Source organism: Numenius arquata, chromosome 1, assembly GCF_964106895.1.
Source record: "Numenius arquata chromosome 1, bNumArq3.hap1.1, whole genome shotgun sequence".
NCBI classification, from domain to species: domain Eukaryota; kingdom Metazoa; phylum Chordata; class Aves; order Charadriiformes; family Scolopacidae; genus Numenius; species Numenius arquata.
The window spans coordinates 40,213,488-40,284,931 of NC_133576.1; the positions used below are offsets into that span (position 1 = coordinate 40,213,488).

Genomic DNA, 71,444 nt, shown 5'->3' on the forward strand with positions numbered 1-71,444 from the left:
AGCAGTCACAGCCGCCGCGGCGGCGGGAAGGAGGAAGGCGGGCGCAGGCCCCGAGCCGCCGCTGGGGGCGGGGGGGGGAGAAAGCAGGGGGAGAGGCGGCGCCCGCGGCTCGGCCCGCCCGGCCCGGGTCGGGCCCGGCCCGCTCCCCGGCGGCGGGTGTCTCCCTACCGCTCCCCCCCGCTTTCCCTATCGGACCGGGGCGGCGGGGCAGCCCCCGGGCGGGCGGCGGAGGCCCCCCCGGCGGGCAGGCGTGTGCACGGCGGAGGCGGTGCTTGTCGCGGGTAGGGGGCGGCGCGGCCGAGCCTGCGCAGCTGCCGGCGCCCTTTAAGCCGCGCCGCCCGACCGCCCGCCCGGGTGTCTGTGCAGCCCGGGAGCAGCGCGGGCAGAAGCCGCGGCCAGCACCGCCGGGGACGCGTTCTTCCTCCTTCGGTCGTCCCCTCCTCTCTTCGGCATCGCCGCCCCCTCCTCCCCACCCTCTGCCCCGCCGCATCCCCGCTCCTCCCGCCACAGCCAGCTCTAAGATGCCCCGCTATGAACTGGCTTTGATCCTGAAAGCCATGCAGAGGGTGAGTGAGGGAGGGGAGACGGGAGGGAGGGAGCGAGCGAGCCAGGTGGGACCTGACAGACCCCCATCTCTAGTCCCCGGTGCCCTTTCCTCGCCGTGTGCCGGCCTCCCCGCGGCCGCCGCACGCCCCGGCCGGCCCCTTCCCGCGGGGCGAGCCCTGCCCTCCCAGCCGCGCGGGGAAGCGGAGTTGCGCAGCGTGCTTAAGGCTCCCCTGTGTCTTCTCTGCCCTCTCGCCCCTTCTCACTCCCCTCCCTTCCTTCTCCCTTTGCTCCTTTGGAGAGTTTCCTCAGTTGCTCCCCTGGAACCGCAGTCCTCTCCTCTATCTCCCCTCTCCCCTACGGTCCACAGGTAAGCAAATCCCACACGTAGCGAAATAGATGTATTTTTCCCCTCTCTTATTCTTTTCCTCCCCGCCCCTTGCCTGGTGCAAGTGAACCGAGCCCTTTCCTTACCCCTATACATTGGTGCCAGCACGTCCCCCTCTTCCTCTGCAGCACCAGCGCTTTCTATCGCCACGTGCTCCACACACACCCCTCTCCCAGCACCTGCCATGGCTTGGCTGGGTACCCTGGTAGGTCGCAGCGACCCCAGGCTAGGTCCCCTTGCCTCCGGGAGGCCTTGCGGTGAGCCTTGGCGAGGGATAGCAAGGTCTGGCTCTGGCAAGCCTCCCCTCCCTCCTGGGGTGCCAGCTCCCTGCCTTGCCAGTTCCTCTCTGTACCAGGGAAGTCTAAAGAATATACATTTTTAATTCCCGCCCCCCGGCCGTTGCTAACACCAGTTGAGCTCTGCTGATACGGCTCACTGTATCGCACCCGGGAAGGGTTGCTAGCCGTTGCCGCTGTTTTTGGTGGCGTGATGATAAGCCGTGGTGTGAGCAAGTGAGGTTATATGATGCTCTTTTTATTTTACAAGAGCTGAATCAGTGTAGGGGGTGTGTGTGTACTTGTGTGCAAAAATAATAATAAAATAGAAACGCCTTTGTGTAGGTGGGATCCTTTATTTGGAAAAATAATAGCTGATACTGGCCCTTCTCTAGTACCTTCTATAGCCTTTGTTTATCTGCTACTTTCCAGCTTAATAGCAGTGCTGGTCTTGAAATGTAGCAGCACTTCTGCTAGGCTGTAAACCTTATGATCTGACCCAGTGTGGGCATGCTTGCTCTTGCATTTAACCTTCATTTAAATGAACATGTATATTTGTCATAGAATAGCAGAAAGCTAAATAGCATTGCAGTGTTTCTTTTGTAGTTACAAGAGCATGTCTTCATGTATTACATGTGCCGCATATACTGGTACATTTCCATTCATTTTACATGTAGCATCCACATGTCAGGGTTGGTTTTTTGGTTTTTTTTTTTAACTTGGCTTAACTGCAGAAGCTGTAGTAGACTTCTCAGGTGAGTCCTCTAGTGGACAAATACAGCAACAGGGAAAAAATCTGGTGACATTGCCGCACCACCTCCTGGAACAGCAGTCCCTCTGACAAAACACAGCGCTTTTGGACTTGGGTTGTCAACATGTGACTTTTTAAAATTTATTTGTTTTTTCCACCCCCCACCAGTGTATAAGCCATAGGTAAGGTGATGAGATGCTTTTTCTATGCATGCTGTTAATGTGGGAGATGCATTATTCTGTACAGGCGCTATGAATGCAGAGCAGGACAGAAAGCATAGAAAATCTGACATAATACTGAGACATGAATAAATTGACGACTATGAAAGGATGCCATGGAGTGCTGTCTAGTGGAAAGGATCTTTGGTTCCTAGAATGTGAGCATGCAGATGCAGGGATAAGCTTTTAGCTATAAGATGCCTGTAATGAGCATTGATGCACTTGGAATTTAACATCTGCAACCTTTTCCTCTTTGAAGTTTGACTGTAGTATATTCTTTTCCTGATAGATGTATCTTAAGGTTTTTATTAGCTCTGTGATTACATTAAAACATTTAAGTTTTGGTTCAGGTGTACTGCTGTTTATAACCTACCCTTGTTGTAACTGTAAAATTTAGAGTCTGTCTCTAGATGCTGGGTTTTTGTTGGTGTTGATGGTACACCAGACCTAGGTGCTTTCTTGTGTTCCAGTATCTTGTTTCTGTTGCCTTTCTTCTGTAATGAGAACACTTGAAAAAAATTTCTGTAGTGGTTATATGCTATGTAGTGCTGCTGAATCCTGGCAAAGGGGTTGCTCTTATGACCCCCATAGTGGTGCATAATCTCAACTGTAATGCTGACTTAAATTAATCAAAACATGGATACCTGAGTATGGGGCTAATAAAGCAGTCTGAAATTACAGACTGACTACATAACTCCTTGCTGTAGAAGTTGGAGAGATTATATAAATTACTTTGCTTCTTAACACTAACCCTGGGCAGGTGTTCACTGTCCTGCAGTGTCAGTCTGTCTGTGCAGTGGCTGTGTGCTCCAGTGTCTACTTTAGTCTGAGACCTGAGCAAGCGCTGACTCTTCTCTTGGTGTCTGTGGCATCCTTCCTCATCTCTGACAGCTCCCGTGCCTTGCAAAAAAAAAAAAAAAAGTAAGACCCTGCTGCCTGGCTTTCTTGTGCTTTAAGGCTGTCATTAACTTTTGTGAGCTCCCTGGCAGCTTGAGCACAAACCTTTTCAAAGCTACAGTCTGGTAGACTTTCATGGCTCTCTTCAGAGGCAAAGTTTGTGATTCTGTGGGTTTCCCCGGTCCACAATTACTTTTTAATAGTTACCTTGGCATTTTCATAGATCTAAGCAGAATAAATCCCTCAAATGAATTTTTATTGCTTTAAACTCTGTTACTCCCTAGCACTGCTTGTTTTCAAGTCGGGGATCCCTCCTTACTCGTTTCTTGCATGTGGCTTCTGTTGAGAACCATGTGCAGCTGGTCTCCTCCCTGTGCGGCTAGCCTGAACATGAATACAGGGTGAGCATGACCCCTGAGTCCTGCTTGATGCTCCCATGTCCCCTTGCTTCTTGGCAGACTTCCTCAGAGCCTCTTCAGCTTTCCCTTTGTGTCTTAAAAATGCAGCACCCAAGATCTTGGGGGGGAGGAGGGATGGGAAAGGGGGAACACTTTTACTTTCAATCTTTGTCACCAGTTGTCCACATGCACTTTTCACAAAAGTTCATGACTTTATTCTGAAGGGAAAGCCGTTCTCTGTCCTGTTTTGTAGACAGGGTGTGATCAGATAATTGACTTGCACTAGAAGTACTGTATTTGTAAATTGCCTGTGGACAGTCCTTGATCAGCAGTCACCCCAGTCAGTTTCTCTTAGGAAAACAATAATAATAAAAAAACTCCTAAAAAAACCCCCTCCAAATAAATAAATAAAAAACAACTACTCTGTGGCATCACTGTGTTTGAACAGTAGCTGCAGTGAGGGACTTGGATTGGGTTACTCTTGTCCATGAGTATATGGAGGAGATGCTTTCGGAAAAGACAGTTGTGAGGCCAGTGAAGTGACTAGAACTTAGGGTGGAAATAATGAATTTTGCCCATGTATTTGGCTTTCTACACTCCAACAGGCAAATAACAAATAGTACGGTGAGGTTGGGGAGTTTGATGGCAGACTTATTATCAGTAGCTTACAGATGTAGGCAAACACCACGTTGCCTACCCTCAAGAGCCCAAGTCAAAGACTGCAGTTGTGGTGGAGGTAGAGGTGCAAAATGAAGACACAGCTGCTCATGCTCTAAACTTTGCTATTCATAGCAAAAGATGGATTTCTAATTATTTCTAACTTTCTCCCAGGAGAGTCATCTTTGGCTTTCAGCTGGAGGGGATTATGGCAGACCAGAACCTTCAGCAGGAAAAGGTAGTGACCTGCTAGTGAGTTAGCAGGAGTTGTCGCTTGCTGGAGAAAGGAGAGCTCTTCAAGGAGGCTTCCTCTTCCTACCCTTCTTGTCCTGCTGAAACTCTCTTGAGAGCCCAGGGAAGGAAGTTGGGGGGGAAAGGGAAGGAAGAGCTGGAAATGGCTTCCTGTTGCTCTGATGCTGTTTTGCAGACTGACCACAGGGCGGCAATGCGAGACACCCTCCAATGAAAATTGGCAGCCTGGGCAACCCAGGACAGAGAGAGGAGGTGCCGGTATTCCCATGCTCTTCTTGCTGCTGCTCAACTCTTGCGAGCAGGGTCACCTGTCTTCAACAAAAGAGCTTTGTAACTGGAACTGAAGCGAATGGACAGTTTGAAAGTACTTTATATTAGAGCATTTAATGCAAAATGAAGAAGCATATCAATATTTTATTAGCAGCATACTCTTCTCCCCCACTTCACCTGTAGCAAAGGATGAATACACACTGTATCATAGTCTGAAACCTAGTTACCTTGTTTCAGCAAATACCTGGACTAGGGGACCCATCCACCCACCTCTGTAATACTATGGTGAATCTGGGCTCTCTGTTTGACTGGCACATTCACACAACATAACTTGTCTTCAGCGTGTTTTTGTTGCCTTTGGAGTGGGTTGCCACGTTTGAAAAATTCCCTACCTGTTGTGGAGATTTCTAGCTATTTTAGGAAAGCCAAAGTAATGGACAGTAGTGTTGCTTGACATCTTGACTATTGCACTTAATTGCTGTGTAGGCAGCTGCAGCAATTGGGCTTTGATATCTTAGTTGCTACAAAGAAGGAGGGGAGAATGAAGGGGGCAGTAAGCAGGCAGATGCTGGTTTTATTTTCTCTCCTTTCTGGTGAACCTGCCTGTTCTCACAGTTGAGTTGTCTTCCCTGCCCCTCTCCCCTACTTAGCAGGTTAAGATTGCACAAAATTTTTCCTCTATTTCCTTTGACTTTTTAGTAGGCTGAAACAGGCTCTTCACAGCTCTATGCCTAGCAGGGAGGGACCTTTGTGTTGGGGGTGGTGCTGGAAAGAAGACCAAAGAGTTGGAACTAAAAGACAAGATTGGAACACAAGATCTAGTGTTGATTTTCCTGTAGGAGTCAACTTCTTGTTTCTGCCTTAAGCATTTACTTAAGAATAACTGGATTTTGAAGTGTGTGGTACAGACAGCATTTGTGAATGGTACACTCTTGGCTGATATTTGCCACTTTTCGATCTTAAGACTTAAGAGTGATCTTCTTCCAAGTTTCTGCCAAGTGTGGGATATGTGCCTGGCTTAGGTATGGGGGCAGGTAGAGGTTTATGTTCTACAGAAGAGTTAAAGTCTTTTTATAGCTGATAGTTATTAGCTAGGTGAATTTGGCAAAGTTGTCCAAAGTGAGGACGAAGTTGATGGCAAGGATAAGAGACTCAAAAGCCTCTTGGTTTGTACAGGCTTCTGCAGTGTATTGAATGATGTGCTCGAGTTAGTCTATGTAATGGGATGCCCTAGTTAACTTTGCCGCTCTTGTTCCCTAAGCTGTGGAGCTGCAAGCCTGAGTGCAGAGGCAGGCCTGTGTGACTGGCAGACTTAGGTGGGATTTGGCCAGCACCTCTTCAGTGGGCAGGAATGGTGGCTTAACCTTTAAGATATAACATCCCATCTTTACCCCTGTTACTTACTTAGTAATGTGCTCTTGTCTCTTGGCTGTGTATCTCTCCTCATTTGTTCACTGTGTGCATGTATACATGTGGCTGCATCATGTGTATGAACAGGCAGATGCTTGTAAACTTCAGCATGAGAGCAGATTGTCTATCCTTTAACTGCTAAAAAAGAAGAAAGGAGGGAGAACCTGTTGTGATAAAATAGCATGATTGCTCTTTATTGTTGTAAAACCCCTCAAAAGTGACTGACTCTTTAAAAGATGTCTATTATATCACTTAGAATAAGGTGTTGAATTAATTCAAGTGTGAATATGTGTATGTGTTTGCTTTCTTCTAATACATCATACATACCATATTTTGTAATGATGAAAGTTCTTGCTTTCTTTGCATATTCTTTCAGGAGCAGATTTCTGATTCCCTTGTTCCAGACCTGTAATGCTGGCAACTTCCACTCAAAAATTACATTGGTGGTTGTTGATTATTGATCAAGTAACGTCTTTTTGTCAGACTCCAACCAGAGCAGGTTGCTAATTCTTTGAGCTCCTGCTGCCCAGACCTCCCCTGCTACATGTCTGTGGCAGTGTAAAGGTTGCTTATGTGGAAGCAGTTGCTTGATAGAGCTGCATATACCAGCCTCTGTGCTGCTTATCCAAGGGCAGCAGAAACCACTGGGCACCAGATTGTTCCCTTCAAAACCGCCTGCCCAGTGGACCGGCAGGAATATCTCTGGTGTGCATTCTGTAGAAGAGCTGATAAGAAGGTGAAAGGAGTGGAAAATAAAAGGGAGGACAGATGGGCAAAATACAACTAGTTATGTAGAAGTGGGACAAGAAAGATGGAAAGTAAAAATACGGAAAATAAGGCAAGATCTGTGTAAGTGAAGGACCTGTACTGTGGGAGCGCTAATGCAAATACTGGTGCTGGAAATGAGATACTGCAGAAATGCATCACTCCTGGTAGGATGAGGGGAGGGAAACAAGCAGATGGTGCAAAGGAAGGGTCATGAACCTAGAAATACGAATGTGAGGAACTACATATGAACTAATTTTCTGCTGTTTCTCACATCTTTTTGAATTCTGGTTTGTCCACTTGCAAGCCAGTCTTTGTGCTTCAGTTACGCAAACACCTAAGGAATAATAATTAAAACCAAAGGTACATACAGAGCATGGATACAGGAGGGGAATGGGTTCAGTGGAGTTGATGTGTTTGTGTTTCAGGCTATAAAAAAAAAAAATCAATGTTTGGTAGCTGTTAATGTAGATAATTGCAAAGTTTGATGCAGAATAGCACTAGTTGTTTTTTAACCAAGATAACTTTATTTAAGCTTTGTTTTGGTGTCTTAAAATCCCCAAGAAGGATCAGAAATCTCACAAGAGCACCCAGCAGACTAGGAAGCTTGGAGAGCCTCAAACTTAAATTCTAGGATTATGTATGACTTGGAAACTTCTGTCTCTTTTTCAATAAAATTTATGATGCTTTGTGTTCTTGGAAAGATTGTGGACAACCATAAATGTGATGGGAACTCGGGGAAGTCCTAAGTAAGCTTAATGAGTCTGGTTTTATTGCTTTTGTTACCCCTAGAAATTCTAGGAAAAATTTCTCCCTAGTATTTTGCCCAGTTGCATGGTCACTGATACTTACACTACTCCTTTCTCATTCCCCAAGTAACTTTTGAAGTGTGTAGTGTCCTAGCCAAGATACTCTTCAAATGGGGCGAACCAGCACATTTTTCTAGTATAGGACTATGCTGGTTACATCAGTTACCAGTGAATGGTAATGACCATCAACCAGATATCTTTGTACCTTGCAGCTAAAGAAAAGGGTGGTTTTCAGTAGTGGTGGGGATTTTACGATGCTTTCTGATGGCATGCTTCTAATAGAGTGATAATGTTTGTCCTCTACATCCGGAAAACTTGATTATGTAGCCACAGATCATCTATAGAAGTGCTTTTTTTTTTTTTTTTTTTTTTTTACCCATTCTCTTGTTGTTGCTCTCAGCAACTAAGCACTTCATCAGACTAATTCAGTTAAATAGTACTTGCCAGTGCTGGTGAAAATGTTTGTGGTTCTGAACTTTACGTTGCCACAAAAGGAATTTGAGTCTTCAGGCTGTGTCCCTCTGCAGCTTCCAACTTATGTCAGCTGACATCTTGACACACTTACCTGGCAGGGAAAATTCTGCCTGATGCTGCATGATGCCAGAATCTTCTAATTTTTGCCATCTCCTGGAGGAGACACCCTGTCCCACCTCCATTAAAATGACTTGCTTTCCCTCTTTGCCCCGTTGTGCTCTTTACTTGGTTACTGTTGACCACGTGCCTTCTCAGAACCCTCCTTCCTCTTCTGCTTCTAGTTCCTGTGTAGAAGGAAGAATGTCATCTGTCTGCAGTTAAAAGCGTGGTTTCCTTGCTGAGGGATGGAGCTGCCTATTGTGACAACCTGTCTTTGGGCATTTGAGCCTCTGCTAGTCGTCTGCTTGAGTTATGGCAGAGGCATGAATGGTTCACTTAATCTGCCAGGGAAGAGTGGCCCAGTTCCTCGGTGGTGCTGAGCAGCAGCTGTACTTTCTGCTCTCTTCAGAGAACCCAGATAACATCTGTTGCCTGTGTAAACATCAGCCAATTCTTCAAGCTGAGGAGGGAAAAAGGAAGTACTTACCTACATATTTTCTCTAAACTAGCAGTCAGCTTAACTTAAACTGATGAGCTGTTCTTAAGAACTGAGCACAATAACTACAGTATGCCTAGGTAGGCACAGAGTAGGTGGCCCTTCTTTCTGGTGTCTGCTTTAACAAATAAAAAGGAGCTTTCTACCTCTTCCCTTCTCTTGTCCACTTTCCTTCCCCCTCCAAAGTTGTTAGCAGTTTTCAGAAGAATAAATAATCCACTATTCCTGACAGAGTGCTGGGGACTGACTCACGGGGAAAGAAACTATCTAAATGTGAATGGCCCAGGCAGTGGCTTGCTGAGGCACTGGTGGTGGTTATTTCAGAATCAGAAAAATCAGAATTTCAGAAAATAAGCCACCTTCCTCTCGCTTTGCAGTTCAGCGGCACTGTAGCTTCTGTTGTGTTTACAGAGTGCTGAATGAGCACTGCAATAAAGCTGCATCCTCTTTCTTCTGCGCTCACTGCTTATTCCCCTCCCCTCCCCCTTCCAATCTGTGACTTGATAGGTCATATAGGGCTTGGGATGGGGGGGAAGAATGGTTAAAAACAAACCCAGCAACTAAATTGGTCTACTACTCTAACACTGCCACTCACAGCGCCCTTCAGCTTCAGTTGGCCTTCAGTACTCCAGTTACTGGTTCTGTAATAGCCCACAGTAGCATTACATTTCTGACTGGCCAACGCAGTGTAGTTCTGTTTCTTCTGCTGAACTGCATGCTGTGAGGTTACTTATTTCTCTCGTGTCTCCTTCAGCAGTCCTATAGAAAAGAATCGAGAAGAATGTATTGCGGAACAAGCTGCTTTTTCTGATGCTGCAGTAAAATGAAGACCAGAACTGAAGCAATTCCTGAAATCCCAGATAAAAAAGTGCATTATGTGTTCATGACAACTCCTTTGAGTGACTGACTTGAACCTTGCACCTCAAATTGGACTTTTACAGTAGTGATGATTATAGAGTTGCCTCTGTGGCACCTGTGTTCTCCAAGGCCGGCAGAAGTGTTGATGCAGTACTACTTTGGGGCAGCAGAGCACGTGTGGCAAACAGGTTAGTCAGGTCGCTGCTGGTTCAGGTAACTTGTGAACGTGGTACTCTTTTACTCCAGCCTGTTTAGCTGCTGGGAATGCCAACCCAGACCTTAACTGAAGTTATTTATTAGATGCTACAGGTCAACTTCTGCCTCCGAGCTTTCCTGCTTCCTACGGTGTACCCTGTTTGTCTCAGGTGGGATTCCTGCCCGGCTCCTCTGCCCCATCTCCTGGTTTATGAGGGAAAGTCGTGAAACTCCGGTCCTGGATGCTTAGGGCTCTGTTGATCAGCTGGCAAGGATAGCCCCTGCTTTCTCAAGGGCATGTAATACGTAAAGATAAGTTGCTATGTATCAGTTATACCATGAAGAACATTTGTGCTCCTTTTTTGTGTTCTGGAGTGCTGCAATAAATGGAATGAAACCTTTTTGTCCTTTTTCTTTTTTTTTTTTTTTTTTTCCTTCTTTTTCTGAGAGAGAGGCTACCTCAGCCAACCTTGTGTTTTCTGTGGAGCAGTGGACAGGTCGGAACTCACTTGTGTGTTGGTAGCAGGTAGCCTGCAGTGTGAGCAGGCCAGACAACACACTCAAGGGGTTGAATGTTGTACAGGCCAGCTCAAGGCATGAGACTTCTATTTTTTTTTTTTTTTTTTTTTATTTTTTCTGGGAGAGAGATTGTTAATGTTTTCCGTGTAGGTGTTAAGCCTACCAATTGGGTACATTTCTTTCATGCGAGCTATTCAGTAGGTAAAAGGCTACTGGTATGAATTAACGTAGCCCTGCTTGAAGATGTGAGTGGGGAAGAAAATTGCTGTTTCTAAAAAAGAACCTCAAAACTAATTTTAAGTCTTTGAACAAAGTAAAGTATGTACTTAATTTGGTAACAAATGATAGCAGTATAGGCTCCTGTGTGACATGGGCATCTGCGTCCTCAAATTAACCCTTAAAGTTTTGGTCATTGGGACTGACTCCTTAACTGCAAGAGAAAAGGGAAGTCAACTGGGAAACTTCTCATCTGCTGAGAAGATAAGTAGACTGAGCAGAAAACAAATAGTTGCTTTAGGGCTGGAGCACTTTGATTCTGGCATATTTAGAGACCCATTTTATTAGAAAAGCACTGTGGAGAAAGTTTTCCTTTAAAACAATCATACAAATTTCTCCTAAAAATCCCACCCTAAATCTGCTTCACATTATCTAATATCTCTTCAGGGAATTGCTTGAGACTTTTTTTTTTCTGAAAGGACAGGCTGCCTGTTGGAGAGACATATGCATTGTTTCACCAAAGCTGTAGCCCTCTATCTTCAGACAAGAGGGAAGCACATTGTTTTGTGTCTTTGATATGATCCAGCCAGAAAACAGCCTTAGGGGAAAAAAAATTCACAGTCCTTGGCAGCAGCGCTGTCTTTCTGTCTTTTTTTTTTTTTGTGGTTTTTTTTTTTGTCAGTGCCACAATGTATGCTGTTCTAATAATTTGAGATTAAACTCGCATGGGGCATCTTAAAAGTCCTTCTTAAGACTTGAGGTCATAACTCGCTGAAAGTTCAGAGGGACGAGTCTCAGTTTTGTAATGAAAAAAGTTCCAGGGTTATTTTAGAATTAGGTCTAATAAGAAACTGGTACAAGAAGCTACTTTAGTACAGTAATTTAGTGACAGTGCAGCAAATCTGTAGCGGCTACTGAAAACTTTCCACCTTCCTGCTCAAGTAAGCTGAGCCCTGCAAAATTCAAATCTTGATTACAAAGGCCATGGTTTAGGTCTCTGTAGACTGATTATTTCAAAGGCATGGTCTGTCTGTACCTTCCAGTGGAAAATGCTCAAGATACTTCACGTATTGTTTATTTTGGTTAGAATGAGCCCATAGTAGTTTGGCAAATATCCTAATTGAGAAATGTCATAATTTATTCAAGGGCAGCTGCATCTTCTACTTACACACTTTTCAGAGGGATTGAAAGTGCTTGTAATAGTCATACTTTGAGCTGGGTACCTCTTGTGTCAAATAGACCTAGTTTTAACAGGTATTTTTGTGATTTATGCATTATTACTGTACGGTGTAGTTTTGCAAGGTCATTGATTAACCTACAGGGAAGATGTTGGGAAGTGAACTAAAGTTCAAGTCTATAATTTTTCAGTAACAAGCAGGACAATAGAAGAGGGAAAATATCACTTATTACTGTTTCTTTAGCTTGCCCATTATTCTGATTTTCTGCATAGCAGTTGTTCTTTTCACTGTTTCAGTAAAATCTCTTCTTCCCCTTTCCTTAAAATATTTATAGTTTCTGTATAAACATTATAATGTAGTTGCATTTGAAAATTTAGCCGATTGTTGCAAAAGACGCAGCACTATTAAAGTTACTGAAAAGTGCTTAAAACTAAGAATAGTACATTATACTTGTATTTGATGGCATCGTATCACGGAATCATGGATGATCTGAAGTGTTTATGATTTTGTGTTGGATTAAACTAATAGACTATTTAACTTCTGCATTTGCGAGTGGGGATAAATGTGAATTCTTCTGTGGAAGAATTTCAAGTACATCTGTGGTTTGAGGCTTATGAGCATGATAAATTTAGCGCGCTACTGTAATCAGTCCATTTTGTGCCATGTCTCCATAGTCTCTCATCATTGGCTATAACTCCAGCAGAATAAGTATCTGTGTTCTTATGTGGGTTTGTGGTGGTGGTGGGGAACCCTTATTATCTTTTTTGATTCTGAACTGCTCTTGAAAACCAGCCAGCTTGTACGAATAACATGATTGTGAATTTCTCCTTAAGGCTGAAGTTGTGGTTTGCTGTAAGCTTTTTTTAAAAATACATCTGCCTTAACGAAAAGTGCCCATTCTTACATGAGCACTGTTGCTGCCTTCAGTAATGCACAAAGTAAGGCAGAGGGGGGAGCATGTGCATTTTCAATCTTAACAAAATTTTTTGTTATCTGAGAATTTTTAATGTTTTTATTTAATTTTTTTTTTTAAACAAAATGAAGATGCTACAGTGATGCTAAACAAGAATCCACCCAAATACTAGAATATGTTACCTGGGTGTTTGTATTAATCATAGATGAACTAATAGGGAAATGCGAGCTTCAGCACAGTGCCGAAACGCTTCTGCAGATGAAGTGGAATGGGGAATGCCTGAAGCTGATGCTTGTAAGACTTCTAAGGCTGGTAAACGTTATGGTCAGAACAAAGATCCAGTGATTTTTGTGCCTGTTAACCTTTACTAGTGGGTGGGAAAGGGGAGTGGAGCCAGACCCTGTTCCTTACTTTTCTGTAATAATCTTGAATACTAAAGATTTGTGTTCTGATCTTTAGACTAAACTGGTTCTTTGCTTTGATCTTTTTTTCTCTTGCTGTGCCCATTGAGTGTAGGAAGTAGAAGAATCTTATGTCCAACGCTCTCTAAACCCATTAAATGATTTTGGGTGGGTATAGGTAAGTGATGCTTCCCAAGGCATAAATAGGAGATAGAAGCATCCTACCTCCATGGCAGAGGTAGGAGCCATTGTGCAACTCTCCAGTGCCCCTTTTTTTCCTACCTGTCTGGTTATCTTCTGGCAAGTCTTTTTATTATCCCCTTCCCTCCACTTTGAGTGCTTCAGTCCTGCTTGCCTAAATGAGTGCCTGTTCCTGACATACTTTGGTAGAATTGAGTGTGATTGGGGGTTCAGGAATAGAGCGTCAGGGTATGCTTTGCCTCAAAACCTTCTGCCTCTGATGTTAACGTGATCCCTTCCATGCTTGGATGCAAATGGATGGTGCAGGGAACAGTGCTTCCTGGCATCCTAGTAACTGACTGCTACCAAAATCCATCTGGTTCTCCCTCCTGTGCCTAGAGCGCTCCCAAAAAAATCCTGAAACCATGCGAGTGAGGGTATCAAAAGGCACATGGCAGACAGAAATACCCTAGAGCTGGATGTTAGGTGTAGTTTTGCTTTTGTCACTTGGTTGAATGGGAATTTTTCTTCACTTGCATTATGTAGGATATGTATGAAGAGCTTTCAGAGTAAAATGTAACCCTGTGATCATCTGTAACCCAGACAGGTGCAAGCTTGTGTAAAACCTGCGGATTAACATGATTCTCCAGCTGATCTTAAATTCATGGTCTTTCTCAACAGCGCTGTGACTTCACTTTGATTATAGCTCTAGCAGCCAACCAGTGTGTGCATGGGACTTCAGGATCTATCAAGATTTGTGGGGTGCAGTGCTAGAGCCATACAGGAAATAACTAGCCAGGTTAACGCTCATTTGCAGTTGTGTTGTTTTGTTTTGTTTTTTTTTTTCCCCTAAGATAACTTGAAGAAGGAATGCCTGTTTGGTGGCTTGAGAAGTAGACTTGTGAGACTCTAAAGAAAAACAAAATGTTATTTCTGTTCCTTGCCTTGTTCTAGGGAATTTGGGTCCTTTAATACGCTAGAATTGCTGCGTCCCTTAAGGTACTTGTAAACATTAAAGTTGACTTATAATAGGCATTACTACTTAGTTGTACAAATATTTAATTATATGTATTGTGGATTGCATAAATACAGCAGGAAATATAAGGGGGAAAAAAAAATCTGTGGTGTTCAGTCATTGTTTTACTAGACTTCAAATTTTTTCTCATTACTTCATGAAATTCTTCTCTAATTCAATCTTTGTCTTTTGTCTTTGCTGCCTTGCAGGGTTGGTACAGTAGGCCTCACTAAACTTAGCTGCAACTAAGAATTTCTCCTACATCAACTGAGTTAAGGCTGATGCTCTTGTGGAATGTGGATTAAAAGTGCGTGCTAAGTTCCAAATTTCCATTTGAGAAGCGGAGAAAGTAAATGTACCACAACCACCAGCATCAGGACAGCAAACCAAGGGACAAAGAATTTGATCCACAGTGTTGATATATGTTAACTGGTTCACGTGTTGCTTAAAAGACGTTTGCTGGGGGGCGAGAAGTGGACGTCAGCTGTGCGAAGTCATTTTGTTTACAAAAATGAGGGCTTCTTTGGAAACAGCAGACATTGCCATTGTGGCACTGTACTTCGTGCTTGTAATGTGCATAGGTTTTTTTGCCATGTGGAAATACAATCGGAGCACCGTAAGTGGCTACTTTTTGGCAGGGCGTTCTATGACCTGGGTAGCTATTGGTGCATCTTTATTTGTGAGCAATATTGGAAGTGAACATTTCATTGGGCTCGCAGGATCTGGAGCGGCGAGTGGATTTGCAGTAGGTGCATGGGAATTCAACGCCTTAATGCTTTTGCAGCTTTTAGGATGGGTCTTCGTCCCAGTCTACATCCGGTCGGGAGTATACACCATGCCTGAATATTTGTCCAAGCGTTTTGGAGGGCATAGAATTCAAATATATTTTGCAGCATTGTCTCTAATTCTTTATATCTTCACCAAACTCTCAGTTGACTTGTATTCAGGGGCACTTTTTATTCAAGAATCGCTAGGCTGGAACCTCTATTTGTCAGTTATCCTCCTTATTGGAATGACTGCACTGTTGACTGTGACTGGAGGTCTTGTGGCTGTCATCTACACAGACACTCTTCAAGCTCTGCTTATGATTATTGGTGCCCTCACACTTATGATCATAAGTATTATGGAGGTTGGTGGGTTTGAAGAAGTTAAAAGAAGGTACATGTTAGCGTCACCAAATATTACGTCTATCTTGTTAACCTACAACATTTCCAATACCAATTCCTGCAATGTCGACCCAAAGCCTGATGCTCTTAAAATGTTGCGCGAGCCAACAGATGAAGACATTCCCTGGCCTGGATTTCTGTTGGGACAGACCCCAGCTTCTGTCTGGTACTGGTGTGCCGATCAAGTCATAGTTCAGAGAGTTTTAGCTGCAAAAAACATTGCTCATGCCAAAGGATCCACTCTGATGGCAGGCTTTTTAAAGTTGCTGCCGATGTTTATTATAGTTGTCCCAGGGATGATTTCACGAATACTGTTTGCAGATGATATCGCCTGCATTAATCCAGAACACTGTTTTCAAGTCTGCGGGAGCAGAGCTGGATGCTCTAACATCGCCTACCCACGTCTGGTGATGAAACTTGTGCCGGTTGGTCTGCGGGGACTGATGATGGCCGTGATGATTGCTGCACTGATGAGTGACTTGGACTCGATATTCAACAGTGCCAGCACCATATTCACACTTGATGTCTACAAACTCATTCGGAAGAGTGCGACGTCTAGAGAACTGATGATTGTAGGAAGAGTCTTTGTTGCGTTCATGGTAGTTATAAGCATTGCCTGGGTCCCGATAATTGTAGAAATGCAAGGTGGTCAGATGTACCTTTATATTCAAGAGGTAGCAGACTATTTGACCCCACCGGTGGCTGCTCTGTTTCTTATGGGGATCTTTTGGAAGCGTTGTAATGAGCAGGGGGCTTTCTATGGTGGAATGGCCGGGTTTGTTCTTGGAGCGATACGGTTGATACTGGCGTTTATCTATCGTGCTCCGGAGTGTAACCAGCCGGATACTAGGCCAAGCTTTATCAAAAACATCCATTACATGTATGTTGCAACAGCTCTGTTCTGGATCACTGGGATTGTGACCTTTGTAGTAAGCCTCCTCACACCTCCGCCTACAAAGGAGCAGGTTCGGACGACTACTTTCTGGGCCGTGAAAAACAGGAACATAAAAGAGAACACTGCAAAGGGGGAGCTGTACAAAGTGCAAGAAAAGAGCATCCTCAAGTGCAATGAAAATGCTAACCATATCATTCCAAATGGGAAATCTGAAGAAAATATTAAAAATATTAAGCCGGAGGATATCAATCTTCTGGTTACTTGCAGAGATGACAGCAACCCAGTGATTTCTGTGAGTCACTCTGAAGTCGAGACGCCAGTTGATTGTTATTCGAACGGACAAGCGGCTTTGATGGGGGAGAAAAAGCACGAGGAAGAGACTGATGATAGAGAGAGACACTTGAAATTCATAGATTGGTTCTGTGGCTTTAAAAGTAAAAACATGAACAAGAGAGCTGTTCGGGAGATTGAGGAAGAGACTGTTTGTTTACAAATGCTGGAAGAGACTCCAAAAGTTAAACTATTACTAAATACTGGACTGGTCTGTGTCTGTTCACTTGGAATATTCATGTTTGTCTATTTCTCTTTGTGAGTGAATAGTGAACTTTTAAGGGTATGGCTAAACATACAGAAGTTGATACAGGTCTCTGGAGATTTTGTTTGTTTAGTGATTTTTATTTTTTTTTTTGGTTTCTTTGCAAATAACATAACCGCAACCCAGGCATTGTTTACGCTATAATTGTAAGATCAACTCAACTTTAGCCTACTTAGAGACCATTTGAGACATGTTGTCCTATCTGCTGAAGGCAGAAGTGTCATGTGGTGTCTTTTTCTTTTTGTCTTTTTTTTTTTTTTCCATTTGCAGTACTAACCTTTTATTTTTCCATGTATACACGTATAAATATACCAAAGGCAGGCAGGTGGCTGTGTTTGAAGTCAGGTGGTAACAGAGCTCAGCCAGCATTAAGCTGAAGATAACCAAGTAATCATTTATCAATGTGTAAAATCTAAATGATTAAAGCTGTGTTGAAAGATTTTTATTTTTTTTTAATGTAGGGCTGCAATGCACATCGCTGTGTAGTCATTCTTTGTCACATAGCTGTATTACCTTGGCCAAATTAGCACTTTTTAATTTTGCTCACTTCTTCTAGGGGTTTTTTTTTTCATTTTCTCATTTCTTAACGACAGGAATATATTTTGTCTCATCATTTTGTCTCATCTTGTAGTGCTTAAAACATAATAGCTGTTAGTAGCTTTCTGTCTTTTTTTTTTTTCTAAGAAAATTTTTGTCTTTTGATTTTATCCGTTGTAAATTCCATTGCTGAAAAGTTGCTGTATTTAAAAAAAGAAAAAAACCCCCAAACAACCAAACCCTGGTGATGACAAACTGGCAATGGAGGAGGAGGGGAAAAAGGAAAAAAAAAAATACTCCTTATTCGGGTTTTGTAGTATATTGAGATAAAAAAGTATATATTCAGCCTCCAAACCTTGAGGGCCTAATTAGTATTGGCCTCTTAGAAAATCTGTACATAGGTTCTACCACATGAGAAAAAGAGATGTGTGAGACTTTGCATGTCTTCAGTTTGGTAAGCACACTGAAAAGTAACTCTTTTCCTCTGCTGTGTACGTCTAGAAGGAAATACTCTGCAGCCCTACCATTGCTGAATACTGAGTCTGTAAGGGGAGGAAAGCAAGTATGAAGACAAGAGGAAGGGGAAGTGGGGGAAAGAGGTGGAAGTGGACCTTATTTTTTCAGAGTCTTTCTGCCTCATGTGTTCTCCTATTTCCCCTTTCACCCTGTCAAACCTTTTTTTTTTTTTTTTTTTTTTTTTTTTAAGGAATGACTCCTGAGGGATTCTGTGTCAGGAGATAAGGAGTGTGTGCAGTTGTAATCTGTGTCGGCAATTGAGGTCTGCCCTTAAGATTCTTCAAAAAAAGTAAAACTTTTTCCAGTTGATCACAGACAATCAGTAGGTCTTGAGATGCTGAGGTTCTTTTCTCCCAAAGGATGGATGCCTGAGGCAGGGATGAACAGTTTCCAGGCGTGGAGGGCATGTGTGTGCAGCAGGTTGGTGGGAGCTCAGCAGACCAAAAGGCTGCAGAGCTCAGCCCACTTCCCCCTTGGTGAAGCAGAAGAATGCGTTGCCACCCTGGGTGCTCTAGCCCTTAGGCTTAAACCAAGTCAGAGCCTGTTTTTGGGCACAGAGACCAGCTGACAGTGTGTGGCTGTACTAGTAGTATTAGATTTCTTTTACCCTCCAGGACAGAGTGGTCATATCCAGGCTTCCCATGAAAATAATTCCTCCACTTGTCTTTGATCTCAAGCTCATCTCAGGACCTGTTTGGGAGAGCACAAACTGGCTAGGCCGAAAATGGTCTGAGGGACCATGCTGACAGTCCAATGGCATTGATTCAAGGGTCCAGCAATGTTTCCTTGGCACATAAACGGGAACCAATCCCTACAGGTGAAACAGTTCTGTAGAGATGAAATTTGGGTTAATCCTGCCTTTGACTGCTGGAGAAAGTTTGCTTTCCAGTCCAGTGGTGCTGTAAGCTGCAGGCCATCCAAATAGCTTTTAGTAGTATGATATGATAGATATTTCCATATAAAATGATCAACTTCCATTTTTGTGTTTTTTTTTTTGTTTTGTTTTGTTTTGTCTTGTTATTGTCTTTAAATCAATTGAATCTATTCATTCCGAGTTTTTAAGCAGAGGCCAAGATGCCCCACCTTTCTCCACATTGTTTAGTTGTTGCTGCTGGAAAGTGGATTATTCTTAACTGGAAATACAGTAAAAAGTGTAGGAGTGGTGTTGTGATACAGGTAGAAGAGGAAGGTTACTATACTTTAATCTTGATGTTAATACCAGTGTGACAAGACATATCTTACGGTTTGTGTGGCTGGCTTTGTTGAGAAGAATATTTTAAATTCTTTTTAATGGTAAAACTGTAGTGTGTGAAATATGTTAATGGCATCTCAAGTTAAATCATTAGTGGGCTGAGCTGGGAAAGATGGTACTGTAACAAAGATGTAAAACAGTTAATTGTTTCTATACAGAATAAAGTAATCTAGAGCAAAATTTGATCTTAGTGGGATGAAAAATAAAAACTTGTGGAGGGTAAAGATAAGTCTCAGTCCAACAACATCTTCTTGAAAGTGCTGGGATCTGGCTAATATGCCGAATTTGGCACAGGGAAAGAGAGACTCGTGTACCAGGCAGTGTCCCTTAGTAACTTGGCATGTCTTTCTATCAGTGACTGGTACTTGAATTTTTCAGACCAGTCCTCTTTGCTCTCAATACTAACAAACGCATTGCCACCTAACCTGTGAAGCCAGGTTAGCTCAGGGACCCTTTTGCTTGGCTGCCATTGCTTCATCTGTGCTTGCTTTTTTTCCCAGGGTGCCTTATGTGGTTATGAAGCTGAAGGCATGGCTTTTATTGCCACCTGAAGAGTGGTTTACTTATAATGGCTTTTTCCCTCCTCCCTTTCCCATCCCAAGTCACCTGCTATTTAAAGATGTGATACTGCCTGTATCCTGTGCAGTATAGCTACAGTCAGATCCATGGTGTGGCTGGGAGTCATAATCCTTCACAAACGTACAGTGCAGCCTTTGACTGTTGAATCTGAGATACTCCCATCTCCCAGTTAATGTATTCTCACTTTTGCAAAACTAACAAGTTGCTGCATTAATCAGAGTAGTAATTGGCAGTCAGTCAGGATCTTAATAAAGTAATACTTTGCATCCCCCCCATCTTTAGACTTGTTATTGTGAAGAAGCTTTTAAGCAAATTATTTCTTCAGTGCTTTTTTTCTCTTAAGTCATTTAAAAATGTGTTTCTGTGCTACTCTCTGCCTAATGCCAGCCTCTTCAGTCGTGTTCTGTTTTCATGTCTTAGACATCATAGAACTTGCTAATGTCCTTTGCTGCATATAACCACTTAATAAAAGGCCTTTAATAAAGAAAAAAAAATAATTTGGAAGGCTTCAAGCAAATGGTCTTGGTGAGCAAGTACTTTGCCCTGTGTTATGGACCTTAACATAAGAAGTTGCTTGCGGGTTTTTTATAGCGTAAACATGCCTTTGCTAATCTGACCATGGTCTGTGTGCAAGGGGTATTAACCCAGGTTAACACATTTTTGGTTTAAACACCAACTTTTCGGTCCAACCAGTTCCATAAATTTTAATGCCTGGCCTCCTCCTAGGTAGGACTGGCTAGTCATGCAGGTGTAGATCCAGGAGGACATGTGTTTCTGTCTTGCAGCGATTGGTTTATTTATTGCCTTGAGCTTAGAATGACAGTCTTGAAAAACTTATTTTGGAATGACACCTTTTTTTGTTGTTGTTTCCATTAACTTATTTTTCTGTTAAGATATTTGAATTTTCTCCCAGAAGTTTGTTAAGAAGCCTTTTATTTAAAAAAAAAAAAAAAAAAAAAAAGTGGCTTCTTGAGAGCTTAATAGTACGTTCTGGGAGACTGTTCTTATTTAATTTTTTTTTAAATGAATGATTTGATGCTATTTTCTGCCAAAGTCTGGGGGTTTTTTGTTGGTTCTGTTATTTTTCCTGTTAGCTTTTACTCATACCTGAAAGGAAACGGTGAGAGATTGTAAGAAATTAAAATGGCCTTCAATACCGCTTGTGTATTTTCTACTTCTCCACTTCTGTGTTCCCCTTTCCAACCTAATCCCAGAAGGGCCAGCATGAGACTTCTGATGCAAGTCATGAGCGTACTGTAACTGAGTGGTGAAAAGGATTTCCTACAAGGTTACAGTGAAGCGGGCAGAGCCATCAAAGGATCTCTGCGTGAACACTTAAAGCAGAAAATGCTTACAACTTTAAAACGTACAGCTTTATTTTTTTTATATATATATTTTTTTAAATCCTAAGATAAAGGAGGTGTTGGGAGATGCTCCCTTTTCAGAGAACAGAATACTTGGAAGAAGCTAGAGTTGCTAAGCTCTAGCTTTCTTGAGGAAATCTTTGGATTTAGCATGTATAGCGAAGCAAAAATACTCATCTGTTAATTTGGTATTCTGTATGTTCTGTGCCCTTAAATGTAATTGTTTTGAAAATAAAACTAACCTTGTTATGTGATGTTAAAAAGCAGACTTGTGTGCAATGTTTTAAATTTTTTTTAAGAAAATGTTTGTATATAATTAAGTGGTTTAATGTGCTTTAATTGGCCTAAGGTAAAGAGTAGTCCTAGAATGTAAACATATATAATTAGGATTTCTGATTTCACTGTGAGATCTCTGAACTCTTGTTTTGCAAAGTGGTTTGTTTTGTTTACAAAACACTTTCTATTATTTCTTTTATGGTGTTGGTTTAAAGGCATTTACTTCACTTCTGTTCTAATATTGAATTCATAGTATAGTGACATCTGGTGACACTTAGCATTATCAGTTTCACTGTGTAAAGTCAGACACTTTGAGCAAAAATGGTAATGATATGACAATTCTCTGTGTCTATGAATACACGTTTTTAAATGAGGTGGTTATAAAAATAGTTGCTGTGCAAAATGTTAGTAGTCTTCTTCAAGAAGAAAGCAAATTTTCTAATATCACTAGAGCAGTCTCTTCATTCATCTTCTTATTTTTAAAGCACAGTGTCAAAGTGATGCTGCTTTATACCTTGTATCTCTGATATAATGTTTTTTTCAGATATCTGTGAAGTATTTTTGTTTTTTGTTGCTGTTGTATTTTTCTGCGGATTTTATATAAAATACCAGTTAATGAACTGCCTTTTTGTTTTTTAACTATTCAACTAAAATACATTTCAGACCAAAACCAAATGATATCATATAGCATTTGAAACCTGCCTTTTTCCTTGTCCTTTGTTTTTTTTGAAATAAGCCAAATGGGCATGTAGATAAGATCACTATAATGGATCCAGGTCTCTTTTGGTAAAGTGTTATTTAAAGGTCTGTTAAGATCTTATAAGACAATATACTGAAAAAAAATTATTGTAGTAGGAATATAGATTTAGAAGTGTTAATGAGATTAATACAGCTTAATTATATTGTAAGTTGCTACTGTCCATAATGACAAGCTTTTTGTCATAGAAACGATGTATGATAAATTAATTTTGGTCTAGTGTATAGAATTATCATATTGCTATAAATCTTTGAAGTAAATCTGATGCAAAATTTTCATAGTTAGCATTGCTGGCCCTGTGTATACTGTTCTTTGTATACTGTATGCATATTATTTTGCCTACTGCATTAGTCTTCAAACTAAAACTCTTATTAGAGAGTATTTGGATACTTCAGACTGTGTTTCTTGCAGTTTACATTCCTTTACCATGGCATTTTGTCCTGTCTAAAAGTATTGTATGGAAATGTTTAAAACTTCTGTACAAAGTTTCAATAAAAATAGAGAAAAAAACAAACCAGAATAGATATTTGTGAAGCTATTTTGGAGAACTTGTCCATAATTACATCACACGTATTCAAGATACTTTTTGATTTGCCCCCATTATTAAAAGGCAGACCTCTTGAAGCAGGGCATGGGCACTTAGAGAAGTTTAAAAAAACCAAACTAGATTCTTTAGAACTGCAAGAGGAATTTAAGGATCCAAACCTTGGTTGTGGAGTTTGGCTGCAAAACTTAATGCCGATTCATGTTGTGGGGAGGTGGGACTGGGGGCGGACTGGACTGATCTTTCCATGACCTGCAGCTCGGGATGCTGGCAAGGCAAGGCTGGCTGACTGAAGCATCCTGCTGTGCAGCAGCTTGCCTGCAAAACAAAATATGGGTGAACCCTCATTTAGTAGAGCAAACGTGTTGGATATTGTGCAAAATTTTGGTTTTTATTTTTTCCTCTTGTTTTTCCTTCTTTTTTTTTTTTTTTCTTTAAATGCCCTGTTCAGTTGCTGTTTAACCAATTCTTGAGTGGGACAGGCACCTTCTTACTTGATTCTGGAGTGTCCTTAAATACCTCCAGTTGTGCTTTGGTATCTCTCTGAGAGTCTCCCAGTCTGGATGCCTGTCTTGTGTTTATTTCTGACTGCAATCTAGAAAGTGGTCCTGGTGCCCATGTCCTCCAAGGAGACCATGTGATGCTGTCTTCTCCCTTGTACGAAGCAGTTGCAGCTTGTGGTGGTCAGTGCTTAGATAGTTGCCTTTGGGGATGGAAGGATAGTTTCTCATGATTTTTGTTTGGAAAAGATTAAACCACCAACACAGTTCTGGAAGAAGAGACCAAACATGAGTCTTCTGCTTCCTTCTTCCCCTTGTCCCTGCCCCCATAAGGACATATTTGAACTAATAGCCACAGAAAGTGTGGTGTGAATCATGACTGCTTTGCTGTCCAGTGGTGACAGTTCAGCAAGGAAGGGGGCAGGACTGGTGGCTAATGGACTAGGAATGAAGATGCCTTTTTAGAGATGGGTATGTTGGCAAAAATTGTGGGAAGGACACTAAAGCCAGGCTCAGCTGCAGAGGAAATGCTGCATTCATCAAAATGATTCTTGGTCGTCTCTTCTTTTGCTGCTGCATTTTAAAAGTGGAAGCTGCACGTTGGTTGAAGGAATGGGTATAAAACATACTTGGGGAAGAAGCTTTGGATTTGGGCTGAAAAATAAGCAGAGCTTCCAGCCTGGAGACTGGGTTTGGTTTTGTGATTTCCAGGAGGGAGTGGGACTCCTGTGTTTTTATTAGTTAGCTGTTAATTGGTTATCTAATTAATAGGTGATTCAGTGAGCAGCTTTCCATTTAATTGATTTTTAAAAGAGATTCAAGAAGGCTCATTGTCACCAGCTGGTTCCATTTGTATTAGTTTGCAAAGACTCTTGTCATTCCCCGATTTACTGATGTTTGAGATTTTAATGTTTCTTTGGGTGTGGAGTCCTGGCTCAGGCAAGTTGTGGGCAGGTTCAATAAATGCTGCAGCAGCATTTATTTTGAGGGTTCACTGGAAAAACCCAAGGAGATGGTGGTAATGAGTACTCGTTGCCTGTTGGCTCTGAAGTGATCTGTCCCAGTTTGCCCTGTGCATATTCTCTTGCTAGGGAAGTGAACAAGCCAGGAGGTTTCAGCTCTGCTTTCTTCCTGCCTGTTTTAACAAGCATGTTTAGTCAGGTTATACTTGGTAATTTGCTTTTTTGATGGGTTCGTAGACTGCTGGGAATAAGGTGACAATTTGACTTCATGGTCATGGTGCTTATAACCTTTCCATTTGTCAGCAACTATTTTTAAAACTTGTGTGAGCCATGAAACTAGTTTTCTAAGTTAGCTTTGAGTATCCCAGTATATATGCTGTAGTATACAGGACAATCTGAGCAAGAAATTACCAAGGTTCTCTGTCACTTGTGAACACCAGTTGGTCAAAACAGTGTGATTTCCACCTTAAATGCTCTTCTGGTTCAGAGCCAAAGATAGTTACTGTTCTACAAAAGCATGAGGACTTCAAAATTATGGCTGTGGTCCTCACACGCTCTTCGGAAAGTTTTTTTTTACTAACCCCGTTCAGCTTTTTCTTAGTCCTGACTTTTCTTTGTTCATCTCAGGCAGTAAGGATGTGTGTGATGGGTATAACAGCCACACATTAGGAACAAGATCTCTAGTCTTTGAGAGATTTCTCTCATCAAAGGGAGCTCTTCAGTGGCTTAGACTAGGCTGGATGGTGCTAGTGGTACACTCTTAAGTCTAGATGTTGGGGACTTGGTTGGAATATATCCTGATGCGTAACTGCGACAATGGATGCTTTGGGCAGTTGCAGGTATTTCTCTCAAGGCTGGACTATTGCTGGCACTCCACGGCTGGGAGACCCCAACCCAGAGAATGTAAAAATTAACTGTGTTTGGTCTTTGCAATTGTGACTCAACTAAACTAGTGTTTGTCTTCTGGAAGCCATGCAGTGCCCATTGCCTTTGCTGCCGTGCAGATTTCCCCCAATTACAGAGGTGTGAAAGCTGATTTGAAAAATGCTGAATGTGCCCAGGGCAACGATGCTGGAAGAACCTCTGCAGGTTCAGAGGTGCTTGCGTGTGTGCCCTGAGTGAGCTCTTCCCTGCGGGGAAAAGTACCAGGCTCAGGATCACACGGCAGGGAAGTGGCTTGGGTTGTGAACTCCAGTCACATTGTGTACCACTTCCAACACACTTCTTCTTGGTAATACCACTGACTTTGTCCCTGAAGCATCCAGGGAAGCAAACGGTAACAGCAGCAGCTTGACGGTGCTTTGATTTGTGTCCCTTCCCCAGCTTGCACACAAGCTGGTGAATGGAGGTGCCAGGCAGTTGAAGAAGCAATTACCTCTAAGCAATTCTCCAGAATTAAAATTCTTACTTAAAATTAGTCTTGTCTTGAGAAATTTGATAGTATAGGTGACATTCTTGAGAAGTAAGCTTCTGAACTTAAATTCCGACTAAATTCTGGTGCTGGGTTGTATGTGTTATTTTTCATCCATAGCCTGTTGTCATAGGAATTATGTCATACTAAACATCTTCCTAGGTAAAACTGCACCACAAGACCTCTTATCCAGGGGAGGCATAACCAGCTTTCTCCAGAAAGCAGTAAACTGTAACAGCTGTAATCTTGGAAGATGGTGAGGAAGAAAGAGCAAAACTTCTGGTATCTGTGGTGGTTAAAATCCTGAAGTCATCTAAAAATACTGTCGTGCACAGGATTTTTTTTTTTTTAAACCTGTCTAAGGGTGACGATGCAAGTCTTGATTAGACTGGGCTGTGCAGTAAACTCTGGTTTTACATTTTGCTTATGTCAGGGTCTTTTGAAGGTGGATCTGTGAGGCTGGGCAATTGCAGTCCAAACGCTTGAGGAAACAAAGGGAAAGTTTGAGAAGTCAGAAAAAGTTCCAGGGTTATCTTAAAACTGGCACATCGTTGATTTGGGGAGAGGAATGGATGAATTGGCATATTGGCAAACTGCAACCACGTATCCTCTCACAATGTGCTCAGGAAGAGGTTTGTGGTGAGAAGTATGGACATGGTGAAAGAAACTTGGGCTTCTTGACTGTGGTTCCAACTTCCGTATCACAAGATTAGAGAAGGCTTCTTTTCCTCCCATGTTCCCCTTTTTCTGCTCCTACTGTTTCTCTTTTTGTTCTGGAGAAAGAGTTCTGTTTTTCATCTTAAACACAACAAATGTGGAAATAACAGGAATTGTATGTGAGCGTGTGCACGTGGGTGTGCGTGCATGTGTTTCAAAGGCCAGGGAGAAAAGGTGTTTGAAAATAACCCTCTCTTTTTTTTTTTTTTTCTCCTTTTTTCCCTTTCCACTCTTGATTATGTAAGCTTAATGAATATTGAAAGTAAACTTGATGAAATGTATTCGCATCAAAAAGTCATGAGAAGAACAAAACTTACTCGCTAAGACCAAGCTTACCAGAAACTACAAGTATCTGATAAGTAGACTTTAGCTGAGCAGGAGTGTTACATTGAAGGCGATACTATAATTTATGGTGGTTGAGAACAAGAGGGTAAGTTTGTAAATGGAGTTTTAAGGAAGGTGTTTAATTGATTGTGAAGTTGTAGCCAATTCTTACATTAACTGTTTCTTGTTATAAACCCTTGAAATAGTCCTGAATCATGGAGGATTTGGTTGCTGTTTACTTCAGACTTACAAGATACCTTCTAGAGTTCTTTTTAGAAATTATCAAGAGTATCAGCTCTCTAAAATTAATTAAATTCCGTTAAGTTCAGTGTTCAGATTGATGAGTTAATTTAGCTGTGACTTGGTATTTATAGGGTACTTGTATCGCTTGGTTTTTAGTTCAGTTTCTTTAATAATTTCCTTTGATCTTAAATATTGAGTTTTAAAAGAAGGTGTTTTATGGAATTTAGATTCTTTGAGGAAGAAAGGTGGATTTTGGAACAGAAGAGATACTAGCATCACTTTGACTTTAAAAATTTCTGCTTCCTCTGCAACCAAGTCCCCGGGCTTCATATTTCCAATAGGTGGAGTTGTTAGTTCCTTGGCTTATACCCTGTTAAAATGCTAATTAAAGATCTGTTTTGAGGATAAGGTATTATTTTTAATTCAGACTGAGTCAATTTTGTTCACTCCTCCAAACCTATTTTTGGTGACCTGCTTGCGATAACTTTCTTGCTATTTGCCATAATCCCTTTCTAGAATAGTATCACACCTTTTTGTTGAGTCAGTGTTTGATGGAAATATGAAATGGGTATCATGTTCAGGAGCACCTGGGTTTCTCCCATTTGTTCCTTATTGTATATCAGGGAAAACTGTACTGTCGTAGTTACCGAAACCTCTGTCCCTCCCTAGTGCTGCCTTATGTCCAACTTTCCCTAGACTGATCCTTGCCTGGATCTAAACTTCTGGGCACGTATCCAGGGTCCTCACACTTTTCTTGCTCAGTTTCAGGGCATCCTGATTGTGTTCATCAGTCACATGCTGGCCACTTTTAGCAGGGTTGTAGCACGGCTCCCACATCTTCTGTTTGCTTGATCTACTGCATTTATCTTTATTTTGATCTTTCCTGAATAGTACGTATCCTTCAGCAGTTGTACCCTGCTTAGGACGGCTGTTTTGTGTTGTTTATGCTTTTACAGTAATTGCAGCTTTGCATCTTGCACCGGGAGTTCAAGTTTGTTCTCTAGGCAGATAAAGGACAGCCCTGCTGCTAGCTGTGTTGTATGCCTGGCTATGGTTTCTATTAATATGAGCACTAATTTTTTTCTTTGCTGTCCATTATTAATCTGCTGATAATTTTTTCATCTGTTTGCTGTGTCATCTTGTATACTAATACAGGGTGTGACAATTAAATGACTCCTTCCAGCTTTCCCTTGTTTCTCATTGCAAAGCTCTTCTTTCTTATGCCAGTGTTGATCTTGGCTAGTTCACAAATATATGTGTGGGTTTTTTATCGTTTTCACTAATAAGTTTCTAGTGTTTTATTATGTAGTAAATGACAGTAAGGAGTCATTTTTTCCCCTAGTTTTGCTGCTTTGGAATTGCAACTTTCTTCTAAAAGATTTTGCATTCTTTGATTTCCACCTCAGTAAATAATCTCAGAACAACCTTTTGTAGCTGTTTAACAACCAAAAAAAGACATAATTTTATTCTACTATTACTATATTGAAGGGGTAATCAAGCTAATTATGAAGGATTTCTTTTTGTTTATAATTTAAGGAGATGTGCCCACTGACTTTAAATGCTTCCTGTTGAACTGAATGAGTGGCCAGAAGAACTTGAGTACAGTGCTAGCCCTAAAACTAAGTATTTCGTGTCTGCTTCCTTTTCTCTCTCTAAAGACTCTTTTTGGAGGAGTTTTGGTGGCTTGAGAAGGCTTCATTTTAGCCAGTTCTGTTTTTTCTATCCCTTTGAATTTCTGTCCTCTGTTAAGCTCCCTCTGGCCAGCTAACGAGATGGAAAATCGAGCAGTGGTGCAGAGTCTTTTCACGTGGCTCTAGTTCCAGCCACAGCGTTGTCCTTCCCTTTAGCATTGGGCGGGTGGCTCCTTGTTTTTTAGGAGACATCACCATTACAAAAGGTTTATTTCAAGCTCAAGCTCTTGCCATGTTTTTGGTCTGTTTCCAAGCTGCGCTTTGCAGCTTCGTGGCTGACGAGTTCATGTCCATTTGGGCTCTGGTAGAACAGATGATGCTTTGCTGTCAGAGTATTCCCCATTTTTTTTCTGTTCACCTATTTTTAATACACTTGCTGGTTGCCATGCAAGTTCTGTATGACTGATTAAAAAACATGATATTACTCATGCTGGTGGCATATAATAAATTCCCCTCAAAAAGAGGTGGTGTTCCTGCGTTGTAGTACTTGCTGGTCATTACCGTACATTTGTGGCTTTGATCCTGGTTGGTAATGGACTGTGCACCCCTGTCCGTTTCCACTTGCGCAGTCTGGTGAGATGCTGAAGAAGTCTCAGCATTAAACAGCTTTCTGCTCACTTGGGTTACGATTACGATAAACTGAAAGACTGGTGAGAAGAAAAGGAGCAGCCAGAGGTACGGAGGAAGTGCTTAGGGCATGGTATTCAGCTGTGGTTTGTGTGACACCTTGGGCTATGAATAACTTCTGGGCACATGGGAATATGGAGTTTTAAATAAACTGAACTGGACTCTTTGTGGAAAGGTGCCCAGTGATCTTGATGTGTGTCGTCCCTGTGGCATCGGCAGCAGCTGTGCAAGGTCTCCTTGGTGGTGCAGCTGCCAGGTAAACGTGGACGCAGCAATCCTCATCCATGGAGAAAGCCAGCGATGCACAGAAAGTATGTTTTGTAGTATTCCTACGTTGTGATTGTTTTGCCTGGCAGGTACAGGGTTGACGTGCTAGTTTAACAGGTTTCTTCTGGGCAGCCGCAAGTTTAAAAAGTGTGGGTGTAGAGGAGTGGGGAATTTTGATCTGTAGACAACAGTCCTTCAGTTACTTCTTCCAGGGGCAGTTTTCCAAGGAAAAGCCCTTGGACAGTCTGCAGTGACCTCCCTCCTCTTCCTTCCATACCTTGGTCACATCTGAAGAGATGTAGTTTCTGAGAATAAGGTAGCTACCCGTGGCTGAATGACAGTGAACCAGTTTCACCAACAAAGTTCACTGGGTTCTCTTAAGGGTGAAGCCAGTTGAAAGGCCTCTGGGTTGACTATGCACATAGGAGGGGGGCACAAGAGCTAGAATTACATACCAGGGCTTACATGCTCTTTCTAGTGCTTCTTGCTCCCCAGCATGGATATCCTGGCACCAGCTTCCATTTTCTCCTTTTCTCCCCGCACATCTTTGCTTCCCCACATCTGTGGTACTGGAATTACTGCTGGCTGTTCAGGAAAAAATGTTGTGGCTCCTGGGTTGGGAGCCAGGCAATACCATTTCCTATGTCCTCAACTGGTCTGGCTCTGAGGCAAACCAAGGAACCTGTGTCTGTGGATATTATGGTTAGCAAAGGCTAGCCTATATATAGTTTGGTTGATGGCTTTAGGCAAGCTATGATAAACCATGATCTTTTTTGGAGAGGAGGAATGAGAGGGATTACAGTGACAAGCTTTCAAAACCAACAATTAGTTTATGTTTTCAAAGTACGTCCACAAGCGGGGAGGTTGCAAAAACACGTAATATTTTACAATCCTTAATGTAGAAATCTGTGGCTTTCTTTTCTTGTTCTTTTTGTTTTGTTTTCTTTTTAAATATATGGGACTCAGTCTTAGGCTTCATTGTGTTTAGAAACTGCACATCATGTTGGACATGCAGCCACTCAGGGAATGTGCTGATCTGTTGGCATGCATAAAAGAGACAAAAAGCTTATGTGTCATTTGAGGGTATGAGGGGATGTAGAAGAGTAAGCTTACCCAATAACATTTAACTTACCCTTCTTAACAACCATGCAGATTGTATGTCAGACAGCTCCACCGCTGGACATACAGCTGCTCGTCTAAAGATCTCAATCAATTAAGATCTCTTTTGAGCAAAGCTCTGTTTATGGATCAGCATTTTTCATGCAAGTGGGAGACAAGTAGCAACAGTAAACTTAACAGTATTTTTATTTATTGACCTGACAGATCTATCCTGTGATAATTGTCTGAGCACCGTAGAGGCTTCTGCAACCTAACCACACACAGCAGGCTCAGTGGGAGAAGATTAGAATGGCAGATCCTATTGCTTTCCAAGAGTGTATTTTCAAGCCTAGGGTTGGAGGCACTACAGGTGCGCTGCAGCGCACAACATATTAAAGCTGTTCGGTTAGCTGCCCTTTCTCTTCTAAAGCTGCTTATTTCCCTTACCAGTGTGGGTAAGTGAAATACTAATTGTCGGTGTCAGATTCTTGTTTAAAAGGCAGTGGCTTCTAGATAGCAATGTGTATCTTGGTGCCTGCTTCACAGACTCAGTTGTTCTTGTATTTCCTCTTCTTTCTTGAAGCCAGATTTCGGGTATGGTTCTTACAGCATTAAACTATGGATGTCACTAGCAGCTCTGTTACTCTAGTTTTGGGCTTGTCTGTGTGAAGCTCCTGCTTCACAGCAAATGAAGGCGTCTCACCAGTAGCTCCTGATTTAGATGGATTTGAGTGCTGAGATCCTGCACTGAGGGAAGCAGCATAAAATCGGTCTAGAGTTTGGGCCAGCTTTTCTCGCCTTTGTGCCATTAAGTCAAGCTACAACTGCCATAAGGAGCTTGAGTAGAAATTCTTCATTATTAAGAAAAGGGCCTCTGCCCCCTCTCTCCCTTTGTGTTTTGGCATTTGTGGAGTGTGGATGACAGGGTCAAGTAAAGCAGAGCTGCTACCTTTCTATGGCTGTTGCTGATGTTTCTCCAATAGCAGAATTTTGAAAGAGCACTTTTCACTGTGGCAAAACAACATATGAGTGGGATGCAGAATAAGAGATTTTGTTCTATGCTCTCTCCTAGTTGCTGGCATTATTGTGAAGACACTGCTTGATGGACTTACTTGGCTTTTCTTGGTTCTATTGCTCACCTTCAGTTCTGTCAGGTCAGCCAACAGATTTAACCCACTCCTTCAGTACTGCTCAAAGTACTGAGGGAGTAACATGCCATAGCTGCTGCTTCCCAGTTCTTCTCTGACAGTATTTGCTTGTCCTTCTCCTTGGGTTTGTGGAGAGAGAGAGGACTGGATGTGACTGCTTGGTGGTAGCTATCCAGACATATTAGAGGATGAAAAGTGACATAAAATACGAGCATATAGAGAAGACTAAGAATCCAGTCTTTGAAGAAAGTCCTTGTGTTGATGGGACACTCTTTAGTATTTGAGTCTAGTATGCAGAAGTATTTGAGGGAAAAGAGATAGACTCAAAGGGGGGAATGAAAGTATTAACATGGTCAGCATCATCAGCTGTAGCATTGACATGCGAGTACCTACATGATTTTACAGAATTGATTTTACACTTTTTCTAGCAAAGGGCTGTATAGTTGAGGTCTTCCTTTCCATCTGTCAATTTCTACTTCATGAGTTTTGAAAACACTGGTTTTGTTCCAGTGAAGCTCAAACAAGTTTTGGAAATCTCAGAAATTCAGACTCCTGTAACATTTATGGGAATGGCTTGCTTTGTGGCAGGAGGCCAAAAAGAGTTGTAAGGAGATCCAGTTAGTTCTGCAAATATTTTGGGGAAGGAGGTCCTAAGCATGAGAGGTGTTTACTTGAAAATCTAATGAGTGATAATGGAGGCAGCCATTCTAAGTCAACTGAAAAATAGTGTTATTCCTGATTTTGAGCTAAAATATGGTTTAAATTAATATAGTATAATCCATAAGCTGTCTTAACTCCTTCATCCTAAGATTTTACACTGTGAGAAGAGATACCTTTAGTATTTGTCTGTTGTGAGAAACAATAGTTCTAATGCATTGAAGAATTTTGGCAAGGTAGCAACAATTCTTCATGTGTGAACATACTTAGCTGGTCCCTGAAATTGTTTAAGAACACAATCTAAACATGTGTTGAAAAAACCAAAAAGGCATTTTTCCTGACCTTATAACTTTTTAGGCTCTTTGTGTTGAAAATAAATTTCCCAAACAGTTTATGCAGGTGGAGAGATGGGGATGAAATTTCTGATTGATAGTGAGGAGCTGTAGGTGTGATGCAGTGATTGACTTTTGACTGCCACAGGTTAGTTAGCCCATGGAAGCAAGAAAGTGTTTCAGGCAGTCTGTACTTAGGTCTTTCAAAGAGCAGTCAACGTTGTGAAACGTCCTATGTTGAACATCTCTGTTCAACAGAGCATTTGGAGGCTCTTTTGTATCACCTTGTATCCTTAGGAACACAGAGGAGAAATTTCACGTGCTGGAGTATGGGCTGCAGTGCATATTGTGAGATTCTGGTACCACGTTTTCCCACCAATTTCCATTAAGGGATCTGGACATTAAACAACCCTTTTTCTTAGTCAAGGTGTACATCTCTACCTTAGACTTAGGAAACTAACTTTCAGTTATCTTACACATAAGGTGATTGAAGGCTTACACAAGTTTTCTTGTGGCTGAGAAGGGACAGTGAAATTATTATGGTGGTCTGATTTAACAAAATCTGAATAAAGCTGAAAATCGGCTCTTCTGTTACTTTTCCATTTACAGCTGTTGCCATCTCACTGGACAAGTAGACTTGGGAATCTATCTTGATGTGAAATGTTGCAAGGAGCGCAGAAGAAAGCTATACATCTTGGTTTGTCTTCAGTTTGATATCCATTTAGTTTCTTTTCTCTATAGGACATCTGTTTCTTAAAATACTTCTTGTTGCTGAGAGTAAGTTTGCAGTTGTTTTTAAAATATTCTGATTTTTACTTTATTAACATTTTCATAGATATTGTTGAGAAATGATTCAGCATTCTAAAAGAGCCGTGATACGCAGTGAGCAAGAAAACGTTGCATCTGTTTTACCTACTGTTTTTTGGCTGCCTGTCCTTCAAACTTGTTTTTCTAAGGAGTGAAATCTCTGCATGTTAGACTAATTACTGCACGTCAGTTCCTTAACTCTTAAAAAGGCTTGGATGTCGGCTATGCGAAAGTGATGAGATGTGCAGTGATTTAGCCAAGGCTCCAAATATCTATTACGCACGTGCAGTTGAAATGACAATATAAAATGAATGTGGTGCTAATTGTTGTCTCTGTAGCAAGCCATGGATTAATGTTCCTCCCACACTGTTCACTTTAAAAGTTGTCATGAACAATATTAATGAGTATCGATGGTTCAGGGACCTTAAAACTGTTGCCGATTCATAATTGCTCTGTCGCATATATTTACTTGCACCTGTGCAAGGGTCAGCCAAAGTGGTACCAGGTGAGTTGGATCCATCAACTGTTTCCTTTTTCCTGTTGTTGTTTGGGCCTGACTTTGAAATCAGTGGAAACTTTGCTGTTGCCATAATTCACGGAGAAATTGGCTGCTTGTTCTTAAAAATTTTCTTCCTTAGGAGGAGGTCTGCTTCTGCTTCCACTTTGTCCTCCTGGGTTATGGAACGATCTCTTCCAGTGCTGAGCTGTGGCGAGTACAGTTGTCCCTTCTAATCACATAATAAAAATAACCAGATTTGTGTACATTTCCCGCTTTCTCTTTTTTTTTTTTCTTTTAAAGCCTGAGACTGCAGCCGTGCTGAAACGCACTGTTGAGGCTCTTATGGAGAGAGGAGCCGTTGTGAGGAACCTAGAAAACCTGGGAGAAAGGTCTCTGCCTTACAAAATCTCCAAGCACAAGGAGCGCCACAGAAGAGGAGGGTATGCATGAGGAGTTTCTCCTTAAAAACCTTTAAGTGCTCCTTTATAAATGTAAATGTACATGCGTAACTCTCACTGTTTGGTCTTCCTTGTGCTTTTTTGGGAGTACACCTGTAATGTCTGTGATCTCAGTGAGGTGGTGCGTGGCTGTTTGTGCGTGCATGTGTTCTGCTTCAAGTGCTTTGTGTCTTTTAAAAATTCGGTGTGGTGTCGGCTTTTTGTTAGCGTTCAGTCATCCTGTTACAAGTCGCCTGAGTCCAGGCCTGCAGAACCACTCTCCCCAACATACACACACAATGTTACTTTGCTATGTCATTTTTACGTAACTGTTTTCCAAGCCAGTCGGGCTGTTTACTGATAAAAGTTGCGTGCTTAAGCTGCTGGTTGCTAATTGGCAGGATTGATTCCTTTTCTCTAATGCATCTGAACTAAATGTTAATTACTGTGTGTATCCTGCAAGACTTGCTTGTATTTCTGATGTAAGGAGGTTAAAGACGACCGTGTGGTTTACGGGAAGTAAGATAAATGTAAATGAAGCTGGGAATTGGCATCTCGGATGTCAGGCTTCCCCTGCGGTGCCGGAGGAAGGTGCTATGGATCACACCGCTTCTGCTGCCAGTGTGGTGTTGCTCCTCAAGGCTACCTCCGAAATGGATGCTGGCTCTCGCAAGGACGGAGAAATGTTGCTAGGCAACCCACACTGCGCTGGGGCTGCCTGCGGTAATCAAAATAACAATTAGCTACACACTCCTTCTAATCCCTGTAATGAACTGCGTGTAGTCGGGTGGCTGGCCAGCCTGCCCGCCCACCGTCATCCTTGAAGGGGGTGTTTGGCACTGGGGAAGGCGAGGCGACTCCAGAGGTGCACCTTTCACGAAGCCCTGCTTGGATCATCTGCCCAAGGGTGACTCGCGGTTTCACTACCTCTTCTGAGGACCTCTTAATTCTCCTGCAAAGTGGGAGTGGTGACACCTGCCAGTTAAAGCAGACTGATGGAAAGGGCATGGGAGGAAATCTCCACCACGTGCCTGTTGCTTAACCAAAAGCAATGGTATTGTGGCCATGACCGCCTTGCCCCCTGCTCTCTGTTGTCCTTCAAAACATGGCTTTATCCTGCCAGTTTTGCATTTTACAATGAAGTCCTGTTGCATATTCACAGGAGTTAATCAAAGCCTTGTCCCAAGACAGAATTACTAATTACCTTATCCTTCTGTTGGAGTAGAAGCATTTTATGAATGCTGAAATGTTTTCCAATGGCTTCAGCAGAACGAGGAGCTGGTGTTACTCTCTTTGTATAGGTGAGGAGCTAAGGCAGAGGGACCAAGTTCCACTAGTTTTGGAAGCTGAAGTTGAGACTTTTAGCTTCTAGATTATTATTTGTTTTTCCTAGAATACTTAGCACTGTAACACTTCACCACTTTGGATGACAGCTTCTGCTTAGTTTGTGTGGCAGTGCTTCTGCCGATCAGGTCTTGGGTTCTTCAACAGGGAAACTAGGACAGGCAAACACAGTAACTAGCCTCACAAGGACTACGTAGCAGAGATGAATAGAAGCCATTTCTCATGGGGATCTTTCAGATGTGTAAACTAGTTTAACTAGTAGCAGATCTACTACTACTCTAGGAGATTACCTATTGAATGGACAGGGCGAAGGGATCTGTAGACTATAACCCTCTTCTTTGCAGAGTCCAAAGAGCAGATGTATTTTGTGTTGTGATTGAGGCAAGGTTTTAGTAGCAAATAATTGCAATCGTGTCTTGAAACACAGGCAAGAAGCCATCAGATTAATGCCACCATCACTGTACCTCCTCTACCTCCCAGTTCAAGTATTCAGCAGGCATTCTGCTTGCCCTGCGTTTGGATCCTCTGAATTTGAATATGGCAGTTCCCTCCCCAAAATTGCTTGGCTTCCTGAAAAGGAGAAGTGATTGAGAGAGGGTACTAAAGGAAATAGTTGTTTTATGTGCTTTTAATTGGAGAACTCAAATTTAGGAGAAATGAGATATTTCAAGGGGAAGCAGCAGGCAGTTTCAGTACCTGGTAATGTAGGAGAATTGTATTTCTGTAGATTTTGCTAGGGTTATTGCAGTTCAGTGGTCAGATGTGGTAGATTCCTGATACACCGTGCAATATTTTATATGGTCTGGAGAATAATTTACCCAGGATATTAAAGATAATGTACGAATAGGAAATGAAAAGTCTGTTCTTGATCCACCTTATAAAATCAATCAGTTCTACTTTACAGCATCTGCAAAAAGTAGTAAATTTTTTTTAACAGGACACAGTTAAAAAACCCAAAACACTTTTAAAGATACCTCACTAAGCTGAATATACACCTGTACTTACTAAGAAATGCTATGATCTTTTCTCCTTCATGGACAATTTTAAATTCTATCTATGTCCCCATTCTGAGCAAGCTGGTGTAGAGTGGTGTATTAAGTAGTACCGAGTGTCACCTTTTCCTTAGTCTGGACTTTTCTGAAGTAACTGGTAGGGTTTCTATGAGACTACAAATGATAGTGTGGGGGAGAGTGGTGAATCTTTCAAAGCTTTTCATGTTGGGGATTTTTTGTTTGCTTTTTTCTTAGTTTTTTTATTTTTTAGTTTTGTGATTCTTAGCAGAGCTTCAGTTGGTTTATCTTCCAATAGTATGTAGATGGTGGGAGGCTTAGGATGTACGCTGAATCTGTTACTTCCTTAGAACTTCTGGCTGGTAAATGATATGAAAATTAGTGGAATACAATATTTGTAGCAACAAATCGTATGAAAATGAGTGCAATACAGTAGTCGTGGCATGGGTCACAGCTTAATAGCATGTCTCTTAGAGGCAGCTCTTGTCCTTGTGATCAGGTCAGAACCCAAGACGATCACAGGAAGTGACGAACCATCTTCCTGTCACTCAGAATGGCATGGGATCCCCTCCACCTGTGTGGGGTGTTTGCCTGAAAAAAAAAAAAAAAGCAATCTTCCTCACCAGTGTAGTGACCTGGCTGTGCTGCCTTAAAACTCCCAGAACTATCCTGGCCGTGTCTCTTACCTCAGGTCAAGAGCCACGAGTATGGCAGCACCAGATACTCACAGGTCAACTGAGACGTGCTTTGTGGCATGCCTAGTAGTTGTCCTTCTCCCAGATTTTTGCTGTACATTTTCTTCATGTAGCTAATTCCATCTTTTAACTGCAATTCAAGTCTTTAAATCCGGCATATCATAAAACTGAGCGTTTGACAGCAAAAGGACAAGGGCAGTGTGCATGGCAAAGCTACTGCTGGACTTAGCCAGGTGGTGGTAGTGTCTTTAGTCAACAGTAAAGGATTAAACTGGAAAATGCATATTCAGAGGTCAATAGGGAGGATAGTTGTCTCTTTAACAAAGCGCTTTTTCCTGTCTGAGTTCTGTAGTGCTTCGGCATCATCTGTCTTGGATATACTGCATTACAGGCACATTACAAATTTAAGAATATCCAGGAGACTTTATACAGAATGAGAATTTTACTGCCAATTGATCTGTAAAGCTGAGATTTTTCAAAGCCTGCCATAGGGGATTGTGGCCCACAGCTGTCACTGGAATGAGTAGTTTTACTCTCCCAGGCAGCTTTGAAGACCTCGGATCATACATATAATTGACTTGTTTCTTCTCAGGAAATTACATTCACTGAGCAGGTGGTGCATGTGCATTGAAGGTATATTAAAACAAATTTAGGTCCTTCTCTTAAATGCATGTCTTGGCAGAAAATGCCTCCTTTTTTTAGAGACCTAATATTGACAGCTTTTGCATTTAAGTAATTATGAAAATAATATGTTTCAGGAACTGTGTGGATATGTCTGAAGAATCAAACTTTTAAATCACTGGTTTACTGGTATTTTAAACTGCAGTTGAATTAGCTACTAATTCACATTTATGTTATTAATTGCCATAGTAGAACATTATTATTTTGTTTTTAAAGTATTTAAGAGCATAATTCAAGAAACATCTCACAAAATTGTAACAAATACTATTCACCTTATGGATGAATAAAATGTGACAAGGACACGTTGGTTCCAGTGTCGGTTAGGTATGTAAATTTAGATGAGGCATTAATCCTGAGTGACTTGCTCATGGCCACGTCTCTGAAAAAACAGCGGGAGAATGTAAATAAGGATTCCCAACTTTATCTGCTAATGGGCAACAGATTTGTGCCAAGTATTTGTTTTACTAGCCACGACTTGTTTATAATTTTTAATGAGTTGTATTAAAACTGCTTTTAACATGGTGCATTTTTTTAAATACTGTGTTAACGTGTATCAGGAGGTGGTTATTTCTGGAACAAACAAAAGTGAACTGATTTGAGTAAGGTGCGTACTAGTATTTGAATTCAAGGAATGTTTAAACTCTGGATTTGTTTGCTGTTTAAGATGGTAGAGAAGCATTGAATCTCTCAAAGCAGCTTTCAAATAAAGGGTCCAGACTGGGGCTGGGTGATGACATTGCAGAGCCATTGCTGCATATTTGGTCAGTGCTAAACTGGAGAATATTGCAACTGCTTGTAAAATGATAGATTTCAGTAGCTCAGTCTGTGGGCTTGCACTTTGTGGCGTACCTGTTTTCTTTGGCCTTGCCAGGCTATGCCTTAATCATATGCTTGTGACACTTCATGCTTCAGGGCATCAGTTAAAGGAGGTGGTTTGGGGGACGTGGTTGGTATGTAGGATATTTTTACTTTAGGGGAGATGGTACAAGGGAGGCTGCAAAACAGATCTTAAACACACACACACACACAAAAAAAAGATTCAGACACTCCTTTGGCAAGATAATGGCTCAGAGTTTCTGCAGACCAGGAATGTATTAAACTAGAAGGAGCTATGACAGGGGCTTTGGGGAAAAGAAAGTGGCCAGGTATAACTGGGTTTTGAATACCGGATATCTTGCTATCCGCTAGAGATTTGTTGTCACGTGATTTTTATCCCCCCACCCCAACGTTACTTCCATTCTTATTTTTGTTATCTCTGTTGTAGAAAAGATAATATACATCAGCCTGGTCAGTGCTCAGATTTTGTAAACCAGTAAAGCACGGTGGCCTTTCCCTTCTACTTTGTTTTGTGTATGTGAGTGCTTTCCCCTATTAAATCTGCCTGTAATACAGTAATGTTTTTAGATCTTTCTCCCCACATTTTTATTATTTCATTTACTTATTTGTGAGTTCTTCAACTAAACTGTGTGTAATTCTGATTATTCATTACAGTTTCCATGTTCTATTTGCCAGTTTTTCATTGCTCTGTTGTTTTTTTCCCTTTCAAATTTGATTTTGAAAAGATGGCAATTTTCTTTTGTTATTTGCTTGCTTGTCTCTTAATCTTTTTGTTTTGCTGTTCACTCCGAGTTATCTCATCAGCCCACTTGTTCTCTGAAATAGCAAACTCAGGTCTTACTTTTGTTCTTGCTGAATTGTATTTTGGGAGCTTATCTTAACATGCGCACGGGGAATTTTCTGTAGACGGTGTGCGATTGTCAGGGTCTGCTGAGGAGCACAGGGGTATATACACCGACAGCATCTAGTGGGATCAGGAGTCAGCAAATCCAGGTTGCAATGTTAGTTACGCTGTGGACTTGTTTGTGTGATGGGGGAAAATGGCAAGGCAAGGAGGTCCTTTCCCAGGGATGCAGCACGATGAACTCAACTTGGCTTCCAGGCCCTGCAGTGCTGCAGTTACTCTCCAGGAGCTGGGAGCACCAAGCTTCAGTACCGGCTTCCCCTGTGCTACAGCGGGCAAGGCTTGGAGGCTGTCCTGGCCTTCCCACAAATCATTCCCACATCCTCTGGGTAGTTCAGGGTCCGAAGAGGTTGGCCCTCCTGCGGGACCACCTTGTGTTTTGCCTTTGTTATGTGGCATGGTGGGTAATGTTGCTTTGCTGAAGTGCATGCTCAGGAAAGGGGGCATGACTTTCCCATTTCTAGGTGATTCGGTGGCCCCATGCACAAGAAATAGATAGTTATTAGGAGGAGTATTTCAGTAATTAAACGGAGTAATTAAGCATCGTGTTGTTTAAGAGATTCCAATATTTTGGAAACATATCTATGTAAATTATGTTACATGTTCAAACTTTTCCCATATAGTATCTGAGCTTACACAACTTATTTTTCAACAAGCAGTTTGTGGCAGAATAGTGGATATTCCATGTGGATAAAGGAATCTGAAGTGTTTTCCAATAACCCATGCTGTCTGGATACAATTTTATTTACTTTATTTGTAAGAGTAAAGTAATAGTTACCCATCAGAACTGTCCTCTGGCGTGTCTACAGGTTTTAACAACCCTTCTCTCCACCCACTAGTAAAATACAAACTTGCATACTTAAAGGACTTCATCCTGCAGATAAACGTACCGACATGTTTAGTTTCACTCAGGTACTCTCTTGATGATTTTCATGGCTACTGAGGAGCAAAGAGGTTGCAAAGAAAAACAAGACGAAAGAGGTTGCAAAGAAAAACAAGACGAAAGAGGTTGCAAGCTTTCCTTTATTAATACCGCCAAATGAAATTTATAGCTAATGCGCCACCTGTGTTGTTTTTTTCTGTTCAGATTTTAGAACATCTGTTTCAGCAAAAAAGAAGTTCTGGGTCTGTAATGCACTTGGATGAGAACAAAACCCGTTGTTATTACGCGCATTTGTAGTATTTTCTGCTAAGTAGATTGTCTTCTTCCACTAGATGGGGCTTTCTTCATTGATGAGTTGAACCATTACTTTTCCTTTAAATGCTTTTGTCTGCATGCACATGCATGTAAGTGTGCATGTTCCTCAAGTGTCAGAGCCCTCAAATGTTTTTTTTTTTTCCCCTCACCTTATGGTGCACAGAGGGAGTGCAATTTGCAATTTTGGTGCTTTTCAGAAATGGCACAGTGCAATAGTTGGTGACATTGAGGTGCCAGTATCGTTTTCTGATGCACTAAAGTCTGTAGCATCCTTGTGCAGGCACATTGATTAGATGCAATGGCTGCTCTTAAATAGTGGGCTTGGTGCGATGGGAATCGGTCACCATTTTGGTGGGTTTTAAATTGTGAATCACACAGAAGGCAGAGAAGTGACACGAGCAGAATTAGTAGTTGCTGTGTAACTTTAGCCCTGCTCATAACAATTTTGCAAACTTTTCAAATGCTGCCCAGTGAGCATGACTTTTCAAATGCTCCAAATATGTAGGGTGGTTTCTTTTTTGCAGTGTAACAGTATTTTATTTTTTTATTTTTCTGCAATGCTGCAAAATGTCCTTCCATTATTTAATTAGCTTAATAACAGGCATCTATGTACAGAATTTGGAAAATGAAATTTCTGAAGACTCTGGATGGTAAAATGTATTTTTCCCGAAAGTACTTGCTTATTATGGATTATTTGCGTCATTGCTGTGGCACAGTCCAGTTACTAATGTACCAGCTTTTGGTTTTGATCTGGTACTTCCCAGTTGCTATCCTTGTGACTTTCAAGGGATGATGATCTATTTCATACCTTTTTTTTAAAAAAAAATAGAAGTAACACATGTACTAGTCCTTCCAGCTACGAAATTATAATCCTTCTGAGCATTAGCCTGCCTGCCTGCCCTGCTGAGGAAGGGTAGCTACCATCAGAGATGAGAAGAAAAGCAAACCACCTCTCTTCAGAGCAACGCAGTGGTCCCAAACATGAAGTGATCATTGAGGTAGCAAAAAAATTTCATTTATATAGGATTACCTTAATGAGAATGAATGTCCAGCTGCTCTCACTTGAGTGCTGCAGCTTGCTTTCCTCCAGGCAGTTTCCTGTTTCCCTGTTCCATGCATCACCTCTACCTGTTGGTCAAAACATCTTGTTTCCTTTGTATCTTCCACCTCCCCACTGAGGAAGCTTACATAGACTTCCTGCCACCATGTAAAGGAGAAATTTTAGCATATGGACATTTTTGGGCACAACCATGGGACCACACAACCTCTTCCAAGTCCACTGTACGTGTGCTTTTCCCTTGGCTCCCCAGGCTGACAGAGTTGTATTCTAGGAGGATTTAAAAGTGAGTTTTGATCCAGGTGCTTTTCAGGGTTCTTTGAAGTCCTGTGCTGTCTTATTTGAAAGCAAAATATTTGAGTGTCCTTAGGACTCAAGGTTCAAATGATTTCTGGCTTGAACATGCTGAAAAAGATAAATGAAATGTGTCATGCAAAGTCATGTTCTCCTCTATTTGAGATCATATGATTTTTAATTTTTTTCAGTTAATGCATTGTTTTAATATGTTTCACTCTGCTCTCCTGTATTTTAAATCATTCTTCTATTTACAGTTGAGCAGGCTGACAAAAATAACTGTGGTCTCATAGTGAATCAGTGGAATTTTCCTGCATTTCTCCCCTGATGACTTGTCCGACTCCTAGAGAGCCTAAATGCTTTCGCATTTTTGCTTGCAAGAATGAGGTGATTTCCCTCCTGCATTCCTGTATTTTTCCCTGTCTTTAAGTCTCACTGGGATTTGGTTTTGTTTACTACACAAACAGTAGCTACAGCCTTGCGTATCGGGTCATAGATCACTGCCTGAAATTAAGGTTGCTGCTTGCCTTATTGAGGGTGGATTAAAAAAACCACACAGCCTCGTGACAGCTGATTTACATGTGTATATTTTGAGGGAAGGGGTTCCCGATCCCCTCAGGGATTGCATTGTCAATTGTGTTTGGTTATTGCTTTTGCAGCCGTTAGTTTCTTCTCTTTCTTTAATGAAGAAATAGTATTTTTTTACGTTGGTCCTCTTTTCCTCCTCTCTTTTTTGGCACAGGAAGGCAATCGTTGCTTGTTAACGCTGAAGAGTGGTGGTTGTTTTTAAAAACTCGCATTGTCCCCAGTTACTGCAGTTTTGTATCGTCAGATAAAATACCTATTCTGCGAGGAGTCATAAAGATATGCTGCAACAGCTCATCCTCCCATCCCCCCCCCTTCTCCTTCAGTTATCAACAGTGCGTCAGTGGAAATTTCCACCCTTTGCTAATGTGAGAGAAAGCACAAAGTTGCAAAGCAGCCTTTGGAGGAAAAAAAAAAAAATATTGCCGTTTTAGGAACACAATGAAAAGCAGCATACGACTTGCAAGCAGAAATGAAATTACATTCTAGAGAAATGGTGGGACTAAAATGGTGCCGCAAAGAGCACGGTTTGCAATACAAACACGTGCTCTTGCTAAGGGAAGGGGGCACGAATGTGGTAGTGGATCACCAGCTGGAATTTCTCCCCCCATCCTCCTTTCTGTTAGTTGCAACTGTGAGAGGATTTGGAAGGCTTCTTCCCAAGGAGAAGAGTTAAGTGTCATCTGTTAAATTTACCAGTGGCTTTTAATGGCTTTAACAGACAATACGACTTTCCCTTTTTAAGGGGTGTGCATCCTTCACGTGTTGCTGTGCAGTATTTCTAGCAAATTGTCCAAGCTTAGAAATTGTTTCTCTTCCTAAACTTTTAACTGGATGGCACCTCTTAATTCTGGAGATCAGAAAGCTGTAGGCAGTTCAGTTTTTCAAATACATTAAGCCAAATCCCATTCCCCATTGAAGCCTGTGATGATTTGTAAGGAGGACTGAGCCCACCAGAGTTCCTCCAAATCCTTCTTGAGGTAAGTTATTGCTGTAGCTCTCAGTCGCCCTGCTGCACCTTTGCTGACGTGACCTGGCACTGGTCCTTTGGCTTCAGTGACGCTCGGCCACAGCCTGCACCAGCTGGGCATCTCTTCTAGAGTACTCGTTGCTTCATTATGGGCTGCAGGGAGATTTTTTTCCATCAGCCCCCTCACATACAAGAATTCAGTGCTTCAGTCTGGTCTTTCTGAAAAAGACTTCAGAGCCTAATTGGGGCTATTAACATTTTCGTGATTAGGATGTCTGGCTAGGAAGAAGTTTCTTTCCTGTGTTTTCCACGGGTGGATTCCACCCCTGTGCAGTAATCCGGCACACGCCGCTTGAGTCATTTTTGGCCCGGTGGGTCTGCTCTGTGTGTAATATTTTTGATGTAACAGATTTAGTTGGATGAAACTGAGCTCCCTGCAGCATGAAGAACATGACTGTGCCTGTTGTTCATGACCCCATCCTCCTGTATTTCCTCTTCAGACTCAGAGTTCAGCTTCTGGTCTTGGGGACTTACAGTTCAAGGTTACCTTTATGAAGGTGGACTGTGAAGTGTGATGCTCACGCTATAGTTGCCTTAGTAAGAACCCATACCTTATGCAGAACAAATTCCTATCTGTTAGGTACAGTTCTTAAATCAAACTGGGATGCTTGATCCTAGTTGGGTAACATGACTTCATTTAAGGGATATTGCTTTCAGGTTATACCGATCCTTCATGGGGAGATGTGCTTGGGTGGTCTAGGAGGAAAGGGGAGCTGTAATGAGAGAATGCGTAAAGATTGAAATGAAATAGCTAGGTGGGAAGTGCTGTGCTGTACAGCCTTTAAATTACTGCTAGCCTTGGAAAAGAGGGGAGTGGTTAGTACTTTCCAGTAGGGTTTCTGAGACAATTGTGGTGTGTTTTTACTATACTATAGTTAGCACCATGCCAAATGCAAAGTGATTAAAAAGTGTTCTGGTTAGGCTGTGTTGGCAACGCTGGTCCATTCGCAGCCTTTCCAGGGATGAGGGATGGCCAGTGACATGGCTCACTCATTTTTTTTGCATTAGTATGATGGCTGGCACGAGGTCACTCATAATTTGTGGGAACAGTAGACATCACGTTGCTTATGAATTTAAGGTACATCTCGCATTAAGAGATGGGATCTGAATTTGCATATCTGAGATTAAGTTAGTGCACAGTGTGTAGTTTTGGCCCTTGTCTGAAACGGGGCTCATGAAGTGCAGTAGACCTCTTTGCTCCTTTGGGTGTATTGCAGTTTTAAAAGCCTCTTGCAGAATTATAGTTGAGCTCGTGAAAAAGGTGTGGTTCTTCAGCAAAGGAGTCTATTCCAGAAGTAACCTCGGTGACCTAAGATATTAATGGGGAGCAACGTTCTCCTTCCTGTAGGTAGGCGGTCGGCTTTTTCTTTATAAATGTTAAAGACAGTGTGTGGTGGACACGAAGTGCTTACCTGAATCACTGCTTTTTATACGTGCTGTCCATGTGTGGCAGTTAAGACCTTTTCAGTCCTGCCAAGGTCAGCTCGTCAGGTGCCAACTGGGCAAGTGGGCATTGCCTGTATGCAGCTTCAGCTCATGCCCTCAGATAGAAAATTTAAGCCATGTTCACATCAAAGATGTGCCTAATTTGGGATAAATCCATCACCTTGGGCGTCTTTTGTTGTATTTTTGAAATTGCCATTCAGCTCTGAGGCGGAACTTTAAAGGAAGAAATGTGCCTGTCTGTATATAAGCTTGAGATGTTTCACACTGGCATCTGTTTCCCAAAGAAACAATGTCGTGAAGGATGCATGTTGTAACTGTAAAGAATGTACCTCCCTACCTTTTTTTTTTTTTTTTTTAAGTGTTCAGATTGAGGCATGGAAGTGAACGGAATAGGTACAAGGAGAGTAAGCCCTCTTTAGTCTCCCTGGGTAAGCAGTGCTGTACAACAAAGAAGAGTTCAGGCTGAGCCTACTTCAGTTGAACTTTTCTTGTTTGAAATCAAGATAATGCTGAGCTTTTATTTAAAACAATTGTGGTACCAAAAATGTAAGAAAAAATTAGAAAGTTTCATTTAAGAAATCCTACGGAACAGTCAATTGAATTAAAGTTTTTGCAGTACAGGTATTTTTTTTTATTGTGTGTATGTTTCTCATTGCAGGTATTTTTTGATAGACTTAGAGGGCCCACCTTCGATTGTGTCGACCATGATGGATCATTTAGGACGTGATATTGATGTAATTAGACGTGCTTTTATAAAGCATCCTGTATCAAAGACAGAAGAATGCAGTGGCATAATCCCAGTCAACTCTGAAGATAAACTAATTGCCAAGAAGAAGTGAATATTCCAAATAGCATGTTTAAAACTTTTTTAAAAAATTTTTATTCCTGCTTTGAAAAACAATTGTGATAACTAATGTCCATCAAAAATAATCAGTTTTGGCCATGTTATGTGTGTGGTATAGTACACTATCTTAACTTACTGTAACATTTGATGTTTCTTTTTGTTTAAAATAATTTGAGTGGGCTTAATTTGTATGCTTATCTTGATATTTGACAACTCTGAAAATTGATTTTCTTTTCTCTTAGAGCATTACATTGATAATGAAGATTTATCCATCATCAGAATGCTAAAAATAGCATTATTTTCCAAAGACAGACTACTTCAAAATATGTGTATTTACATAAGAGATTAAGAACTCTACAGTGTAAATATAGCAGTATAGGATGTGATTTGTTGGAGCTATTTTTTTGCTTGTTTTTGGAAATGGTAATAAAAGCGCGATTAAAAATAAAACTTGACTCATTTTTTAAAAGCAGAAAAGGTACAAGAAAAAAAATAACTTTCCTTGCCAAAAGACACATCATACTTCCTTCTTTAAGGTAATAACTCTGTTCAAAGTACAGGTAAAAAATTGTTCTCTATAGAAAAGGCCAGAAGCTTCCAGGTATCAGGTTAGAGAATAACAATGCTTATGTATCAACAGAAGAATAAAACATGCTTTGTTTTACATCAGCTAGACCCAGGTGGATATTTCAAACTGAGGAAAACATCAGGGCAAAGGTCTTAGTGTATATTTTGTATTTCTTTTGCTCTTGTGAAAACAGGAGAAAAAGCAACGCACGTGAAAGATGACATTAATGTAGTACAACCTCCCGCAGGGTCTGATACAATTTCAGTGGTTTCCAGAGGATCCCCATATTTCCCCCACGCTACTGAAGGAATGGACTGGTCGTTTCTCCTTCCAAACAAGTGCGTGTGTAGTTATTTCTGAAGAAGAAAGCAAGTCGACACTGATATGTTGTTATGCAAAGAGAATGTTCTTTACCTGAATGAGCTTCATCCAGAAGCTGCCTCCTCTGGCACTCCCGCGTTGTGCGTTGCTGCCCTGGTTTGAGGTAAAACAGAACCCGAAGGCCAAGGGCAGATTCCCAGGAGACCTGTGAGAGGTCTCGTTGGTGTGACTGCTCTCTAGCATGCTATTTTGTCACCAGTTTGATGCTCTTTTTCGTGGTGGTAGCAGGGTCATTTTTTGGGGACGATGCTGCTTTTTTCTTGGACTCAGAACTTCTGGGGTGGGGGGGATGGAATTGCTTTTTCTTAGGAAAAGTGCTTTAGAAAAACGAAAGAGGAGAAGAAATTTTCTTTCTGTGTATCTTTATTTAGGAGACATGAATGCATGCGTTTTTGGGGGTTTTGTTTTGTTTTTTTTCCTGGTGTTTTTTCTGCTTTTATATCTGCTTTTCTTTTAAGAGCAGACTGTCCATTTTGTCCCTTCTTTCCTGGAAAAAAATGTTGAAGAATAGAGGGAATGCACTGCATGCTTACTGAAGCTGGATCTATATTACCTGTACTTTTATTTTTGTGGTTACTGCCAGTTTCGATCATGTGGTTGCTGTCTGCACCTGTACCTGCTCCAGGCAGAGCTTTTCTTGTTAATGGTTTTTGCTTGTAGGACAGACCTTCCTCCGTATGGGTGTGAGCTTAGCCAGGAGGAGCCATAGGTTTGTAAGGGTTTGGCTGCCTGAGCTGCCCTTTCTGCTGAGCTGCTGAAAATTCAGATTCGCAGCATAGAAAACACAAACTACAAGTAGGGAAATACAGAATGCTTTAAAGAATGTGTCTTATTCAAAAGTTTCTCAGAAGCTTTTCTGAAATAGAAAGTGAACAGAAGGCCTATTGTTTAAAGTCACTTTCCTTCTGGCTAGGACTTCGGGCCCTAGATTTCATTTGAGTAGAAAGGAAAATATATAATCTTTCAGCTTCACAAAACCGGGAAGATTGTCAACAGAGGCTGTACACATATAAATGTTGTATGTTTGTCTTTATTCAATTTCCTTTAGCATAGCATTAAATTTTTCATTTAATTTGTTCCATTTTCTAGGTTGATGCCTGCATTCAGTAGGAAAATCCTAGATGCTCATGAGGCATGATCCTGTCAGTTTATTATTAAATACGTGACATCGTTTGTTGTGAGTTAGGACCTTTGGTCAGTCAGACATTCATGCCCCTCTTTTCTGTGGGGCTCATTTCTCATCTTGACAGAAGACTGATGGATGCCAAGAGCAGAAGACTTGGGGTCCTGAGTCCAGCTCATCCCAAGAGCAGATCAGCAGCAGCACATCTCTCAGAGCTGCGTCTGATGCCAAAGATCCCGGTTCAGGGAAAGTAGTGTCCAGTAGGCCACAAAAGAAGGCGTAAGAAGATGATACCAAGGCTGTTTTCCTGTCTTCTGAAATACTGAATGTGCGAAGGGGAGTGACTGAAAGTCTTCTTGGCCTTTGGGGTAGAAACACTGACCGCTGAAACTAGTGGCCACAAGCAGAGCCACGCTTGCTGGACTGGTGCGTGGCTACATGAGCACTGGTGCTTTGTCAGCAGCAGAATTTATTTATAAAAAGTCTGCTGAATAGCTGGCTCTCAACTGGATGTACTATTTTCTTCATAATTGATAGTTTCTAATATGAACTTTTTTTTTTTTTTTTAATAAGGGGTGGGGTGGGGGAGGCTAAGGGAGAAATCTTGGGTTGCAATTTGTTTAGCCCAGTCAGCCAACCAGAGTGGTAGTTAGCTATTTTGGGAAGCTAATGCATAACAGTGTGCGCCTTCTCTCTCAATAGCTCTAAACACAGGAACGGACACTGGACTATATCAGAAGATTTGAGCAGTTTTGGGTTTGAGCAAACAGTCTTGAGTTGTGCCATGGAAGAAAGCGAGTAACTGTACCCTGAAGGGTCATAAATTCTCCCTGCAAAGGAAGAGAAACCTTAGCACGGCTGTTAGATGTGTTTGCCTTTTTGATCATCGGTAGCCGGTTTGTCCCACTGGGCTGTAAGCAACTCTCGATCTCCAAGAAAAAAAATTTCAGGACATGATGTGGTGTTGCTGGTGAGCCAGAAGAGTCTGTGCAGCCAAACCATGGCTAAATACCTAAAATGTCAAACTCCATTGGCATTACCAAAGGCCTAAACAGTTTGAATACCAGTATTTTAAATTTTGTTTACTGAAGAATCTGGTAGTGAAGCTCTTCAACTCTTCCTTAGATTATGTTCCCAAGTGTATAAAATAAGTAGTTTTATGCTCCTAGATACTCTGGTTTTCTTGTTTGTGGATTGTGGAGAAACACTGAGTTGGGTAACTATTAAAATAACAACTAGCAGTTTTCCTGGCTCAGGAATGTTTTCTCCGTCTTAACCTTCAGCAAACAAATGAGCACAAGTGGTTTTATGGTGAAGATCTTAGGTATGTCTTCAATCACTCCTTTTTTTTTTTTTTCTTTTTTCTGATCTTTTTCTCAGCTGAATCTTGCGCTCTGGAGGTTTGTTCAGCAGACCGAGGGCTCTGCACCATCAAAGCACTCAGTATTCTGCTTGCAAAGCACTCGGTGTGGCCGCTGGCTTGACCCCAGGACGTTTGTGTGTGCAGTGATTTACTCCTGTGGACACACAGCCTGTGCATCTTCCTTACATCTGACTAGACTGTCAAAATCCTGTTGATAGTGTAACCATGAAGAATTTCGGGATCCTCAGTGTCAGCAGAATATTTCTGTCACTGAATGTTTTAATGGCACTCTGAAAGTCGTCTTTCAGCTGGACTTCTACTTACGAGTAAGCTGTGTTGGAGCTGCAGGCTGAGCTGGGCACAACAAAAGTGCAGGGATGTGTTGCTTTGGAAATCATCGGAATGATGTAGAATCGGTTAGAATGGCAACAGTTGATGTGACTCATGGGCTCCTGCCGCTGAATCTAGGCTTTGATCCCTGAAACACATCACCTGTCGCTTAATGAGATCAGTTTCTTGTTTAGTAAGTTGCTACACTCTGTTATGAAGGAAGACTCTGAAATTTAAAGTAGTTCTGTCAGAGTCATAAAAATTTCTCTTCAGCCATGCCCAGGCTGCCATGCAGTCTTGCTGCTCCCAGAGGCTCCTAGGATCTGTCCAGTGCTGCCAGTGTCTCCAGCATGAATGTTCAAGAGCCATAAGGCAAACCCCTCCAGATACTTTGAACTCGTGGCATGTAATCACGGGCTTAAAAGTCCTAAGTGGTGTTTTAAATGTGTTGTTCTTTTTATTGGCTTTTTTAGATTTCACGATTCACTTTTTTCAAACTTTGTTGCTGGCATGATTTTCACGTAACGTCTGACTGAGGAGCTCTCAGAAAAACACAGCTATAGCAAATGAGATACTCGATAAATTCATTGGGACTGGTGCTATGTCCCTCCACCCACTGGAACAGAACAAGGGAAATTAAAGGGGATCATTATTGTGTCCTTTCCTGGAATTCTGAAGTTCAGATAGGATAAAAGTGAGAATTGATATGGAGCCAAAACATGCATTTTCCCAACTGCTGCACAAAGGGAAGATTAAAAATGTGTTACTCTCCGTGACCTAGGTACTGTGTTGCTTTCTTAGTGCTGCTTCAACAGACCTTTAAAAACATGCAGGCTGCAGCTGGTGGACTACCTTAGGCTAGTGCTGCTCCTCTTTGCGCAGCTATTTGTGCAACACTGCGGAGGAGTGGGAGAGTCACCACTTATTGAATGCTGGTTAAGAGGGGGAGTGATGCATTGACAGATTCCAGTTCTGGAGGATTCAAGGTTGCCTTCTAAAAGCATTTTTAATGGGAAGTAATGCTCACTGTAAACCTGGGAGAGTTTTCATCCCTGTTATTTTTGCACTGTGCTTAGGCTGTCAAGTCAACCTTGTTTGGAGAATGCTAACTGGCACATAGAAAATCTGGCTTATTAAAATCTTCAGCATGTTTATGTTGGGGATAGTTTTGGGGGACAGTGTGGCTCCACTGAATCAGTGAGAGGCCTCTGGCTGAGTTCTGTAGGAGCAGATGTATCCTAACAGTCCGATGCGCTTTCTCCCAAGGGGAATCCTTTAGCCCCACCTTAGCAGGGTTTGCCGACTTCTGAACTTTTGCTGTTGAAGATTCACACAGTGCTTCCATGCAGGGGCTGGTTGCTGCACCTTGGAGAATGCCTAACATACACAGAGCTCTCACGGAGCTTCTGACTGTGGTAATGAGGTAAGTTCAGCTCGGTTTTCTGCTGAGGGCTGATGTGAAATTAAAATGCGGGGAGAAAAAGGCTTTAATTTTGAGTTTCTCTTCACAATTCACCTTGAAAGCAGCAGAGTGGGGTGAGGCGGGGTGGAGAAGGCTTGTTGCATACTCAGTATTTTTGCAGGCTGTCTGCTCCACTGTACTTTGTATGTGGCGGGCAGAATGAAAATGTCATATATAATCTGTTCCATTTGTATGCATTGGTACCTGGAAGATACATGACTGAGGAAAATGTGAAGAGCAGGATGTTTATTATCTTATTAAGGCATGGGCATCATTCCCGTTCTCTTGCTCAGTGAGTGGGAATGTTGCGAAAGAAATACACTCACTTCTTAAATGTCAAGGAGGTGGGCACCTTAGAAGTGCAAGGATCCATAGCACTGGGGTGGAGGGGGTGAATGGGGGCAAGCAACTTGTTCAACAGTAAGTGGCTGCAGCCATGGTCATAATGGACCACACTGGGTGAAAAGTGTGATGGAGAAAGGTGTTAAAGGAGTAAAGGGTCTGTGTGGAGAAGCTGAAGGGACCCACGCTAAGTACAGGCCACAGAGGCGTGTAGGAATGTTGGGGGGAAAACCCAAAGCGCATCCCTCCCGCCTGCCCTGAAGCAGTCTGTATGTTTGCACAGAGGAGTACTGGAAGCAGCTGGTGGGTATGGGTCTGTGCCCAGTGTGCTCAAAGTGTAGACACAAGACTTGTGCTGCATCAGCATGCTGGAGGAGAATCAAACCAAAATTGTTTGATCCTCCAACTTGCTAACTATGAGGCAGGGTAGGATATTGCAAGTTGTACCAGCCACTGGAAAGTGCAAATGGTTTGCTTTAGTAATCCCTGTAATCCCCTATAAATAATGCCCTCCCCTATATTGATGAAAAAAAAATTACATAACAGCTACACCCAGCCAAAGGGAAAAAATTAACGAAACGAAAAATCAACTAGTGCACTCGTGATGCTGGTCAGATTCATCTGAGCCGCATTAGGAGAGCTTAGGATTCCTGCCAGAGAAAGGAGGACTGTCATCAGGAAGGAAAATCTGTGTAATCTTGAGCTGGAAAAGGAGTTTTCAAGAAACTCCAGACCCCAAGGCTTTGTTTGTCAGGATGCAGGCTGAGCTGGAAGGTGGGGGATTGGTACGTTGGGTCACGTTCAGCTACTTGTTCATGGGGACTTTCACCCTGGCCTCCAGGTCAGTAGCGGCTGCCCCTGGTTTGATGTGGTAGGTCTTCCATGTTCCACATGCACAAAGAAATCGCTACTGGCTTGCACTGACACCCTTGTTAAGCTTCACTGAAGAGTGATTTAGTGGATGAGGAGATAGGGCTGCAAAGGGTTTCTCTCCCCGGGCTGGATATACTTGCAGAGCTGCTGGGCAATATTTGCAGTGCATCTGAAAGAAACTTTATTCTCTGGCTAGAGAATTGCAAAAGCACGAGTAATTGACATAGTGCGTATTCGTTCAATGTGTACTTAGATGCTTGGGGTTGTTCTGGGATCTTACCATGTCTCAGGCTGTGCTTTGGGCTGCCAGTCCGCAGGGAGTCACCTGTGATTGACAGAGCTGACAGTAATGCCCATTTGATGGTCCCTGGATATGCCATAGAGGTTATGGAATGCACAGAGAGACATGGCCAGTGAGTGCTGGTGCTGCACCTGCCTTTCTCCTTCCTCCTCTCCTGCCTTAGCCACCACCTTGAGCAGCGTTCCCCTGCCATCCTCTGCTAACCCTGCCCAGAGACTGCCTGAACTCATGAGACCTGGGCTTAAATGTTGCTGGCAAGCCAGAATGAGGTGTGGGCAGGTGGCCTGTGGTAGAGATCAGGGGTGTCACAGCTGGTAAATGGGTAGGCCAGAGCCATAGTCACCTTTTGGATCCTTGTAAGTGCCGCTTTCTCTGTCCCCAGGAAATGAGTTGCATCACCTGAGGTCTCCTTGTTGCTCTGACCGTGTGCCAGGAGGTGCATTCCCTCAATGGTGGCTGGTGCCTGCCTGAGTTGGAGACAGCACGGGGTGGGCTTTTCTCTCTGCAGCATCCTGGCTTCTCAGCTTAGGTTCCAGGGTGGATGGAGAGGGCTTGGCTGAGACAGGGAGGATGAGGACTGACAGCCTTGCATGTGACAAAATGGTATCAGGCCTGTGCATGCGGTGCTGTGCCCAGAGAGGCTTGCTGTGCTGACTGGGCTCTGCATGGGCGGAGGAAGTCCAAGGGCCTGGTGGCAGGGTGAGCAGCAAGTGGGACTTCCCTCTTGCCAGATCTTGCTGTGGCCCCCCCAGCACTGGTGCACTGGGTGACATGCAACCTCAGAGGAGACAGGGTGTCTGTGATGGGGCAGGGAGCGGTTTGGGTGTGCGGTGTTTTGGCCGGTGCTGTGCTATGCTGTGGGTGCGCAAGGGGTTTGGGCAGCTCTGGGAAAGCCACTGATGAGGTTCCCGGCCTGTCGAACGAACTGAGGGGCTCTTGCAGCATCCCTGCTGACGCTCTGAGGCCAGGGGAGCGTGGAGGGTCAGGGAAGCGGTGCCGGCAAACATGTCAACAAGGCAGCGTAGATGCAACCCATCTTTCCATCAGTTGAAGAAGGCTGCGGCAGGTTTCTCTGAAGGCTTTCTGTGCTCGGTGGGTGAATCACTACTGAGAAGTGCAGCACTTCTTGTGTAGGCCTGTGCTGCTGACTTCTCCACAGCCTCCACTGACACTGAGTAATCGCTTGGAGACAAGTGGGGCCGATGACGGTGAAGAGGATTGTAAATCACAGCATTATAATCACTCGTGCACGTGACATTCTGCTTGACCTCTGGGAACTCTAAAAACAGCTGTGGTCTAAAACCCCCAGTTAATTGCACTGTGAAGAGTAAGAGCCCCCTCTGAGTGTTATTATGATTTGAATTACATGGTCCTTAAATGCTGGCATTTAAGAAAGTACAATAGTGATCTTCCTCATGTGAGAATCCACAGAAATGTCATGGGTTCTTTTAATGGTAAGTGTGGCCAACCCACTGAAGCCAGTTGGAGTTCATGGTAGATGGTTTTACCAAAAGTATTTGCTAAGGTATTTTTTTTGAGGATGAAAACTAAGAAGTCCAGATGTTCAGCAAGGTATCTCATTCCCGGAAACACATGCACATGCTTTGTTTTATTCCTACGTCATTGATTTCTCCTTGGATCTGGGGAAGAATGTGTATTTACTTTGGCTTGCCCTGTTGATTTCAGTCTGGCTGCTTACTTGCACAAAGCTAAGCGCATACTTGAAAATTTGCAGGATCAACAACTTGCTTGATGTCATCCAGGTCCAAAAATCAGAACTTTCTGCAGAGTTCTCCTAAAAGATTTCTAACAAATATTCCTTGAGAAATAATAGGTTGGGTTTTTTTTTAAATCCTGAAAATAAAACCTAGCAGGTTACCCACGTACCGGTTATTTCCTCATTCAGATGTCAGTTTTTCCTCAGACTTGTGTGAAAATAAAAATTTTGGAAGATCTTACTTGAGAGTTCAACCATTTTGACTTTGATCAGTACTAGCCACAGAGTTTTGGCTTTTTTTTTAAAAAAAAAAGCGCAAATTTTGGCAGAGACAAGACTCACTAGGTGGGCCAATTAACTTTAATGAGTTTTCTCCTCTTTGCTATGTGTCTGTTATTTCAAAATACCTTGTAGAGTTCAGTTGAGAGTCTTCTGGAGTTTATGGGGAGCCTGCTGGCTTCTCCAGACTTGCATGTTTGTAGGCTTAGGGAAAGATAAAGACTTTTTCTGACTTCACATAAACAGATGCCATTTGTTTCTGACATCTTTCAAAGTTCTGTCCCTTACTTGGAGGTTGGACAGAATTTCAATGAAAATGCCTGAATCCTCTTTTTTCCCCTTGTCCAGTTATTTGTAGGTTTTCTACACTCCCTTTTACCATAAAGAAGTTCAATTTAATTTTTAAATTGGAGCCTCATTTTCAGGAAACAGACCATTTCAAACAGGATATGTCAATCCTCTTTCTATTGTAGGAAACTCTGCAATTTAGAGGTATTTGCACTTACTTGACTTTCAAGCTGTTCCAGGTGTCTTTCTATAATTAGATTAATTTTCACATATTCTCCTACACTTCTCTCATCTCTTCTTCAGTGCATTTCTGAATCAATTTCTGCTCATTTGTGTTCTTCTAATTGAGCACTTCTATCATTGTCCACGGCCAGTGAGCTATTAGAGGAACTTTCTATCACGTCTTCTGCAGAGATTATGGAGGAGATCAGGTGAGGTGTACAGCAAGTCACGAAGCATTTCTTTACAACTGCACTCTCATGGCTTCATAGAGTCATGCACACCTTAAGGGCCAGAAGGTGCCTTAGATCATTTAGTTTAATCTACTGGCTGTCACAGGCTCTACCTACTGCCATAATCCAACCTGTTTTAACTTGGCCCAATGAGATCGGATTGACATAGATTTTCTCTCTGAAAGGTAGCCAAAATTCAAATGAAGATTTCAAGTGAAAACTAATCTAGTCCTTCCTCTGGAGAGCCTCTTCCACTGGTTAATCACTCACTGTAAAAAATGAATGTGTCTGCCTGGCTTCCTACAACTTGAAATCTGTTTGAGAGAAGCAGATTCCCACTTATGGGTTTGAGAAACCCAGGGATTTTGTTTCTGAAATACATCTTCTCCTTGTCTCACAGACCTTAAAAAAAAAAAAAGTGAAGATGAGATATCCGGTTCTTCACTCTCCCAACGACATGATAAAAGCAACTAATCTCTTTTGAGATCAAATATTGTTAAGGTAGTGCTTTTTAGGTGCAGGTCTTTTCCAGATCTGCCCCCTATCTTTGCTACCCTTCACGCTACCTCTGGTGTTGCTCACCATCGGGAGAGCGGAAGAAGCATAAAGTGGAAGGTTTAAGCTCAGAATAAAGGCACCACAGGGCACTGTGCCTGTCACCTTCAGAAGCAGGAGTCAAGCTGTGTTCCTAAGAAGGCTTGTTTGTAAGTCTTCTACTGCTTGTGATTATATTTCTCTGATGTACAACTTCCCATTAGTGGGAACAGTCTTACGAGACACTTTGGAGGGAAAGCCATCTGTATTTACATAGCTATTATGTTTATTTGTAGCTTTGTATGTATTACCAGCAAGTAAGTCTATTCTTTCCAAGAGGCTTTGCCTGAAGGATCAGTAGGAGGCAAGATATCTCATTTATCAAGAGAAAAAGGGAGAGAATCTGGGGAAATAAAAGATACCAAAACTGGAGTAAGGGAAGGAAGGATGGCCAAACTTGGTATTTTTCAGTAAAAAAAGGGACATACTAGAAGCAAAGGAAAATAATGAAATAGTTTGAGAAGACACTTGACTGAAGAACCCAAGTGGTCTAATCAGGAAGAAGAAAATTCAAGAGAGAGTGAGGAAAGACATGAATGATAGAAATGAATCATCCAAATGATGGCCTTAAGCAGTCTTATATTTGATTTCCTAAGTTGTCCATAAATTGAGATCAAAAGATATAAACACAGCAAAAGCATGTGTAGTGTCCAGTTACTTTAGGCTGTATTTTCACACTTTAGCCTGAACTCCCTGTTCACGCCCCCTGTGTGTTGGCTTTCTCTGTACCTTACCTGAAGTGCAGCAGTTTGCTCTCTAGGCAGGAAAGGGTAGGTGTAGAAGAGGGTTAGCTTACACTGAAGCTCTGCTCCTGTCGGTATTTTTGATGCTACCAGCTCACACCACTTACATCTCCAAGCTCGGGTCCAGACTCCAGGCTTGGAGAGTGTGGATGAAGCCAAGGTCACCAGAGATGAATATTTACTACTACAGCTGTGATATCTGCCTGATTAAGAAGGCCCTTGCGTGGCCCACTGCTTCCAGTTTGCTGGCAAAGGACTTCATCTGCCTTCAGGATTGACGGCCATGTATTTGGAAAGAAAAAGCCTGTCCTCTGCAGATAGGGATGTTGCAGGTTGGACTAGAAAAGGCAAGAACACAGAGCAAGGCCTGGTGACTGGAACCTGAATGGTCATAAAAGGCTAGGGTTTATATCTAATAAGCTGGTATCTGAATCTAGGAGAAGCTCTCCTGCCTCAGATCACATCCCCTTACACCGGAGACTTTTCTTCTTATGCTGAACTCTTGGCACTTTCTTGAAAGCTTAGGCTTGGTTACTTGGCTGGGGACAGAAACCATGGCTTTAGTTTCACTGTAAAGCAAAGAGTTCTCAACTGTTTTCACAGCAGGAAGAAGTTAACCAAAATCTGGGCACCAAAGCCCATAAGCCAGGTTCTGATAGTTTTCTAATGCCTTCCCACAGCAACCTGGGTCTGTGTTTTCTGTTTTTTTCACTTGCTGCCCATTCACTGCTTGTATGCCTAAAGCTGCCTGCGGGCATGTGCACACCCGCCTAGCATTTCAGTCATTGTATCGTGACACCCCATTTCTGCGCTGGACTGCTCTCTGTAGCCAGCTGCAGAAGATGCTGTCTCAGTCTGCTGACAGTGGACCAGAGGATCACAGTCTGGATTGTAGCTAACTACAACAGGGAACATCCTTCTAGAAGGGTCACTCAGCTTCCAGACTTGCATGGAAAATTGCCTGGGAAGGGATTGGCATGAGGATGGGGTGAGAAGGTCTTAAGGATGGAGAGTGCCCGCTGCAAGGCAAGCAATGGTAACTATGGGTCTCTGCCTACTAGCTTTTACTGTAGGGAGTTTGTCCACATTGAGTCTGTAAGCTGTTCAGCCCAGGATACCTGAAATTTACAGCCTCACAGTCATGCAGGTACTAGGCTTTTGCTGGAACTGCTACCTACATTATCTTATAGGGCCAGGACTTAGAGCACCCTCTAAGTCCCTGGATGAAATCTGGGTCAGCGCAGTTCCAGTATGGCCATGGATGTTTAGATAAGAGGTGCATGTAGCTCTGTAGGTGAATACTCAAGAGCTGCTGTGCCTGAGCAAGGGCAACGATGATGCCTGAAGGCATGCTGTTGCTTTCCTTAAATTATCTCCTGCTTTGCACTGCTGCTTTAAAAAAAGGTTTTATTTCCTCTACTGGGCAGCTGCACTTCAGGAACAGGCAGGAATGTGCTAATGTGCATGTGTGCTTATACAGTTTTGCAGAACCAGCTGAGTTGGTAAAACTCTTTAAAAAGCACTTGGGAGATGAAAGGCTGCATCTGAGCATGTGTTAGTGTAACTCGTGTGAGCTTTGTAGATGCACAGTAATGAAATTAACTGCTTATTTTAAAAGCAGGTGCCAGAGTTTCCCTTCATGTAATGCTCTGTCATTCTCAGGTTGTGAGAAAAGTCCCCCTCGTTTCTCGTGGTCGGCAGCTGTGCTCAGGATAAGGTTTGTAGAGAGATGTTACGGCATGAGAAAGTCTTCCCCCATCACACCACCACATATTAGTGAAATGGTTTCCTGTGAAATTAGGGATGATATTCAGATACAGATCTTGCATGCTGCAGCTTCAAATGCTTCTTTCCCCAGAGAAGACGTGACGTGAGGTTTTGTTGTCACTGCCTCCGACCTCAGCCCGCTGCAGAGTCTGTCTGGAGCAGGTTCTCAAATCCAATCTTGAGCACGGCAGGGGGCTGCTTCTGTTGATGAAGCTGTTTTCTCTTCTCCACTGTTCATTAGGAGAATTTTTTCCATTTATGTAAATGGGCTTCCTTACACTTCAGGCTTTCTGCGAGGTGGGGAAAGAGAGAAAATGAACACCCAACCAACTGCCTTGCTTCCTGCCGGCATCTTACCCTGTTCCCAGTGATAAGCATGGAGATGTTCATCCTTCGTGTAAGAGCAAAGGATGGCAATGGCCGTGCCCAAAACGCCTCGTGTCCGCCTTGCTGCAGAGCTTGGCAGCCAGCAACAGGAGGGGGGCCCTGGGCATGTGGCGGTTTTGGGGTGTGCAGGGAGGGGCAGCCATGATGTGAGCGATGCCTGTCCAGCAGCCTCCTGGCAGTGGGGACGTTAGGAACTACTGTCCACCTGTTTGGACCTTGAATCTAAAATAACCCTTTATTTTTAAATTTTTTATTATTATTATTATTTTTAATTTTACCTTTTTTTTTTTTAAGTTGCTGAGGTCACCAGTTGGGTAAGTCCTGGCAGGGCCTGAGGGGCAGGTGGGGGCCTGGTGGCTCCTGGGGATGTAACGGCCACCGTGCACCACTGCAGGCATTGCCAACGGTATGTTGAGGGCCCAGAAACCTGCGCCCCTTTTATTTATTTATTTATTTATTTATTTATTTATTTATTTATTTATTTTTGTGAAACCTAATTGAATAAAATCTGCCTTGCAGTTCAGGCAATGGAAATGCTTGAGTGCTCTCTGAAAAATTTCAGCGCATTACTTCGATGTGGGCCCGCTGCCGGCTCTGAGGGGCTGCCCGCTGCCGCATTATCTTCCAGGAGGAATGTGCCTCTGCGCGACTGCAGCTTGTGGGTGTTTTGCCTCTTTTCTGCACTTTACAGCTGCAAATTCCAGTTTTATCTTCGCTTGGTGGTTTGGTGGGTCCCAGTTGGGTCACTGGAATGGACGGGTGGCATTTCAGGCTTCTTCCTTTCGTTGCAGAGGCATCGGCAGAGCTAAAGATGTTGCACAAGTATGTTTCCCTACAAATGGAAAAAGTCACGAAGAGGCCGTGCATTGAATTTGGCTGTCTTGGCATTTTAAATGTGCTGGGGCAAATTACTCGGGTATTTTTCTAGTATATTCCAGGTCACCTGAAGGTTATTAGAGAAAACTTAGGCATGATTGTTAATTAATAGTAACACAGAAGTGTTTGAAAAAATGGAAGAATTTGGTATAATATATTTTTTGTCACTTCCTTCTCTTTGAGAAAGACATTTTGAGAGCCATTTTTTCTTTTTTTTTTTTCAATTCTCACAGAAGTGATCATATCAGCTTCAAAGAAAAATGCTTTCATCAGTAAGATGGAGCCAGATTTGAGCTCAAAAATTGCAGCAGAATGAAATGGATTGCTACTTTCTTCCTCCTGCTGTACATTTTGATTTGGAAAACAACCTAATTTTACGTAATTGTAATGTTCTTTTTTATTTAAAAATATTTTTTATTCTGTTTTATTTTGTGTTTTTCATTGTTTTAAACTATTTCTAGGTATTGTATGTGCTGTTAGCATTGATGTAGTACATACAGTATGACACGCAGTTCAAACATTGTATCACTTAAATTTTATTTTTTATTTTATTCTAAATGTAATTTAGAGTATCTTCTGCTCAGTACTGACTGAAATATTTTATCTTCCTTTCTTTTTGGTGTCAAAGCATCAAACTATCCTATGAGAGAAAAAAAGATGTTTTGATCAGTACTAGGCAGCAACTGCCCTTAATGGTTTTAAAAATAACGCTTTTTGGTAGAATAGAAGGATATTTAAATTATGATATGTCATATTATGACATGTCGGTATTAGTCAGTGCATAATTCTATCAATTAGTCATGAAATAACAGGAAAATATGAAGTAAGAGAACTTCCATAAAATAGAATATATTTTAAAATGAAAAGTCAAAGTCCTAAAATTGACTCTGGAAACAAGATAGTTCTTAATTCTTGTTTTCCTCCAGATAGTCCATTTATTGAGAAATTGCTGAAATATTTGGTTTTGTCCTTGGATCAAAACCAAATTTCAAAACGTGAAACTTTGATGAGAAAAGAAGTTCTGAGTTTTGCTCAGCTCTGAAATGAATGTATGCTGTTGGAACTACAGTCCTAAGATGATCTCAGGTAATTTTCTTTTTCTTGTCCATATTTTATGACTTCATGCTGGCTATACAAATATTGCATAATATCAATGATCATCATACATGGAGAATTTTATTGTTGTGAAACTTGCCTGTAGAGATTTTATGAGTAGAATAGAGCTTTATTTATGGTAGAATTTAACACTGTTAAAAAGCTCTATACAGCACCCGAGACACAAGATCAGTTTTAAGTATATGCCTAAGTTTCTTTGGACAGCAAGAGAACTTAAACTTGAGCCTAGAGATAAGCAGCTGATTATGCTGGAAAGGCCACCACATTCCCCTGACCTCTCCTTCCCACTGAAATGTTCGTGGTATTAATGCCACTGCAGTTGCACGCTGTGCCAGGTTGATCATCTGAAAAACAACCTAACAGGAAAAAAATTGCTGTTTGCAGATGAATTGGTTCCCTGATCTGGATTGCTGTTTGGTTACTTGATTTCTTGGTGCACGAAAGCCCTGGGCAGGGAGCAGGAGCGTGCTGATGCGCTGTGGGGTAAAGGCAAAAGCCAAGCAGCCTCAGCCAGTGGCAGCATAGACTTGTATTGGATTAAAGTAACCATGTAAGTACAGCCTAAGTAACTTCGAGTTTTGTTTACTTGTGTGCATAAGACTGTTTGGGCATACTGGTTCCTTGCTAACAGAACAAGTACATACAACGCCAAGTGAGAGCAATGGTTACAGATAAACACAACACACGTTTCCTCCAGCCCCAAACAAACAATTCCAACGTATGTATCCTTTTGTGGCCAAAAAATGTGAGCACTGAGAATGCAAAAATAGGAGTTCCATGTAATAGTCAATGTCTATCTACTTTTAACTCTTTCCCCACCCCTCTTCTGTAACAGCGCCTGGTGAATTCAAACTGCTCCCTGCGTGTCTATTAGATGGCGCCCCATGCAGTGTACATGAATGGAGAGTGCTGATGAGCCCAAGCCCTCTGTATACATGGGAAATGAGTTGCTGATCTAAGCAGATATAAGGCCTTGTAGTCACCACGATGACCACAAAGTTTGTTTAGCTTCATCTCTGAGTGTTGGGGCCACTGGTCCCTGCTTGTGCAATGGCAAGAATGCAGGAGCGTTACCTCAGCAGCCTTGTGTGCATTTTGGAGTTTCTAGTGACTGCAAGCATTTTACCCTTGGGTGCTAGCAGCTGGGACAAGTCACAGATGCCTCGCAGAATGTCCAAGGAGAGATTTCAATGAGGACATGCTCTCAGTTTACTCTTCTGGATCCCCTCAGCTTAACGTTTACCACACTAGGCCTGGAAAGATTGAGTCATAAGACCGGTACTCAAAACATTTTATCTACCACCACATTAAAACGCATTAAATGCACTTACAGTTAATGGTGTTAGATAACTGAATAGCCTCATTGGAATTGCCTTCCAGTTTGTGGGTACAGTCAATCCACCCTGTTTCTGGTGCTGCAGTTAAATGTCGTATTCTTTACCCCTTTTCACTTCTCCAAGCTTGTCACAGCTATTTCTCACACTTTACTGGACAAAGAACTTATTTTATCTCTGATTTGATGGCATAATTGCACGTGTGAGTACCCCATAACCTGTTCCAATCAAAGTGAATCTACTGTGGCAGCAAAACCCTACTGTATAAACTGTTTAAATTAACTTAACTTATTTTGACTGAGTTGGCAGATGGAAGAGGACAACAGGAGGTCAGTGATCAGTAGTGACTTCTTTCATGCTGACTTTGAACTGAGGTAACCAGTGCCTTTTCCCAGCTGTACCTGCACCTCTGCTTATGTAGGAGGCTGGAATGATAATCTCTCTGCATTGTTCTGCAGGCAGTTTCTTCTACAGCAAACTATCTTAGTTCTTTGACTGCACTCAAACCCTGAGTCAGGGTACCCTGGCTCATCTGAAGTGGCACACACAGCCCTTTGCTGAGCTGATGCAGTTATGGCAGTGTTCTGGAACAATGAAAGACAATTCTGCTCCATGCTGTGCGTTATTTATGAACATTAAATTTTGCTTTGCATCATATAGCTACTGTCCATCCCTCTGGAAAAATCTTATTGCCTGACTAACCTAAATAACTGTGCACCATTTGGAAATGTTGTTGCCACCCTGCCTAATTCCCTTTCCAGGTCATCAGTGCCTGTGTTTAAAGACAGCAGACCTAGCGTGGCACTGGAAGGGTCTCATTGCCACCTTTGGCCATGAGGAAAATTGACTCTTGATTTTTGCATCATCGCTTCCTGATTTTTAGATAATTTTTGCTGTGTGAGATGACCTGGTCTCACAGCCTAGCATAATTTTGTATCTGCAGAGCATGGACACCTGAGTGAAAGTCACTGTTATGATGGCGCAGACAGCCTCAGCAGATCAGCTGATGAATCAGCTTATTAAACAGCAGTGGCTCTATCACATCAATGCCATATCTGTAGTGACTTCTGCAGTGCCTTTGTTGGCAGTCTTTAGAGTGCCTGCAAAACTTTGTCAAACAGTTCTCCAGCGCCTGTACCAATATGTTCTAGAAAACAGATGACACGTGATTTTTGTAGGACAGAAACCACATCTGTGAGAAATGACAATGTCTAAGTGGCCTTCTGGGGACATCTTGTCTCTTTTTAAACTATTTTAACCTGTGAGGCCTAGTGGTGTGTAACTCAGCTCTTCAGCTTTCTGGAAACAAAAAGGTACAAAACTGTGCTGATCTCCCAGCCACTGAAACAGGGACTGTTTTTAATGAGTTTACTTATTTCTGTAAGAACCTGACTTGATTTCATCCAGACTCATGAAGGTAAATCTAGAAAGTGGGTACTTTTAAAACTCATTCCTGTGCTCTGGCATAAGCCACTAATGCTAACACATTCATCTCCTAGTCAGATTGATTAAAGAGCTTAAAAATAGGTATTGGGTCAACATCTTAGTGCTAAAGATAGGTGTGAAGAAATCCTTTAGCTTCTCAGAAATACAGTCTTTGCTGTGACTCTTTCCCTAAAGCCTCACCAATCTAGTGAGTGCCCAGGTTACTTCACACATTTCCTGGTTCAGATTTCAATTCAGATTCTCATGTCAAGATTCAGAGACACCAAGGCTGTATGTATGCTAGCACATGGTGATAGAATCATAGAATTGTCTAGGTTGGAAGGGGCCTTTCAGATCATCAAATCCAACCATCAACCTAACACTTACAAAAACACCCACTAAACCATGTCCCTAAACACCACCTGTCTTTTAAATACCTCCAGGGATGGCAAGTTCACCACTTCCCTGGGTAGCCCATTCCAATGTTTGCTAATTCTTCTGGTGAAGAAATTTTTCCTAATATCCAATCTAAACTTCCTCTGGTGTAAGTTGAGGCTGTTTCCTCTTGTCCTATCGCTTGTTACCCGGGAGAAGAGACTGACCCCCACCTTGCTACAACCCCCTTTCAGGTAGTTGAAGAGAGCAATAAGGTCTCCCCTCCCCTCAGACTCCTTTTCTCCAGACTAAACAATTCCAGTTTCCTCAGCTGCTCCTCATAAGATTTGTTCTTCAGGCCCCTCACCAGCTTCGTTGCCCTTCTGTGGACCTGCTCCAGCACCTCAATGTCTTTTTTTTGCGGTAAGGGGCCCAAAACTCGAGGTGGAGCCTCACTAGTGCCGAGTACAAGGGGACGATCACCTCCCGAGTCCTGCTTACCACACTATTTCTGATATAGGCCAGGATGCTGTTGGCCTTCTTGACCACCTGAGCACACCGCTGGTTCGTGTTCAGCCAGCTGTCGGCCAACACCCCCAGGTCCTTTTCTGCCAGGCAAGCAGGCTTGCAAAGCAGAACAGTTGGTGCTGATGAGGATGCAGGATCCACACACTCTACAAATTTCAAGGGGCTTTTATTTTAGACTTGTTCTGTCGTGGTCCCATAAAGTGACCACCACTCAGCAATTGGAGCACATTCAGTGCATTCCCAGAGTGCATCTTCTGGTTGAGTTTCATCTGAGAAGAATCTAGATTGTCTGCTCTGAAACATGAACACAGCATATTAAGTGAAGATGAAGAGATTTGCTTCAAAAGCGTGCTCCTGATCTGAAGCACTAATGTAGACAAATCCTGAAAGGACCTCTAGTTGATTTGTTTTAATACTTTAGGGTATTTATTTTTCAAACTCAATTTTGGCTCTTCTGATGTCCCTCTTGTTTTTTGCTCACAGTCATTTATCATTGCCTTCATTATGACTGGTTTTCCAAACATGCAACTGCATGCTAGTCTAGCCTGAATAGCCTCTTGAATTTTCCCATTTAGCCATATGTTATTTCCTTGGGGCCTTTTATTAATGTACCACCATTGGTGATGATTCTATGTTGGCCCCAGGTGGCTTGTTTCTTTTCCCTCTTTAATTTCAATGATTTGTGAGTCTGAACACAGTACCTCTCCAGCTTCCCTCCCCCCTGACCCCCGCCTGCTTCATGTAACAATTATACATTTATGAATGCATTTGTCATAGTTGATTATCTAGGACTTACAACATGCTTGTTTCACAAGTGTCATTTCTACTCTATTGTTCCTTAGGTTCTTGTTCTCATTTGCTTGGAACCAAGACAGAACAAGCAATTACTGTCAGCTGTTTTATGACTGAAATGAGCGGACCGGCTTTCTGAACTGTTCCAGGAGATGGAGCAGAGCTGGTGCACTTTACCTTGATGAAGAACCTTTCTGAAGTTTATATATGGTCTCACGGCAGTGTGAAGGATGACTGTAGAGAAGACAGTTTAGTAGCTGGGAAAAGTCACCTTAAAGTCAAATGGTCAGAAGTGGATTGAGAACTTAACTGAGTGCCATTTATTTTCATGATAAGGTCATAGAAGACATTTAGAACTAGACCTTGCTGTCTGCCTGTCACCATAGACCTTTTAAAGCTCACTTTTCAAAATGCATATATTCATTTTGCAGGTGCATTTGCATATTCCAGCCTGGCAGTTGCACGCGCAATTAGATGGCTGATTAAATGGCTGATTATGCGTGAACAATTCACTGACTTATCTCATTTGTGCTCAGCAACTGAGGAATTGCAGGCAGGTATCATTATAAGAGCTGGATTCTTTACTGAAAAATTCCTTTAGTTCTGGCATTTTTCTGGTCGTCCTTTGCAACCTGGGAAATCAAGAAGCGTGTCAGCTGCCTAGAAGAAGTCTACATTTTGACTCCCAAATTCAGACATGTTTAACATCAAATCAAAATTGCCAAATTTTAGGCGTGCCTACTACAATGGCTTCACTAAAGTCCTACTTGTGTGCAGGAGAACATTTTCATTAGCACATGTAGTCTGATTTTCAGGGGCACAGGGCACCGAAAAGACAGTTCATGAAATTTTGGGTTTGGCCTGACTCAGCAAATTAATACAGCAGTGAAAACACCCTTAGTCTGGGAAGAAATGTTCTCTGGCAATTCCTTGTCCTGTTGAGTTTGCCTGAGGTGAGGTCTCTTTCAGAAGGCGTCAATTCCTCAGGTGCTTTCCTGCCTCCATGTCTTTTCTCTGATTCCAGGGTAAAGGCTTTTGGTAGCTTTGTGGTAGAGGTGAGCCTTGCTGCTGTAAGATTATTTGTGTATCAAACAGTGGGGGCTGCAGGGCAAGGTGGGTAATTTTGGCTCCTGCTGTTCCTTGTTGGCCATCCGTAGGAGCTAGTGTGTTGTTTGATCTAATTCCTGGGAACGCTGTCTGAGATAATTGATCCCAATTTTCTTGAATATGCTCAGCTTAAGGCTCAACAGGCAGAGATCTAGTGCAGATAAGGTGTGCCTTGTTTACTCCTTAACCAACTGGGAGTACCAAAGGGAAGGGGTGCTGCTTCGGGTACTGCAAGCTGCTCCTCAGACCCAAGGGATTCAGAAGCATCCATCTTGTCTGAATTTTTCATGTTGTTCACTAAAAAAACTATAACAAGCTCAGGTTTCCCCTACAGCTTAGCCTTTGCTAAGGCAAAATTGAATTAGTCTGTTCATTGCTTCTTTATGGCCTGATAAATAGCTATCACAGCAAATGGATTATGACTTGCTAATGCTGGAGTTTTTTTCTTTTTTTTTTTTTTAGTGTGTGTGAGAAATCTCAAGCCTTACATCCCCTCTCTTAGCTGGGGGTTTTTCTAAATGAATGAGGTATCACTTGAGCTTGAAACCTAAACAACTGGTCCCCTCCCTTACCCCCAAGGAGGGCGGACTAGTTGGATTAAGCTAATCCTCTTGACTCGAAACCTCATTGACTTGGATATTAAATGACATTCCAGACGGGACCACACTAGGAGTTCTGTGCTCTGTTCTGGGCATCGCAATACCAGAATGGGCCTCTTCTCACTTCAGTTTCTCTTGTAATGTGGGCTGTGTGGTGCTGTAGGGCAATGTTTGACCTAAAAATGAAGGAATTATTTTCATATGTCCCCAAGAGTGGCACTTTCAGCCATGGTGAAGTAGTGTCATCTTAAAACAATTGATTAGAAGAAGTGGTGGCATCTTTCCCAGAAACTGTACTCCCTGGCATGAAATTGTAGGATGTTTCCTTGATGTAGTAGACTGCATGTGGGAACTGCGAGGGTACAGTGGGCAAATTGAGTTTGGATTGTTTTCAACCAGCTAAACCTAGGAAATGAGCTGGGAACTGACTGCGTCTGATTCGGTCAATGCAGACAGTGAGCAGAAATGAATGAAGAAGAACTACAAACTTGCTAAGGCTTTCTTTATTTTTTTTTTTGCTTTAATGCCTTTCTGAGCTTGCCTTACCGTGTGCTCTGGACAACCAACCAGCCAGGTAACCTCCTTATCAGATGTGGGTTAATGGAAAGGGCTCTGAGGGTTTTAGCTCAGTAGCTAGTGTTTGTCCATGTGGCCTGCGCTCAAGCCATAAACTCTAAGGTGCTTAGGGCAGGGATGTTGACTGAAACTGGGTCTACCATACACCAGCAGTTTTGTGGTTGAAATCAGCAGGGCTTCTTTGCCTCTTGATGGGTATTTCCTGAAACAGAGAAGCAGACCTTCCCTTGTTTCACAAAGTGCCATCTGCATTTATTGTGGCAGGCAAATAATGCAGAGCAGCCCCTTGAGGTGTTTTCATGGGGCTAGCGAGTGATGGAGTAGCTGCAGGCAGACAACACAAACAGTTATTCTGCTCTCTGCACCCACCAGCAAGTTGGTGTGAACTCATGCCAGTGCATCTGGGCTGTCGCTAAGCAGGGGTAATGTTTTTGGCTGGGACAACACAGTACGTGTAATCTTATTTTAAGATTTGCTCTGCTAAACATTTAGATTCCCTTATTGGGAGTACTGAGAAAACAGAAGCTTAATCTCCAGGGAAGCGCAACATTTCCATGGGGCTGAACCACCTTCCCTCATTCCCTCCTTCCTTCTTTACTCCCTCCTCCCTTGTCTGCTTCGCAGCATGCTGCGGAGTGAGTTCAAAAACACACACTGCGCAGAGAAAGTGAAACTGTCAGTGCATTAAAATGGGTAGCCCAGTGTAGTAAAACGTGGCAAAGCCTAGCTGCAGGCAGCAAGGCGGGGAATTAGCCTCTTGCTGCTAAGAAATAGACGTGTTTTCCTACAAAAAGAAAACAGTAAATCTCTCTCTCTGTGATATGACAGAAATCCTTTCTGGGGTGGAAATACAGTTACTACGGGTGGCACAGCATCTGTGTCCCTCCTGAGCGCTAGCTCTTGGACACATCTTGATGACTGAACCAGGTCATGAAAACCAGGTGTGGAGGGGAGGGTCTGTAGGCTCTGAGAAGTGCAGGCCAGTTTGCAGGGGATGACTGCTCTTTTCGGCGACCTTCAACACTGCACCCACAGGTGGGAAACCTCCCCACTGAGTTGTCTGCTTTTATTCCAAGTAGTGGGGTGGCTGACAGGGGAGGAGTTTGGGGAGCTGCCTTCAGGGTGCAAGGCTAACTCTCATATTCTGCCTTGGTGGGGTCTTTAGCTCAGGGGTGACAAATCTCTGGTGGTCTATACACAGAATGTAGTGCTGTAATTGTTTTGCATATGTGGAGGTGAATGTGTGCAAATTTCACACTTTCAGCATCCCCTTGATCCTCCTCCTTTTTTTTCTGGCCAAAGTGAACTGGCTTTCTCTGGCAGCAGAGCTAGGTTCAGCCTTCCCCCTCTGGTCTGAATGCTATTTGCTATCAGTTCAATGCTATTTGCTATCAGTTCAATATCAATGTTCTTGCTATTCAGCTGTTTGCAGCAGTGTTGGGCTAGGTAAGAGTTCCTAGCACCAGATTTGGCTCTCTGGGTTTTGGGTTGCACAGTATTCAGAATTTTTCTTTTAAAGCTGTTTTCACATGCCATTACAGCCCAAGATGGCACCAAGCTTATAAAAAAGATGATCCCAAAGGTTTAACATTTACATGAACTCTCATCCGACTGCTTATGGGATTTGCAGTCCCTGAACTCCATAAACATTTTACCTCTGATTCACGCTTGACCTAAAGCTTATCTGGAGGCCTGAATCCTGCCCTAGGCTAGCTCTCTGCCAAGCTCAGGCAATGGAAATTTTAAAGCAGGTTACTTAGAGACATGAATATGGACTTAACTACTGCAGCAGACCAGTGCTTTATTTCTGGAGCTGCCTCTTTTCACTGAAGGCCACAGACAAGACTGAAATAATAAGGCTGGCCTTGGAAAGAATGTGTGTGTTTCTATTTGTCCTTATCTTCACCAGCATAGCTGCGTAATGTCCAGAAAATGATCCTGTTCTTTTCAAAAAGATGGTTGTACTGTTTATCACAATGACTTTCTGTTGAAGAAAATTCCCCAGACTGACTCTGGACCTCTTTGAGAAGTATTTCCTTTTACTAGTTCCAAATGTGTGGAACTGTAATCTCATCAAGTGTGTGCTTGTTGCTCTTGTATGGTATTATGGTGCTCGGTAACATGGCTATTAATGTGAGTATTATTATCTTCTTATCAGCAGCAAATCACAAATCTGTTGAGTAGCAAATTATTTTCTCGAATTGAATGGAGTTTTTCAATCTTTCTGTAATTCTGCTTTTAAATCTCATCAACTAGAATGATTTTTTAATATCATTTGTATCTAGAAAATAACAGTTTTTCTCAGGAAGAGTAGTAAGTTAGAAAAATGCCATTAGTTTGCTACCTAAAGTGTGGCCATATCATCATACATACTTGTGCATGCTCATACTGCAGTTTTCAAGCAAAGTATCAGAATGGAAAGCCTTTCTTAAATTACTGCTAATGTTTAAACTTGCAGGTAAATCCATTTCTGACCGATCTGTAACAATACGACACAATGCAAACTGTATGGGTTAGAGGCAAGCTCTCTGAAGATGCTTGTACTTCAAAAAGGTGATCAAGAGCAAATCTCAATTTTTGATGCAATTAGTTACAAAGTTCAAGTGCAGTTCAAGCGTCATTCCAATGTCAGTTTAATGGCATGGTAATCAAAAAAAGAAAAAGGTTCTGAACCCAAAGGCTTACATTAGTTTTCTATCCACTCAGAGAGCTTGTTCTTCTCCCTTTATATACCAGACTTGTTGGATTAGATGTGTTGCATAAAATAACTGTGAAAAGGCTATGTTGACGTCTAGATCAGTTATGCACACAGCTTCTCTGCTGACTGTGAACAAGTCATGGGGAATTTCAGCGATGGTTTAAATTTCAGGTTAGTAGTGGGTTTGTAGCAAAACTTCCTTAGTGAGCATGATCCACTAATTTTTCTTGCATTGTTTTATGTCCTTCTATCAGTTGTTGCTGTTCTAAGTCAATTATTTCATCTTTATAATATGATAGTCATACTCAGTTTGGGATTAAGGTATAAACTCAAATGGGTTTGTGTCCTCAGCCCATGGAATCATGATGATGAGCTGCCTGAAGACCTGAATCTAGGATTTACGAGAGCAGTGATTTGTTTAGCCTGGTGTGTCGCCTCCAGCTGCTCAGCAGCCACTTAAAATACATGTATGTATGGATTACACATCAAACCTGCTATGTGCAATGACAGTAATAATCCCTAACTCTAAAATAGTGCCTTTCATCAATAGTTCTCAAAATGCTTTAGAACCGTTGTCAATATTAATGTCCTGATTTTACAAAAGAGGAAAGGGAGACCTGGGGAAGTAGATAACCGAGCTGTGGTTGCCCTGCAGGCTGGTGGTATAGCTGGCAACAGAACCAGCTGTCCAGGGTCTTTATCCTATGATGGGTCTCTAAGGTGCATGGCTCAGAAATGCTGATTA

General features: G+C 42.2%; 2 protein-coding genes across 2 annotated transcripts; both read left to right on the forward strand.

The window, feature by feature from the left end:
* The first annotated feature begins 350 nt into the window (after positions 1-350).
* On the forward strand, positions 351-46,743 carry MRPS6 (mitochondrial ribosomal protein S6). Its single transcript, XM_074155532.1, has 3 exons — positions 351-566; positions 34,242-34,381; positions 46,118-46,743. The coding sequence occupies exons 1-3, from the start codon at positions 522-524 to the stop codon at positions 46,296-46,298; spliced, it is 366 nt and encodes a 121-aa protein (XP_074011633.1). The 5' UTR covers positions 351-521; the 3' UTR covers positions 46,299-46,743.
* Positions 14,689-16,830, forward strand: SLC5A3 (solute carrier family 5 member 3). Its single transcript, XM_074144464.1, has one exon. The coding sequence runs from the start codon at positions 14,689-14,691 to the stop codon at positions 16,828-16,830; it is 2,142 nt and encodes a 713-aa protein (XP_074000565.1).
* Positions 46,744-71,444: the final 24,701 nt, after the last annotated feature.

Bases quoted from the DNA above. Each gene is read 5' to 3' on its own strand.
- MRPS6 (XM_074155532.1), top strand. From the start codon at position 522: ATGCCCCGCTATGAACTGGCTTTGATCCTGAAAGCCATGCAGAGG. The intron at 567-34,241 runs GTGAGTGAGGGA...TTTCTTTTAAAG, and splicing joins TCCTGAAAGCCATGCAGAGG to CCTGAGACTGCAGCCGTGCT. The intron at 34,382-46,117 runs GTATGCATGAGG...TTCTCATTGCAG, and splicing joins GAGCGCCACAGAAGAGGAGG to GTATTTTTTGATAGACTTAG.
- SLC5A3 (XM_074144464.1), top strand. From the start codon at position 14,689: ATGAGGGCTTCTTTGGAAACAGCAGACATTGCCATTGTGGCACTGTAC.